Source organism: Physella acuta, unplaced genomic scaffold, assembly GCF_028476545.2.
Source record: "Physella acuta isolate Inbredline_101_S28 unplaced genomic scaffold, ASM2847654v3 ptg000580l, whole genome shotgun sequence".
NCBI lineage: Eukaryota > Metazoa > Mollusca > Gastropoda > Physidae > Physella > Physella acuta.
In genome coordinates, this window is record NW_026732099.1 from 424,291 (window position 1) to 496,379 (window position 72,089).

Below are 72,089 nucleotides of genomic sequence, written 5' to 3' on the forward strand. Positions count from 1 at the left end.
TTTTAAATGTACCAACTTGGAAAAAGAACAAAACTAAACACAAACACAACGCAAACACAAACACAAAAAAGACGTATAAAAAGTTAAATGTAAATTAGACTTTTTTTTCTGCAATATCGAAATCGGCTTACTTTTCTGTTGTAAAAATATATTGATGTATAAAACAAAAAATTAAAACTAATGTTATATTAGCTGTGGTGTTAAGAGTAGGCCCTACATGTGCTTTCTATTCCAGCAATCTTTTCAGTGGGCTTCTATTTGAGACCAACAATTATAGTATTATTAGTATTAACTACTGAAAAATATGTATTCAATGTTCTTTCGATGTTTAGTTAATTACAAGGGTTGTAATGTAACCTGCGCGTAGATTTGTTTTTAACCGTACTATCTTTTGTTTTTGATACTCATCAGTGGCTGTAGCATTAGCACTAAATGATTGTAATTTTTATTATAATTTTAAAAATTCTCTATATTAGCAAAGTTTTCAATGTAATAACGCTAATATAATTAAATAAAAATACGTATATCCATATTTCACAGATACGTTCCACGTTTCAAATCAATAACTCGCAACAGCTCAACAAAGCTTATGTTTTGTGTTTTGTCACGACGTCGCTTTGTTTACATCGAGCTGAGTAACTCATTATTCCAACACCAAGACTTCGAAAAACATTGTTACAGTTATTGGTCTGCACGTTCTGATCACGTGATGACAACCGTGTGTATGATGACTAGACCGGCATGAAGTTACCAGAGACGTCACGCCTGATTGAACAGCGGTCTTAAGACTCTCAGTTGCGGCGTCATTCATGCGGAACCTGTCACGAATTGGGTCCTTGCAGTGGCGTATGCAGGGGGGGGGGGGTTAGGGGGGGTCATAACCCCCCCATAGACCCCTCGGTATATAGAAAAAGTATGGGGGGGGGTGCAAATTGAAAGTTTGAGGGGGGGGGGGGGTGCATATCGAAAGTTTGTCCCCGGGTAAAAATTGGAACCCCCCCCCCCCTTGAGACTCTCCTGGCTACGCCACTGGGTCATTGACCCACGTTTGTATCTACAATTAGGATTTTAGATTTTCAAAGCTTTAGAATATAGGTTCGTTTAAATGTGTGGCTGTCGTTCACTTAAAGAAAATATAAATGTGATAGCTACTTTAATATAAAGAAGTTGACACCATTAGACGAAGCGAGCTGGGTACCATTTTCAATATAACTGTACTTATGATGATAGCTGATAATTTACTCGAGCATAGTAGAGTAATTAACTGTTTATGAGAACTCTTCATATAAATGAATTTAAGGTATTAGCATCATTTACTGTTGCCAGCGTAAGACGACCGTTCAGAATCGCACCTCTTTGAGATGTACTACGGTCTCGATTCAAGAACCGAACCAAGTCGTTTGGTGCAGGGTCTGTGCGTTCAAGCATTTGACCTCGTTGTACCTATTGTATGGGTGACTGCGAGAAAAATATTAAGACTGCTAAAAATGTTTATTTTAAACATCATTTGTTTGAATAACTATTTCAAATATGTCTTTCACAATTCTCATTAGCATTGAAGTGTGCGTAGTTGTTAAAGATATATTATTTTTTACGGTACGTTTTTTTATAGTTTTCATTAAATACTATAGGATGACTAAAGCTTAATTTAGCTAAAACTTATACTTTGTAGCATCGGTTAAACGAAACTATTTTATACTTCAAGTCTATGTAGACCTCAACATCTGTTTATACGATTGTGAAATAACAAAAGCATTGCACAATTAGTGTGTCATGTGTAATATGCATGTAAATGAAGATCAAGTGGGATATAAAAGGAGAAAGTAGTAGTAGAATATCCAAATATTCGGTCTGTAAACATTATTGAATGGGATTGATCAAATAACCGTGAGGGGCGATTTCACATTAACCCATATTCATAGAGCAGCAAAGTGAATTTTACAGAATCAGTGATCGGCTTTCCACATGACTACTATTGACACAACTGCAGGTTTTATGGTCTGCCTAGCACATTATTTCAGACTAACTGTACATCAAATAGGGTTAACTAAACCAACTAGTGTTATATATATATATATATATATATATATATATATATATATATATATATATATATATATATATATATATATATATATATATATATATATACATATATATATATAATTCTCTAAGTGGGAAACATGCGAGAAACAACCACGTAAGGGCCAAGCCGTTCCTACCCCGCTCTCTAGGCATATCACTACCACCCCCCTCCAGTCTGGTGAGCTGTGGTTAACTCTAAATGTTTACAATCGAAGGGCCGGTTCAAGTTAGTGACAGCATAAGGGGCAGATAATCTAGTTTTTTAAACGATTTGAAATTAAGGGGAGGTAATAACAAGTTCTGCTTATTCTTTTCATTGTCGTCTGTTAACAGTCGTCACGGACGGCTGTTATCACGGTGGGGGGGGGGGGAGGTAAAATTCACAAATTATTAATTATCATTACTGAAAAGTAGAAAACAAAACAACTAAATAGCGACGTATGTTACGCCGCGGGTCGGCTCGTATATATATATATATATATATATATATATATATATATATAAATATATATATATATATATATATATATATATATATATATATATATATATATATATATATATATATATATAAGATGTATAAGATCTGCTAAGTCTTGATCATCATCATCATCATTCCTTTGTGGCCCCTGGGGAGCAAAGGGCTGCAACCACACATCTCCATCGGACTCGGTTTTGGGCTGCCCCCTTTATCTGTGCCTATGTGTGCCCAGCTGCTTTCGCCTCTTCTTCAACCGTTCTTCTACATGTCTTCCTTGGCCGGCCCACCCTCCTTTTTCCCTGGGGATTCCAGTCTAAAGCATGCCTTGAAATGTTTTCTTTTTTCCTTTCTTAAAATGTGTGTCCGATCCTTCCCCATTTTCGGGCCTTGACATCTGTCTCTATTGGCTAAGTCTTGTTATTCATAATTAAAATGACACATTATACAAGCAAAATGAGCAACAATCAACGATTGATGTACTGGATCGTTTTGAAGCAGTGGTGTATTTGATCACGTTGTCCAAGAAAATTTACACGAAGTAACAAGCTTACAGTTGACACACGACTTTGAGTTTTTTAAGGACATTCATCTCAACATCGATAATTTTTGATCGATTTAAGAATTGATCTTTCAATCAATATCTTGCCACATTGGTTGACATTGAATTACCTTTGAAAGAAAATAACAAAGTATTTGCATCGTTTATTTTAATTTAGACATTTTGTTTTAAACTGTCGATAACGCAAACTGTCGATAACGCAAACTGTCGATAACGAAACTATGCAGTATTTAAAGATTCTAAAATTATTAAACTATGGTTTGCAGTAATAAAGTTCAAATATTTTACCAACAAAGCCAAATTAAATGTTATTTTGCATCATATATTGATAAAAGCTTTTTTTTTGTTCATATGTTTTAAATAAAAAATCAAATTTAAAAAAATTAAACAAAAAATTTATATAATTTAACACCTCGTACTAATGTCAGATAAAACAAGGTTTAAAGCATGTTTTCTGAAGAATCACAATTTATATAAGCGGTTTTAAAACTTAGAGGCTTTTGTTCGCTATCTTATTGGCTGTCAAGCACCGTTCAGTAGAATTACCAATACATTCAATAATTAATATTTTCTAACAATCCCCAGATTAATTTTACAATTAGGTGAACTTGCAAATAAGTGAGGATATGTGAGTCAAGAGATTTGCCCAAATTCGCCTTCGCTCATCAAAGTCTTGCTATATGAGTCTTAAATTAGATTTTCTACAGGTAGCCGTTTGTACCAAGACACGCTAATTCCTTTGTTCTGTCACAGGATCAGTGTTTCTTCCAGACTTTTTTCTCCGGGGGGGCACTTGAAATCTTCGGGGGGGCGGTAAACTTTCTTCGGGGGGGCGGACACTGTTAAAAGTATATATTTTCTATATAAATTATATAAATTTCATTTCGTTCGGGGGGGCGGGAAAAATTTTTCGGGGGGGCTTCGCCCCCCCGAAGAGATGCCTGGAAGAAACTCTGCACAGGATAAGTTCGATTTTTACATCGACGACGTCTGGTGCTGTGACGTCACGAGTTCGATAGCCTTTAACGATTTCAAGTGTTTGAAGGTCTATGAGTGTCCAGCAGCGTTTGAATAAATTTTCTGAAACATCATTGTTGCCCCCCCCTCCCACCCCATTCATTTTCAGAAATGAATTTGATTTTAGTTTGGGTTGAGGTCAAAATAATCATTTGTTTTTATTGTAAAAATATAATGTATGTAAGGATTTTAAACCATTTATATTTCTAACAATTGTTCTGTGTACCAAAAAAAAAGGTGGATAATACAACTTGGTTTTCTGGCTTTTCATGCAACATGAAAAAACTTAACAAAACAGAACTGAACTGAAACATTGAAGAATATTTATATTTACATAATAAACACGGTTAAAAAATGTAAATAAAAAAAAACAAAAGCTGAAATGTATGAAGAAAAAATGTTTTATTTTGCTCTTTAATATCAACAAATAATTTTAAAACAAATTATAAAGCCGAACCCAAAATAAAATAATTTGGCAGTTTTCAAAGTCTTGAAGTTTATCTATGTTTTCAATAGACTGTAACCAAATGTTATTTTCGTTTCTGAACAAAATACGATAAAAAGCCATTCACGTTCATTTTCCAAATTAGTAGCTTGGTCATGTTACGTCATATTTAACCAGACTGTTGAGATAAAGAAATATATAATTTAAAAAAAATTTAATTCGATGATTGTCTTGCGTCAATAAAACATTGTTAAAAGAATGCTTAAATCGAAACATTAGAATATAAATAACATTTTTAAATGATATATATTTATGGGGTAAAAAATAGATGAGTTTAAAACAAATCTTACTTATCAATATACGATAATCGCAAACAAAATAAATAAATTAAAAAATAAATGCAATTTAAAAAAAAATCATAAAAAACGTTTTAATAACAAGCTTTATGTAATAATGCACTAAAAAGGAGAACATAAATTATACACTACTATTTAAATAACTATAAAGAAAAGCGTGGGTCACTTTAGTATCTATTGGATACCTTTACTAATATCTAGTGCTTGTATGAAAGGCGATCTTAATGCTAAAAAGATTTTTGCCTAAGACAATATTTGTTATGACTAAAAAATTAAAAGATATTTGATACTATTTATAGTATTTTTGTGACAACTACAAAAGTTTGCTGCATACTAAAGAATAGTAATTTGAAATGCCAATGTTAGCATATAATTAAAATCTCCGTTCAGTTAAATAAATTTAAAACATTATAACAAAACATTTAAGCATTTACCGTTGTCTTTTGGTTGACTGGTGGGGGTCCAGTTGGTTTTTTCTGTATAAAAAAAGGAAACGTAATCACATATGGGATTACTTTATAACAAAAAAATTAAGCGTTATCATCTAGTGTGTTTTTCTTTGTTTCTATTTTCGTCAGTTTTTTAAACAATTAAAGCAGTTTAAAACTTAGACTTACAGCATCAGTTGGTGGGAGTCCAGTTGATTTTTTCTGTTAAAGAAAAGAAAAGGAAATCACATATAGGCCTATTTTATTAAAAAAAACTAAGCATTATTAACTACTATATTTTTCTTTGTTTCTAATATCGATTTTTTTAAACATTTAAAGCAGTTTAAAACTTAGACTTACAGCATCAGTTAGTGGGAGTCCAGTTGGTTTTTTCTGTGGAAGAAAAGAAAACGTAATCACATATAGGCCAATTTTTAAATAAAAAATTAAGCGTTACATTATCTACTATATTTTTCTTTGTTTCTAATTTCGTCGGTTTTTTTAAAACAATCAAAAGCAGTTTAAAACTTAGACTTACAGCATCAGTTAGTGGGAGTCCAGTTGATTTTTTCTGCTGGAGAAAAGAAAACGTAATCACATAAAGGCCTATTTTATACAAAAAAATTAAGCGTTATTATCTACTATATTTTTTTTTGTTTCTAATTTCGATTTTTTTAAACATTTCAAGCAGTTTAAAACTTAGTCTTACAGCATCGGTTGGTGGGGGTCCAGTTGGTTTTTTCTGTGGAAGAAAAGAAAACGTAATCACATATAGGCCAATTTAAAAAAAAAAAATTAAGCGTTACATTATCTACTATATTTTTCTTTGTTTCTAATTTCGGCGGTTTTTTTTTAAAACAATCAAAAGCAGTTTAAAACTTAGACTTACAGCATCAGTTAGTGGGAGTCCAGTTGATTTTTTCTGCTGGAGAAAAGAAAACGTAATCACATAAAGGCCTATTTTATACAAAAAAAATTAAGCGTTATTATCTACTATATTTTTCTTTGTTTCTAATTTCGATTTTTTAAAAACATTTCAAGCAGTTTAAAACTTAGTCTTACAGCATCGGTTGGTGGGGGTCCAGTTGGTTTTTTCTGTTGAAGAAAAGAAAACGTAATCACATATAGGTCTATTTTATTTTAAAAAATTAAGCGTTATATTATCTACTATATTTTTCTTTGTTTCTAAATTTGTCAGGTTTTTTTTATACAATCAAAAGCCGTTTATAACTTAGACTTACAGCATCAGTTGGTGGGAGTCCAGTTGATTTTCTCTGTTGAAGAAAAGAAAAGGAAATCACATATAGGCCTATTTTATTTTTAACAATTAAGCGTTATTATATACTATATTTTTCTTTGTTTCTAATTTCGTCAGTTTTTAAAAAGCAATTCAAGCCGTTTAAAACTTAGACTTACAGCATCAGTTGGTGGGGGTCCAGTTGGTTTTTTCTGTTTAGGAAAAGAAAACATAATCTCATACTCATATATGTCTACTATATTTAAAAAATCAAACGTTATTATCATGTATGTTTTAATATGTTTGTTTTTACTTTCGTATTATATTAATTTAACTTTTTCTGAAATCGTCAATTTTCAATTTCATTATAGAAGTTTAAATCTTAGACTTGTGGAAAAGATTACTATCAATATTGCTGCTACATATGGTAGCTTACACAAGAGTAATCACACACACACACACACACACACACACACACATATATATATATATATATATATATATATATATATATATATATATATATATATATATATATATATATATATATATGCGTGTGTGTGTATAGATTTTATATGCAAATATATTTGGATTATATTACCTATGTTTTAATTGAATAGTGTTGTTTTGATAGTTAGTCTGCGATTAAATGTACGTTTTTACTTCTGTATATGATAATGGTTTTACGTTTTATTTATTAGGAACTGCGTTTTTTTTAAACTATTTAAGCCATTTAAAAGCTCCGACTTACGTCGTCAACAGGTGGGGTTCCAGTTGGTTTGCTCTGTAAAAGAAAACTAGAGATATATTTCTTACACTGCACACATTTTTCAAAGAAATTTACAAATAATAATAACGAGCCGACCCGCGGTGTATCATACGCCGCTATTTAGTTGTTTTTTCTACTTTTCAGTAATTCATAATTTGTGAATTCGACAGTACCAATGCTGCCACTGAAAATATTTGCTTTAAAACACTAAACACCCCCCCCCCCCCCCCCCCCCCCCGTGAAAGCAGCCTCCTCTTAGTTACCTCCTCTAAGTTTAAAATAGTTTCAAACTGAATTATCTGCCCAAATAGCCGTCACCAAACTAAACATTTAGCGTGAACTACAACTCACTTGACCAAGTGAGGGGGGGGGGGGTGGGGGGGGGTGGTAGTGATAGAGAGGAAAAGAGGGGACTGAAAGGCGCGCGCTTGCAGCTTGTTTTCTAACGGCTCCCAGAAGAGAATTATATATATAGATAATACAATTGTAATCGAATTAAGATAAGTAGACACCAGCAATAATTCTAACATGATTTCAATTTTTTCTTGATGTATCTTTAAAAAAAATATATAAGTAATTTAGACAAACGAGCCGGCCAGCGGCATAACATACGCCGCTATTTAGTTGTTTTATTTTCTACTTTTCAGTAATTCATAATTTGTGAATTCGACAGTACCAACGCTGCCACTCTAAATATCTATATATATATAATTCTCTTCTTCGAGCCGTTAGAAAACAAGCTGCAAGCGCGCCTTTGCAGTACCCTCTCTTCCTCTTTATCGCTACCCCCCACCCCCACCCCCACCCCTACATGGTCTGGTGAGTTGTAGTTCATCTATATATATAATTCTCTTCTTCGAGCCGTTAGAAAACAAGCTGCAAACGCTATCCCTACCTCCCCACCCCTACATGGTTTTAGTGATCTGTGTTCACTCTAAATGTTTACAAGCAGAGCCAACGATTTTAAACGTAGGGGGGGGGGAGGGGGGGGAGGAAGGGGGGGGGGGTTATGGTCCTTAACGAGCTACTTATAGTGTTTTAAAGAAATATTTTCAGTGTCAGCGTTGGTACTGTCGAATTCACAAATTATGAATTATTGAAAATTAGAAACAACTAAATAGCGGCGTATGTTATGCCGCGGGCCGGCTCGTTTCTTTAAAACACTATAAGTAGCACGTTAAGGACCATAACCCCCCCCTTCCTTCCCCCCCCACCTCTCTCCCCCCTTCCCCTACGTTTAAAATCGTTGGCTCTGCTTGTAAACATTTAGAGTGAACACAGCTCACTAAGACCATGTAGGGGTGGGGAGGGAGGGAGCGCGTTTACAGCTTGTTTTCTAGCGGCTCCCAGAAGAGAATTATATATATAGATAGTTACTTACCCTATCAGTAGGAGGTGTACCAGTTGGTTTTTTCTATTTGAAAAAAAAAATTCAAATAAATTTATGCTATTAAAAATTAATACAAAATATGGTTATAGCAAAATTTTAATTTTAAAATATATGACATTTTAGATCGTTTTTACAAAATCAACGAAGTTAATTTAGGTTAGCTGAAGAAAATCTTTTAAAAAAAGTATCAACACATTACATAAGTTTAAAAAAAAAATCATTACCCCATCGGCTGGGGGTGCCACAGTAGGTGGTACCCTAGTAGGTGGAGCACTTGGTCCTCCTTTCTGTAAATAAAAAAATGGTATCGTGTTTATATCTTATACGGGGTCGTCCATAAATGACGTCACACTCGTAGGGGGGAGGGGGGTCCGTAATTTTGTGACGGTGTGTGATCAGGGGGAGGGGGGGGGGTCAGATCGTGGGACGTCACACTTTTGCGTTATAAAAAAATTATGTTAGAAAACGAATTTAAAAACGCTATTTCGCGTTTTAGAACACTTTTCAAATAGGATTTGATTAAAATACTCTTTTTTGACAGAGTTCAGACATGATTTTGGAAAAAAATATCGATGGTTTAGAAAAATTGAACTGCAATTTTGAGGGGGGGGGGTGGAGACTGAGGTGTGACATCATTTTAGGGGGGGGGGGGTCTGGCTTTTTATGACTATATGTGACGGAGGGGAGGGGGGAGGTAAAAATCGTCAAAAAAGCGTGACGTCATTTATGGAGGACCCCTAATATGACATAGAAGACTAAACAAAACATTAATTTACATTAGCTGTTGTTTATAAAAGCGACTTGATATAACAAATCTATGTTAAGTCACGATTTACTTAATTAAATGAAGCAAGTTTGATTTCCTCAAAATAATTATGTATTTCTATAATAAGTAATTAGCATTATTAAACATTAACAATGTAGCAAAACAAGCAAATCAAATTTATACTTTTTAAAATAATTGTCCCTGCCATGAGATAAATACTTTTATGTTATTTACATTTTAAAACGAATAAAAGTAAATAGGTATTACACTAGTGCTATCCACACATTTTCAATTTTTTTGTTTAATGTTTGTTAAATTTAACGAACATATACAATTGGTAAAAAGAAGCAGGAGCGGTTGCTGGCTCTACTAGTTAAGTTTTCAACATTGTGGAAGTGTTTATAAAGACTCTAAGAATGCTTGAAAAACTAACAGTTCGTTTAAAGGACTAATGAGTTAATCCGTCATAGTCGATCACATATGTATTCAGTTAAACCAAAACTTACGGGGGCGGCTTGTACGATGCACACAAACGCGAGCAGAGCAAGGGCGACAACACAGGTCGTTTTAGCGGCCATTGTAGACTGTGGAGAGTTAGCAATGAGTTGTAGAGGATATATATGAATATATATATATATATATATATATATATATATATATATATATATATATATATATATATATATATATATATATATATATGCCAAATGTATTACAATCGAGTATTGAACTGTTTATCTTCTAAGGTTATAGAACTAATTTCATAGTAAAAATAACATTCATTACATTATTTAAAGAAAAATAGTCATACTTTAATACATGATCATTTACTATTTGAAGCAACGTGCTTTGAAAAAAAATGCAATCCTTCCATTCCAATGAAATAAAAAAAAGCCATTCATTACAACATTTCTGAATAAAAAGTCATACCTAAATAAATACTCTATGAAATATTTAAAAACAAAGTGCAATTTTTAAAAAAATCATTCAAACCTTTCATTACAATATACGACAAGTCATAAAGCGTAGGAAAAAAAAATTGTATCTAAAAAAATCTGTAGCATCTCACCTTTGAGGGTTAGCTTTGAATCACTGTGAGAGATTGAGCAAGGTTCTGGTGTCCAATGAAGCAAATCGTCTGCTATTTATTTAAAACCCCTCCACGGTGACGTCATAAAATCGTGACCGCCCTCTTCTATTCACTAACTTAGTTCTTTTCAGTTACAGATATTTACAATTTTTTAAACAAAATAATTAACAATATAATAATTCGTGATCATGTACATGGCGCGCGTTCATTGGCTAGTGAAATCACGTGACGTATTCTCACTACTTAAACATTCATTAAATATTTAATTGCGTTCCAGTTATAAAAACATTTCTTAAAAGAAAGACGAAGAGTATAAAACGCGGCAGGAAAAGCACGTTTTAAAAAAAACCACAAAGGTAGAACCCGTCTTATAAAAGAAATCCTTTAAAGTGGGACATTTTGTCTAGAACAAAAATGTCACGGTGCAGTTCACGCAGGCGTTACGGACGACATAGCAAAAAAAAAAAAATTCAATGCGTGTCAAACACTGTACCACATTCTGACCTGGTAAACCGTGTCCTACATACATCCCGTCATCATCTGTGGCCTTCTATATCCCGCGTTATTTACATTGCTTTGGTACATTTTACTTCTAATTTATATTTTCTAATACATATTTTTCTTTCATATTTTTTTTAATATAGATATTTTTATAATGTTGCATATATATATATATATATATATATATATATATATATATATATATATATATATATATATATATATACAGTCTTTTTCCCGTTCTTAGTCTTTCTCTGTTCGCGTTATTTTTTTTTCTCTTTTCCTCCTACCATTTTTATTTTATACAGTGTTTATCCCTTTACATTTTTAAACACTTCATCGGTATTTTTGTGATGAAGCTAATTTCTGAAGTAATGAATGATTGCACTGACTAATTTACAGATACTTTAGATATCCATATATTGATAATTAAAATCACTCTATTTTCGTATAACTTGTTTATAATGCATAGTACTCTTTTTATGTAGTTTCACTTCGATTTATTGCAATGTCATTTATAGAAGCATAATTATTTAAAAAAAAAAAACCACATCTATGTAGATGTGTATTTCAATATATATTTTATTAGCACACCAGGATGCTAAGTTGAAATATATAAGCACGGTGTTAATCATATAAAAGCTGGAATTATTATAATATTTTTTTATTAAAATATCTGCATTTGTATGTTATTTTAATTTTTGAACATGTTATAAGGTAATTTAAGATTAAATTGATAACGATTTCAACATGTACATTAACTCCTTTATCAAAACTTTTACTTCTGTTTAAAATATATTACTCAGACAGGTAACTAGTGTGTCCAACCAGTGGCGTAGCGAGGTTGGGTGTCACCCGTGCGGCACTTAACGGTGTCACCCCCCCCTTCTTAAAAATTTATATATATATATATATATATATATATATATATATATATATATATATATATATATATATATATATATATATATATATATATATATATATATATATATATATATATATATATATATATATATATATATATATATATAAATATATATATATATATATATATATATATATATATATATATATATATATATATATATATATATATATATTCCATATACTTTTGTAAGTACATGTATACGTATGTGTTTATGTATTCACATATATTTTTTTCTGGTTGTATTTAATCCCCCCCCCCTCCCCTACATGAACTAACACATAACTTATTACAATTATCAACCAAACCGTAAACCTTTTACCTCAGGTATGTTTTGCAACGTTGAGATAATGTAACTTCCCCTCATTTACTCCCCCCCCCCCTCAAGCGATTGCTTTAAACTGTGCTCAGATATAATACTAACAATTATTATCTATTGTCGGTTATAAATACTGCTTGATGTAGCGTGCTTTCTCTATCATTAGTCGGCTTCTACTGTCTATAAGGTGCATAAAAATGTTGACACGTAATATTGTTGAAGAGATCCCTTCCAACATTAAAAATTAAGAACGAAAAAAAAGAAGAAAATGGTGGTAATAAAGAGAAAATAATATTTGTTGAGACTGATTTTTAAGGAGATATAAAAAATTACGTTAATGAGATCCAAGGACATTATAATTGTCGTTATATTTATTTTGGTTAAAAAAGAATTAAACTAGAAGTAGTCGTTTTAGAAACAACAAGCCTCGATATACTGTTATTTTTACAATAAGAAAACATAGCCCTAAAATAAAATTTAAAAAAAAAAAAAAAAACAAAAAAAAAAAAAACAAAACAAGAAGGCCTGTACAAATCTTATTGATAACCATATTTCATACTAATAACATTAAAAAAATAAACGCAACTTTAGTAATAAGTGCAATTTTAGACGAAAATGTATGGTTTAGTTCTGCACATTTTAAAAATATTCACACACACATGGTCATACATTTTTGTTTATATTCCCCGTTCAGGTCTACATATATAGAAACGTTATAAATGTACCATCGTTTTCTTTTAATTAGCAATGACAGCACAGCATATAACCTGCTTTTCTTTAATTTAAAAAAAGTCGTGATCAGCAATATTTTCAGTTAAGTGACTTGCTTACATGACTGAATCATAAAATCTCCGTCAAAGACACATACCACGACGCAAATCGATACCTTATGACAGCTCAACGACGTTATCGTTCAGTCACGATCTCACATTGTTCGCTTCTTAGCCTTGGAGTTTAGTCATTCATTATTCAAACACGAATTCTTTAAACCAAGAGGAACAAACAATTAGTACAAATAATGATCGTCTTGTTGTGATCACGTGATAGCTACCGCATCCCCCAACCCCCCCCCCCTCGCTACGCCTCTGCACTACAATAAAAATAAACCGGGAGTGATCTCCCCTAAACTTTCTCGAATATTCTTATATAAAATAACAGGGGATGGAAACTCGGGCTATAGACATGATTTTTTAATCCATTTTAAATACTTAAAGTTTTAAAAATAGAATAAAATCTCGTAGACAAATTAATTGCACACCAAGTGAACGCAAATAAAAAAGCGCATAATAGTGCGCAATATTATTAGTACTTTATAAATTTACATTAGTTTTTTGAGAAATCGGAAGTAGCGTAAATTACTACTTCCAGTCAACGGATATTACTCAAAATTTAACAGAAGGTAGAGAATTAGATCTTTTACTTACATGTGAAATTTCATTTATCTATCTGAAATAGTACTCAAGTTATAGGCTTTTAAAAAATTCAAAGTAGGAAAAGTACCACTTCCGGTTATTGGAAATCGCTCAAAAGTTGATACGGATCTACGATTTTGATACAATACTTATATATGAAATTTCATCAACCTAGCTGTAACGGTACTCAAGTTATCGTGTTTACACACGGACAGACACACAGACACACACACACACAGACATACGGACAAGATTGCAAAATTATGTTTTTCCGTATCAGTGAGGTGTAAAACGTCGAGATTTGTAAAAATCTCGATTTTTTTTTTTTGCACGATTACAATACTTTCTCTATACTACGTATATACGAGAAAGTAAAAATCGCCTTACAGGAACATACTGTAGAACTGTGATATTTCATCTTCTTATTTTTGTGTACATTTAATGACGCAGTACTTGTCTTACATTAAAAACAAAATGTTCAACACAACGCGAAGTTTTAGTTTTTTTTTTTTTTTTTATATGGCACGCCAAGTCGATCATCGATCATTTTTTATCGATTAAGGATTCGATCTTTGAATCAAAACTTACCACATACGTTGACATATTGGAGATTTTATCACTTATTTTTCAAAACATTTGATAAAATTTGTTTTGACCGTGTACAATGTAAATAATACATTGTATAAAGGTTCTCAAATCTGTGGTATGCGGTTTAATTTTAAAGTAATCGCATTTCAGTAACAGCTGAATTCAAGTTTTTGTTTAAAGAACTACTGTATCTTGTATTAAACAGACTAATGTGCTTACAAAATAAATACGTTTTGTTTGGTAAACTTTGCCAATTAAAAACGTTAAAAAAGAAATCGGTTTGCCGTCTAAGTCGACTAAAGTGGGCCATGCATAGGCGGGTAATAAAATATCCCTGGTACAAATTACCCGCCCTGGTAGACATAATATGATCAGTAATTATAATCATCATTATATTGTGTTTAGAATAGTTTTAGACCTAGTTTTCTTACACTTCTAGTCAGTGATACTTCGTGGTTTTTGTGACACATCATGGAGATATCCTGGCTTTTGTGTCTTTATAGGCCTATAGGATAAGTTACTTGAACCAAAGAAATACAATTTGATAACATTTTTACATGAGGTATTCAAATATAACTCGAAAACCATGTCTTTAAAACTAAACTAACAGACGTATATACATTAACACATCAATGCTAAACATAATTTATGACGTGTACAGAGGCGTAGCGACGGGGGGGGGGGGGTTGGTGCGGACCGCACCGGGTGACACCATTTAGGGGGGTGACACCAAGGCAAAAAAAGCAAAATATATAGAGAAAAACTTGAGGAGGGGTGCAAATCGAAAGTTCGAAGGGTGGGGGGGTGCAAATAGAAAATTTGCCCGGGAAGGGTCGCTACGCCTCTGGGGGGTGACACGATTAAGTGCGGCACCTGGTGATACCCGACCTCGCTGCGCCACTGGTCGTGTATTAATCGTTTTGTGCTCTTCATTTTAAAAATTACCTATTAAAATCAAGATTCTTGTGTCTAGTTTACAATTAAGATTGGTTCAATGTAAAAATAAGCTCTTTGAGACTTGAGGTTTTTAGAAATTAATTTAGTTCCTTTGATAATATGAATTACCCACTTTTCTCCTATATAATATGTGATGGTTGTAATGGGAAGTTTGATTTTATTAGTTAATCAATAGTGTTTGCAGGGTTTTGAAAGGGTTTCTGCACAAAGGGGGTGTGAGTCGAGACTTTTGTTTCAAATAAATCAGCGGTGTCCTAAAATTGTGTATAGTAACTTTATTTTAAAACTCTAAATTATAGGCGCCTCTCCCAGAAATCCCACGTTTTCAGTCATCAGTTTACTTATCTATTAATGAGATGAGTTTAGAATTATCATCAATATATGATTGGGAATGAAGCAAGGGAATCTGCAAAATGGAGAAATATAGAAAATAAAAAAATAAAAAGTCGAAATAGTAATAGGACTATTACTATTGCACAATTACTGGGAGTGGGGGGGGGGGGGGGCAGCGGGATTTAGTCCTGGTAGACTGGCGGTCCATACCACCCCTTGCATGCTGTTGTCTCTACCATAATGTTGACTAGCTTAATCAAACGCACAATGAAGGTTTTCACACCATCTGTCATGTTGCATGATTATAAAGGAACTGCCGTAACAATGCATTCATTTTTAATGTCATCATTGGAATCACTGTTATAATGTCAGTTTTTTTCTTCATGTCATAAATGTCATCTTTTCAGTGTTATCATTTTCTGATGTAGTTTTCCAGTTTTGTTTTCGTTTGTTCGCTTCTTTTTATTTGCCTGTCACTGTTCCAAAAAGAAACTTTCATCTATAATTAATTGACACGTAGATTGAAAACCTTTATATGGCCTTGTCTGATATGTAGGTAATAACCAGTCAACAAGGAAATAATAGAAAAAAGTGGTAGATTGTTAGCGCACAATTTTATAAAAGAGCTTATCAAACCAACTTGACAACTGAGTTTCTAGAAGATAACGAATGAAGGAGAAGACATAAATAGCAAGGAAAGATCTTTTATAAGATAACATGTATTGTCTTGTCGTGTGGTGGTCTGTGAACATTATTGCAAGCAATTGCGTTTGCCTCGGTTATAAAGGGGTCGGCGTGGTCGAGTCGGTAAAGCTCATCGTTGTTAAACCCAAAAATCTCGAGTTCGAACCCCGGGCAGATGAGGCTCGTTAGCTGGGGACAGCCACTCGTCTAGGAGAGACATCTCCAAAATTAAACAACTGCTGCCTTGTAGTTTGTTCTTGGTTGGACAAAGGCTATGGAAGCAAATCCGAAAAGAAAAGCAGGCTGAAATCGGAGTCAATGGCCTTAATGGCGCATAACCAGTTGACACGTAACGCTTAATTGTGTTGGAGGCGTGGTCGAGTCGGCAAAAAGCTCATGGTTGCTAAATTCGAACAAAGTCTCGAGTTCAAACGCACTGGCAGATAAATCTCAATACAATAAATTCAATACTAATAATTAAGAACGAAGAAGAAGAAGAAAGAAGAGGTTATAAAGTTCTTCAAAAAGTTGAAGCAGTGGGAATGAAGAAATGTATTTTACGTCATTATTCTGTTTCATTCTCTCCAACATTGCATTTTTATATTGCACAATCGCGTCTAGCCCACCAAAGTCATAAAGTTAACACCGTACACTCTTTTGTCTGCGTGTCAATGAGTAGAATAGAAAAACTGAATTGCTTTTTATACATATCTTACTCATAATTGATTACTTGGTGAAAACCACATTTGAAAAGAAAACGCACGATATAGCATAGGGCTAGCAACACACTTAAAAGAAGGTGAAACAGTATTGTGCTTATTTAGATCAAATCTTGTATTAAAACTTTGTATAGTTTATGCATTTTGTTACTAATGAGTTAGGGAAAACTATACTAATAGGTGTTCAAATTATAATACATGTTTGGAAAATAAAACACTCAAAAATGCATTTTGTAATAATGCTCTCAACACTTATATACACTTATATACATTGTTAGTCGGTGCATGCACCTTTTCCGATGTGTAAATGTGTATTAATAGGTATGCTCTTGCACAAGTGCCTGTGTTAATGTATGTATGTGCGCCCTATGAGTGTGCGCTTATGGATGTATGTATAACTATTCTTTAGAACTGCTGTGTAGAAGATCTAACCAGTGACTGAACCAGCTCGCGGCATTTAGTGGCCTACACAATTAATTACTTGAATCATTTAGGACAATGTACCCTCATCTCTTAAGCTGCTGGTTAACCAATGAAGGATCGATTCTGGCATTGACCACACATATGTCTCAATAGTGACATATATACGTTCTTTGTATATATATATATATATATATATATATATATATATATATATATATATATATATATATATATATATATATATATATATATATAATTAAATGTATATACTCTTAGAGTATACTCTGAGAGTATATACTTACTTACTTACTTACTTAGTCCTCTTTGCTCCTTATGGAGCATAGGGCCTCCACCATTTCCTTCCATTTCTTCCTATCCTCGGCTATTAATTTTGACATCTCCCAAGACATCCCTATTGGCTTCAGTTCTTCAAGAAGACTCCGCCTCCAGGTCTGCCTTGGGCGCCCTCTCTTCCGCTTTCCCTGGGGGTTCCACTCAAGCGCTTGGCGTGTAACTTTTGTGTGAGCCTTTCGCAGTGTGTGACCCACCCAGCGCCACTTCCTCCTTCTTATTTGCACACCTATAGGCTCCTGCCTAGCTTTCCTCCATAGTTCCAAGTTCGGCACTTTGTCCTGCCATCTCAGCTTCAGTATCTGTCTAAGGCATCTATTCATGAAGGTCTGTATCTTTGCTGTGCTTGCCTTGGAGACTCTCCATGTCTCTGCTCCATACAGCAGAACTGCCTTGACATTAGAGTTAAATATCCTAATTTTTGTGGTAATGGAGATGGCCGAACTTTTCCATATGGGTCGCAGGACTGTGAAAGCGCAGCGGGCTTTATTAACTCTAGCGCGTATGTCCTCCTCTGTGCCTCCCGTTTTGCTGATCTTGCTGCCAAGGTAGACAAACTCTTGCACATCATTTACCTGTCTTCCGTCTATTGACACTGGAGCCTCCTGTTTATTGTTAATTCTCATCATTTCCGTCTTTTCTTTGTTGATCTTCAGACCTACGCGCTGCGAGATGGCTCCTAATGCATCAACATTTTCTTGCATGTCCTGTAGCCTGTGCGAGAGTAAGGCAAGATCATCTGCAAACTCCAGATCTTCTAGTTTCCCCGTGAGTGTCCACTGAATACCTTTTCCAGAACTGGCATAGGCTGTGCGTGTCACCCAGTCGAGAACTACCAAGAAGAGGAGGGGCGACAGCAGACATCCTTGTCTCACACCTGTGTTGACCTGGAACTCTTTAGACAGTTTCCCTGCATGGCTAACTTGGCATGAAAATCCATTGTAAAGTTGCTGGATTATTTCCACTAACTTAGCAGGTACACCATAGTGTCTCAACAGATTCCATATTGTTTGCCTATCCACACTATCAAAGGCCTTCTCAAAGTCAACAAAGCAGATGTAAAGCGGGGCTTGCCATTCTATCGTCTGTTCTACAATAATTCTAAGAGTGGCTATCTGATCTGTACAAGATCTTTCCTTCCTGAATCCTGCTTGTTCCTCTCTTAGCTTAAGGTCAACCGCCTCTTTCATTCTGTCCAAAATAACTCTGGTAAGGACTTTACTTGGTATGGACAACAGGGTAATGCCCCTCCATTTTCCACACTGAGATAAGTCACCGTTCTTAGGCAACTTCACAAGGAGGCCCCTTTTCCAATCGGTTGGGATCTGTCCTGTGTTCCAGACTAAGTTAAGTAATTTATGAAGTCGATTTACTACTTCTTCCCCACCTTGTTTTAATGCCTCTGCTGGGATATTATCTGGTCCTGCTGCCTTGCCACTCTTCAAACTATTTAAGGCGTTGAGAATTTCCTGTCTGGTGATTTCCTCGGTATTGATGTTAAGGGGTTCCCCTGGCTCCAGGTCTGGTGGATCTTGAGGTGCTGGACCGTTTAGTACTTCCTGGAAGTGCTCTCTCCATCGTGCCAATTGTTCCTCAATTGACGTTAGAAGTTTACCATTTTTGCTCCTCACTGGCCTGTTGGTATTGGTTTTCCTCCCACTCAGAGCTCTGGTTGTTGCATAGAGCGTCTTGAGATCTCCCTTACTGGCAGCTGTTTCGGCCTGCTCTGCCATTTCATTTATAAACAATCTCTTGTCATTTCTTAGTTTCCTTTTCACCTCTTTAGCCTTTTCGTTATATCTAGCGGCTGCTGCTTGTTTTTGCTGCCGTGTTTTTGCTTGATTTAGTTCGCTCTTTAGGCTTTTTCTTTCTTCCACCTTCTGCCATGTATCATCTGTGATCCAGGGCTTCCTGTTGGGCGCTCTACCTCCTAGAGCCTCTTCGCAAGCTTCAATAGTGGCTTGCTTAAATATTTCCCAGGTGTGTTCAACTGAATCAAGATCTTTCTCTTCTGTCTGTAGAGCTTCAAACCGATTCTTTAGGGTGACCTGAAAATTTGTCCTGTTGTCTTGCGTCTTAAGTTTACTTACATCAAATCTTCTTCGTGGATCAATTTCATGTTGCCTCTTCTTTGCCTTTAGCTTCATCTTCAGTTTAGCAACAACCAGGTGGTGGTCGGATCCTATGTCTGCTCCTCGCTTTGCTCTCACATCCTGCAGTGAGGCCTTCCAACGACGCCTTACCGCGACATGATCAATCTGGTTTTCGGTATGATGATCTGGTGATATCCAGGTGGCTTTATGACACCTTCGGTGGGTGAAAAGTGTACCGCCGATAGTAAGCTCATTTGAGGCACAAAAGTCTGCGAAGAGTTCACCATTTTCATTCATTTCCCCTAGGCCATTGGTTCCCATCTCCATTTCCCTGCCTCTGTTGTCTTTGCCTACTTTGGCATTTAAATCACCCATGAGGATCAGCATGTCGCGCTTGGGTACCTTATCAACCACCGACTGAAGCTCTTCGTAGAAACGGTCTTTTTCTTCCTCGTCTGCGTTGTTCGTAGGAGCGTAGCACATGATAATGGAGGTCTTTTGAAACCTGGATTCAAATCTAGCTTTAATTATTCGATCAGATACAGGTTCCCATTCCATCAGGCTTTTTGTTGCCTCCTTTGTCAATAGCAAGGCTACGCCTGCCTCTCGTGGGTCGTCCTCATTTTCTTTTCCCGAGTATAACAGTGTTTCTCCCGTCTGGAATTTTGTCTCTCCAAAGGTGTTCCATCTTGTTTCGCACAGGCCAAGCACTGTAAGATGATACTGTTGCATTTCTTTCACTGCCTGTGCACACTTCCCTGCTTCCCATAGTGTTCTGACGTTCCATATTCCTATGAGGATAGGTTTCTTTTTCACAGTAGTTTTGGGGCTGTGGATTTAGTTTTCCTCGGTTGAAGAAGGGGGGTCGGCTCTGTAGCTTCCTTACGGATTTGGCTGCATTGCGTCATACTTCTCCTAAGTGGAGCCCTGATTCTCCCGAGGACTGGATTTGTTTCGGATTTGGCTTTGGTTTCTGTAACTGTCTTTTGTTTTATGTGGACGAGTAGTTAGCCCATCGCACAACCCCCAACCTGGAGGACCAGGGCACATCGTTTGGTCTGGCCCCTACCCACGCAGATCTGTCCGACTTGGTTAGACCTGCCAGGAGCACTAGGCTCCCGCCGGCATAGCTCTGGGGGTCGCTGGGGCACACAAGCCATCCCACCACTTCAAGGCGGTGTGCCATCAGGATGGCTGAGAGTATATGGGTATTGGCGAATGATCTAAAAAGCCGGTTTTCCATTTTCCGGAAAACTTCAGCGCTTAAATTTATGCTTTATGACCACCACCCCCCCCCCCCCCCCCCCCCACACACACACATACGAGCGCACACACATACTCGGTTAAATTGACTGTAACTGACTGGCTTAAATCCAAGCTTAATAGAGATCGTGACTTGAGCATACCCCCCTGCCCCCCGCTCACCCCCTTCACAGACCGCTCCGGATGTATGAAGAATGTCATAGTGTTATTACATTATTGCCTTCTAAGTGCATATGGATAACTTGTGTCATGGGTGGAAGCAAGTTCAACCAAACACAGCAGCTTAACATTTGTGTTCTAGCTGTTGAACTGGTATTATGAATTTTTTTAACAAAAGCTGATGTTTACAAGGGATATTGTGTACTATATTAGTCTACATTTCTTTTTCTAAACTTATCACGTATAAACATGACTTTTAAAATATGACTTTAGGATTGAAAATACACGTCGATAATTTAAACAATAACTAATCTATGCTTTTTGTATTGCATTCATTCTTGAGTTACTTACCCAATGATAACAAATTTTTGTTGACATATTTATTATTATTTTTTTTAGAAACCAGATCTTAAGCATATTTCCACGATAATAATTTTAGAAATATGATACAAATATATTTATAATAATATTTTTAATGCTCTTGGTTATTGCGTTTTAAATATCAAATATTGGTTATTTTTAGTCGAAGGTTTATGAGTAGTGGGGTAATTCCATTGCGCCGCAGTAGAAAGCTCTTGTTACTTTTGTCTGCGATTTGTTTAACAATCAATCCCAAGATTGGCCTTTAATGTTGCATTTCTGATGTGTCCCTACACGTTTTCCTTGCCCTTCCCTGTTTCTTTTTTCTTGTGTTATGATAGGTACTTTGTTTAACTTTGAGCGTTTCCCATCTACAAATCAGTATATTGTCAGTTATTTCGCTTGATATTAGTGGTCTATGATCTTAGTTACACTCAGAGGCGTAGCAAGTGGGTGGGGGTGCGGACCGCACAGGGTGACACCATTTAGGAGGGTGACACCAAGACAAAAAATAGCAAAATATATACAGAAAAACGGTAATTCCTCTTATTTCAGTGATTAATTAGAAAGAGTTAAATAGTCCTTTATGATCAAAGTTGACAAATCCCGATATGGGCGGAGAGGGGGGTGTGACACCATGACGTAAACCTGCTAAAGGTTGAGAAAACACAATTGCGTCGCTAGGTCGGGTGTCACCATTGTTTTAAGAGAATTGTTACCTATCGCTAAAATATTTTCCCAATTATATTAACCGTTTTAGTGCGTTGAATTAAACTTAGATGCTACTTTTATAATGCTGTTAGATGCCAACAGACGTTTAAAAGTAACCCGCTTATAAGTAAAACAAAATTTTAAAAAGTAAATACCACAAAGCATATCCTGATTAATGTCGATAACCAAAACAAGAAACAAACACTGTTAAAAATAAAACGACCTAGAAACATCATCTCTACATACTTTTTTATTTATTTTACTCTTTTTAATATTTTTTTTTACATTTCTCAAATTTTAATAACGAAAGTATTACCATTATTTAAAATGAATTTATAATTACTTTTATCAAAGTCTCAAATATTTTTTTCCACCTGAAAAAAAAATAAAAATAACAAAATAAGTTTTTAACACTTTTATAAATTTGGAATAAATAAAGCGCTTTTGAGGTTATTAATGTATTTTAGAAAAACTTATAGAGCATATATTTTAATATAATAATTATATAAAATTAAATTTAAAAAAATTGCAATAAAGTTATTTAAGAACTCATCTCACCACAACTGTTCTAGTAGGATGGTTAGTTTGTCTGTGGAAATAAAGCATAAATCTTCATTCATAAATCTTTCCTTACTTATTACATAACGATGTGTATCTGACTTAAGACAGGGAACATAAACACTTTACTTGCAGTCGTCAACAGAAGAGCTATACTTTATCTGCTGTGTCGATAGTTTAATGTGTAAAATACGTCATACTGGCTTCTATAGTTTGCAAAATTCAAATATTTTTTGAGACTTTCAAATAAAACATGTATTGATTGTTGTAATGTTTTCAAAACAAATAACGTCACAATTGAAATAAACCGGGAGTGAATTCCCCTAAACTTTCTGAAATATTCTTATATGAAACAACAGGGGATGGCATCTAGGGATATAGACTTTACACTTTTCAAAATAGAATAAGATCTCGTTGAAAAAGAATTGAACACCAAGTGAACTCCAAATAAAATGTGCATAATAATGCGGAATATTAATAATACTTTATAAATTCACATGCTCGTCATGGAAATTTTTTAAATTGATACCCTGATGTGACTAACTATTTAAAAATAAAATCTTTTAATAACGTCTAGTCCTTATCAGTTTTGTGAATTAAAATTTTGTTATGTTATTATAATCCTACACATCTAATAATTATACAAATAATTTATAAAGTATTGATATTCTAGCCGGTAACCAATACTAATGATGAAATAAAAAAAAAACTTTAAAAAGTAAAAACAATGTTTTTACGCCTTGTCCTTTATCTGCAGCCTAAATAAAGTCGTAACGTGGATATATATATATATATATAATTATATATATATATATATATATATATATATATATATATATATATATATATATATGTATATATATATATATATAATGTGAAACATAATTAGTCGAAAATGTATGGAGACAAACTTTCTGTAACTAAAATAAACTTTTAAACAAAAATCTCAAAATGAAATATTACACTTTTTTATGGATTATTTTAAAAACTTTTAGAAATGTCCATAGACAACTACCTTTTGTGTTTTTTTGGCAGGATGGTGGTGGGTTTGAAGGTTCAGCGCGCTAAATTATTTAAAAAATTGATTTTTTATTTTAAATAATGATAAGGGGAATAATCATAAATCTGAATACTGTATTTCTAAATACCGATGCTATCCCTTTATTTTTAATATTAAAAACACTATTTAGAAAGATTATTGAAGTATTTAGCGAGGAAAATATGTAAATAGAGGAACTAATTAAATGATTTAACAATAATTTACTATTGAAATACTACATAGTAATTAAAAAATTGATTTAATGAAACAATATTGTTTAAAAATTATTTCAGTTTAAATTATTCTTGCTTTCTTCTTTTGAGTTAATTCTTTTAAAAAGTGTTTTTTTATTAGGAAATATTTAAATTGGTATTTTAAACTAGCAATCTTTAATACGTAGATACAACTTATTTTATACGTGGCAAATGTTTTCACTTACTACTTTAGCAGGAGGTGGTCCTGTTGGTTTGCTCTGAAGGATAAAGAAATATTTTATCAGCATTTGCATTACATTGACATGAAACATAGTTTAAGTATTTTATAGTAACGTAGTTAGTTATAAATAGAATAAAGGACTATGGACGTATTAAATCGTAAAAACAGATAACAATAGATATACATGTTGAGCATGGTTATATAGATAATAAACTAATGAACTACATACTTTTTCAGCAGATGAATTCTCCAGAGGCTTATTTCTGCCCAACGGGAAAAACAAAATTATTCGTATATATATATATATATATATATATATATATATATATATATATATATATATATATATATATATATATAAAGTCATTACAGGATTAGATATCTTTATACATTTATTATTATTGCATAATACTTATCATCTGCTACGTAATGACTTACACTATCCACGGATGGTGATCCAGTAGACTCTTTCTATTCAAACATAAAACATTAGCGCATAGATTACACACTAGTACTATTCATTTTATATTGTGCAGATATATCAATAACACTGGTATGGACAAATCAGGTCGAGGAAATAGATCACAATAGATTAACATGAAGCATGTTTAAAATTATACTTATGTATATCTATATCTTTCTAACTATCTATATATGCATGTGTGTATGATATATATATATATATATATATATATATATATATATATATATATATATATATATATATATATATATATATATATATACTTTATTTGCACGAGTGGATTTCTTTATACATTTATTAACCAGGCATAGTATTTAGTTTCAGTTACTTATCGATTTTTATCTTTCAAAAATAAAACATAGATTACAAACACTGTTATGTTTGTACTGTTTATGTAAGCTAGATAAGCATTATATATAGAGAGAGATGGTAAAAACAGAGAGATTAAGTTAGACAATTATAAAGTTGCAAGATGAAAGTTAAAATTGCGTTGGAAAGATTGAGGGTGAGGATTGTTTTGTTTCTATGTAAGGCCTGCTTGTACATCTGTGCTCTTCAATAAAACCGAGGGATTAAAGTATTGACTTACGTTGTCAAGGGATGGTGAACCATTTGGTTTGTCCTGCAATCAGAGCAAGCAGATTGTACTTTACATGTTGGAGCTATACATACTATCGTGCATGCGATATGGTACGGAATGGCCTAGCGGTATCGAGATAAACTGCTGATCAAAATGTCTCGAGTTCAAATCCGGGATTAGTCTGTATAATGTCACTGAGTCCACCCAGCTCTAATGGGTACCTTACTCATGTTTAGGAAAACAAAGACGGCTGGGCAAAGTGCAGACCACACTATCACTTCATATGCCGAGATCTTGAGCGCGAATGGAAAATTAAAATTTTTCGATTATCTAAATGTTAACTAAAAATAAATTAATTTCTTCATGTTAAACCTTTGTTTCGTAACTTGTAGGCCCTATGTACAACGTATTTAACTTTACGTTTTGTAATTCACAAGTATCCTTAAGCATCAACCATTCCATGAATCTTAACATTAGGTTATATATAACACAAAATTACTTGTATATATTTTTGTTGTATCATAAAAGCAATAAAAAGAATTTGTTTCACTTTTATCGACCAACCACCTACGTCATATAATGTAAACTAGTATTTAAAACTAAGAATCAATATATAATTAAAATCATACCTGCTTTCCATCTTTCTGCAAAAGGAAATGCCGTATTTATTACAAAATGTAAATTGATAACTATTTCAATTTGAAACAGTAAAATAAGAATTAAAAATAATTAAATAATAACAAAATTTATATTAGTAAGATACCAGACTAACTGATTAGTGTTCCGTCTCCGCTGTTTCTGATGAAAATATGTTTCCAGAGGCGTAACTATTCATTCTAGCCAGTGAATGTAGCGAACTATTATTTTTTCCAAGCCAGTTAGCGCTCCCAATAAAATTGGGATCGGTGCGCCAGTCCAACCAGATATCCCCTTATTACGCCTCTGTATTTTTCATATTGGTTTAAATTTAAAACTGAATCTTTGATTTATTTTAAAATTCTTGTTTATTTTAAGCTATCCATAATCATTTTAAACGGAACAGCTATTTGTTTTAATCAAATGCAACATAAACTATTGGTGGTGTATATAAAGATACAAAATATGTCTTGTATAAATTTGAACAATTATAGAATGGGTCTTAAGTTACCCATTGTCTTATATATATATTTGTTGTCCATTCTTTTACAACTTCTAATGAAAAGGTTTGGGACGGAGTGGCCTTGCGGTAGAGCTCTAGGCTGCTAACCTGGAAGTCTCGAGTTTGAATCCGGTTTCTAGTCAGTACAATGTCCCTGAGTTCAGCCAGCTCGGATGGGTATCTAACACACTTTAGGGGAACACAGGCGGCTGGGCATAGCCCAGACAATACTGTCCCCCTTTATGCCAAAGTCCTTGACAAAGATGAACTCTAACGATAATGAATGTAAAGCTTAGCATATGTGAATAATTGCTCCCATTCTGTAACTTTTGTGCAATGTATGGTTTGGTTGGTATAAAGTCTAAACTCATTATAGTTTTAACAAACCAACTCCAAATTAGACCAACAACTATTCATAGTATGGTAACAGTGATATCATTTAACTTCACATGAAAATGTGTTGATAGATTATGTGTTTTTAACTGCTAAAAGTACAACACTGCTTTAAAAGTCGTAGCAATTCTTTATATAAAAATACAAGGCATCGTCAACTAATTTTTTTTTTAATTAAATTATATAACAAGTAAAGAGACATATCAATATTCAGGAGCTTCTGTTTTAATGTCGTCTTGCTTAAGTATATATGCCCTTGTGAAAGAGGCATCATACAAGCAATATGTAAACTGCTATCAAATAGTAACACGTTCATATCTTTTAAAATTACATAATATAGTACATTTAAAGTTAAAATTAATATTTATTCTTTTCTTTTAAAAAGAAAAAGATTTTACATTATTTTTTAAAATTTCTAATGATAACTGTTGTGTGTACCAAAGTTGAATGGAAAATACAAAACTTGATTTTTCGGCATTTCATCCCACGTAAATACACGAAACAAAATATAACTTAAAACACTGAAAAATATTTAGAATGACTGAACAAACAGAGTTGAAAATCACAAAATAAGTTGAAGTTTATGAACAAAAATAAAGTTTTATTTTGCCCAGATGTGTCAACAAATAATTTAAACATTTTACATGGACGAGTAAAAACAAAAAACAAAACTGAATCCAAAAGAGTTTTTTGTAATTTTGAAGTCTTGAAATTAATCTACTTTTTCACTTGAAATTTACCAAAAGCTATTCTGTAATTGCTGAAAGTAAAAAAATATATTTTACAACGAAATAACACATTTTAAGGTAAACAACAACACATTTTAAAAAGGATGACATTTCTATTTAATTCAACATTAAAATAATATCGTGATGGAACTAAATAGGATAGAAAGTCATACACTTACATGTTTCAAATAACTAGCTTGATCATGGCCATTCGTCGTATTTAATGAGACTGTTGAGATAAAACACAATAATATTATAACTAAATTTATTATAATTATAACTAAACATAGTAACAGATAAGTAATGTTATGCATTGGATTGTTGTGGCTACTTTGTTCAGGATGAAATGCTACTACTAAGGAGTACTATACATTAACATATTAATTAAGAATACATTCTTAGCATCTACTTAAGCTCTTTATTTGGTTTTATACAGTAACAAAACAACAACAATAAAACATTTGAGTATTTACCTTTGGCTTTTGGCCAGCTGGTGGGGCTCCAGTTGGTTTTTTCTGTTGTAGAAATGAAATATAATCACTCATATTGTAGCACATTAAACGTGAATATATATATATATATATATATATATATATATATATATATATATATATATATATATATATATATATATATATATATATATATATATATATACATATATATGTATGCGTGTGTGTGTGTGTGTCTTACATGTGTCATTTACACGTATTTTGGTATGTTTTTGTATGTATGTTTTCACTTTTGTATATGATATTATTTTTCTTCCTGAAATAATCAATATTTGCATTTACAATTGAAGCAGTTTAGAAAACTCAGACTTACAGCATCAGCTGGTGGTTGTCCAGTTGGTTTCTTCTGTGGAAAAGAATATTACCAACATTGTTATTAGACGATCTAGATGAAACAATAAAACAATCACACAGACAGTAGCACACACAAATGTGTTGTTTTTCTAGCATGTCGGCGTTTTCATGCCTATTTGCATTTGTGTATGTGATATTGGGTTTTCTTTTTCTAAAAAAATCAATTTTATTTTATTGTTTTATTTTAAATTATATTTTTTATTATATTATTATATTTATGTATATGTTTGATTATATGTATTTATATTTTTCATTATAATTTTTGATGACTTACGTCATCAGCATGTGGGGCTCCAGTTGGTCTGCTCTGTAAAAGAGAATAATACATATATTTTTAAATATATTTTACTAATTTGCAAACAAATTCACTAATATTTTTTAAAAACTTAAAAGTCAAATTAAAATTGGTAGACACCATTATTGATTACAACAAGATTTCAATTTACTAAAAAAAAACAATAAATAAAAACTTACACCATCAGCTGGTGGTTGACCTGTTGGTCTTTTCTATTAGAAAAACAAATTGGTAAATAAAAAAAAATATAAAATTAAACATTTAAGAATAAATTTAAAATAATAAAATCGCAAAAGTTTTAAAATAATGACATTTTAGAAAATATACACTGTTTTAACATAATTAACTAAGCAGGTTTACAATTAAATTTTTTAAAGAAAATATTTTTTTTTAAATCTATACATAAGAAAAATAAATGTCATTACCCCATCGCCATGGGGTGCTCCACTTGGTGGTACCCCAGTAGGTGCGCCTGCTCCTCCCTTCTGTTAAAAAAGACAAAAGGTTCCTTGTTTAAATCGTATCATTTGAAATACAAAACTGCAGTAAGTGAAACACATTTATTTACATTAGGTGTTGTTTACATTTGTTTATATAGTCGATTTGATATACAATCTATGTTAAGTCTCGATTTACTTAAACTAAGAAAAAGCTTTTTTTTCTTAAAATAATTAACTATTTCTATATTCAGTCATTATAATCTTTAAATGTTAGCAATGTAATAAAAAAAGGAAATCCAAATTATTCTTTTTTTAAATTATTATTCTTGTTATGAGATAAATTCTTGTAAATTTGAAACATTACACTATACACAAGCTGTATTGCGCGTATTAATTCACATTCTGATCATCAACTGCAAATTAAGTCTTTTGCATTTTGATAATTTCTTTAAATTATAGCCAAATACCAGAACAAACTTTTTATTTTTAAGGTATAAATTGTAATCTAGTAGTTTCGTTTCTATTTATCTCTTCAAATATACACACATGTTCAAGCTTTTTATACTGTATGTTAAATAAAACAAAAGCAGATCTATACGTTTTGTATAAAGATGCAATAATGTAATTTTGAAATTTATTCTTTTTTTAATTGTGGATAGAGCTGCAAGTCAGATAATCGATTTTTTTGGGATTAGTAACTCGTGTAGCAAAGTTTTCAACATCATGACAGCATTTTATAAATACTTTACGGTTGACTGAAAACTTAAAGTTAATTAAGAGGGCTTAATGAATCAAACGGTCATAGTTGATCACACATGTATTCAATCAAATCAAAACTTACGGGGGCGGCTTGCACGATGCACACAAGTGCGAGTAGGGCAAGGGCGACAACACAGGTCATTTTAGCGGCCATTGTAGACTGTGGAGAGTTAACATTGAGTTGTAGAGGATATAATATATACATGGTAAAAGCCAAGTGTTTAATAACTGAGTAGTAGAACTAGGTTCATAGATACAATTACACTCATTACATTAGTTGTAAAAAAATAGTCATTCCAATAAATAATCCCCTAGTATTTAAAAACGAAGTGCTTTTAAAAATTATTCAATCCTTTCATTTAAATATAGTTAAAAAAACAAGCATTACATTATTTGTGAACAAAAAGCCAAACTTAAATAAATATTCATGTAATATTTTAAAACAAAGTGCAATAAAAATCATTCAAATCTTTCATTAAGATATACGAAAAGTTTCATAAAGCGTAAAAAAAAGTATATAAAAAAACTGTAGCAACTCACTTTTGAGGGTTGGTTTCAGTTCACGGTGAGATATTGAGCAAGGATATGGTGTCTAATGCAGCTAATCGTCTGCTATTTATTTTAAAACTGCTCCACGGTGACGTCACGAAAATCGTGATCCCCCTCTCCTATTCACTGACTTTGTTCTTTTCAGCAAAAAATGTTAATCTTTTTTTAAACAAAATAATTAACTATATAAAAGCGCGTGATCATGTACACGGCGCGCGTTCATTGGCTAGTGAAATCACGTGACGTATTTTCCTGACTTAAACACTCATTCAATATTTAATGGCGTTCCAGTTATAAAAACCTCTTTTAAAAGAAAGACGAAGACTGTTTATCGAATTTTCGTCAACGCGACATTAAAACAACGTTTAAAAAAAAACGTTTAGCAGGTAGAAAATTTCTTATAAAAGAAATCCTATAAAGTGGAATGCTCTCTAGAGCTACCACGTCATAGAGCAGTTCATGCTGGCGTTACGGCCGACTTAACAAAAAAAAAATGGGGTGCGTGTCAAACACCGTCCCACATTCTGACCTGGTAAACCGTGTCCTACATACATCCCGTCATCATATGTGGCCTTCTTTAGCCCGCGTTATTTACATTCCTTTGATGCATTTATTTTCTTCTAATTTATATTTCTCTAGTGAATATTTTTCTTTCATAGTTTCTTATAATATAAATTATTTTCATAATGTTGCATATTAATTTTCGGTTTTTCCTGTTCTTAGTTTTATATTATCTTCGTTCCTTTATTTTTTTTCTCTTTTCCAACTACGATTTTTATTTTACACAATTTCTAAAACTGTATCGCTTGCTTGTGATAACTAACTAATTATTTAACTAAGAAACTATCTTATTTACTGCTACATTAAATATATATTAGATATTTAAAATCACTATATTTTCGAGTAATTTGTTTATTAATATAATGCGTAGTACTCTTCTAATGTTATTTTAATAACTTTATTGCAAAGCGTTTTTGAGCAGAATAGCTATTTAAAAAAACAACACAATAAGTAGATATGTAATGTAGTATATATAATATTAACATACCAGGATTCTAAGTTGAAATATATCAGCACTGTGTTAATGTAAGCTGGATTTAAACTCACATTGTTACATTAAAATATCAGAGTGTTTATGTTATTTCATTTTTTAAACAGGTTATAATGCAATTTAAGATACAATTGACTACGTTTTTAACATGTACATTAACTCTTGTATTAATATAGCACTTTACGATTTGAAAGAGCTTGCACACTTATATTGGTTTAGACGGTTTTCTGTGAAAAGAAATATTCCTCAGATAGATTGTAACTAGTGGCCTACATGTCAGCGTCGTTTCAGAGCTCAATAATATAGATCGACAATTTCATTCTATTTCATCTCAGCATTTGCATTTGCACTTCTTGATTTATTTAACCTGATGTTATGGCTGACGGTGGGTGTATTTATAGATTTGTGGTACTTTTTTTAAAGATTGCTTTCCAACTTTTCACATTAGTGCACCTGTAATAACAACACTAAGAAATATAATTTTACAAAAATAACTTATGACGCAATCGTTTATTAAAACACACTAAGGGAGTACCATATCCATTACAAATAAGTGAGTTGGGATTGATCGTTCGATCAGTTACGTCATGTGAAGTTCACACATGAGGCTCACGAATATTTAGTCAAGTTAGTCGGTAATAAGGGGAAGCATTATTTGTTAGTATGGCTTTTAAACAACATTAAGTTCATTAAGAAAATTATATTTAGTAGTCAGCATATCGATCTTTAAGTTTTAATTTTAAAAAATAACAATAGAACAAATCATATATAAGCCTTCTCCACGAGTTATTGTCGTTTTTACAATATGAATTGTTAAGAGCATTTTGAAAAGTAGTTGACAAAAAGATTGGCGTATTTGTTTTATCTATTTCGCTTTGAGGTCTAAATACATAAAAACATTTTAGATGTACCATCGTTTTCTTTTTATTAGCAATGACAGGTAGCACACAACCTAACTGTTTTTCTTTAATTTAAAAAAAATGTCGTGATCAGCAATACTTTTGCTTTACAAGACTAGCTTACAAGACTGAATTACAAAATGTCCGTCCTTAGTTGAAAGACACATACCACGTTGCAAATCGATACCTTGAGACAGCTCAACGACGCTGGCGTTCAGTCACGATCTCGCATTGTTCGTTCCTCAGCCTTGGAGTTTAGTCATTCATTATTTAAACACGAAGTCTTTAAACCAAGAGGGGAAAAAAATTGTTACAGATAATGGTCGTCTTGTTGTGATCACGTGATAGCTACCGTGCCGACGATGATCACACCAGGATGAGTCACCGGATACGTCACGGGTGGCTGCACATACGCACATAGTTTAACAAGCTACCCAAGTCTCAGAGTCACTCATGTGGAACCAGGCACGATTTGGGTAAGAGCAAGGTCAAGATTGGGCACGTTGCCCCAGATTTATGTCTAAAATTAGGACATGAGAAGGGATTGAATATAGTTCGGATAAATGTGTCCTGATGTTTACTTTAGGGATTTAAAAGTGTTTAAGCTACATTGCTATAAAGGTGTGGAGCCCGATTTAAAATGGAGACGTACTTTACCTGTTCGTGACCTCTTCATGAATGATACTTTCCATATTTTATTTTATTTAGCGTCTACCGCTAGCATTGCGCATAAAACGTGTTTAACCCCATGTTTTTTCTTTTTAATATTAGTGATGTGTTTTATTTTATTTTAAATGTATGATTATTTTTATAACAACATTGTTTTTAAACTTGTCTAGCTTTAGTACTTTAGCGCAGTAAAAACAATATAAAGAAAAAAAAAATTTTGCACGAAATTTATTAAAATTGGTAGGGTACTATACTATCAGTAAATTGGAACTTTCGTTGGGGGGGGGGGGGGGGTCACGCACATTTCCAGGTAGTGTAGTCGGACCGGTAAAAGTATGTATTTTATATATACAACATGCATTGTTTTCTGTTTCGCCTGGGGCTTGCTCCCGGAAGGTGGTGGGGGTGGGCACTACATGCCCCATCCTCCGAAGAGATTTCCTAAAGAAACTCTGGTACCATATCGAACTTTACTGACCTTAGTCTATGACGGTGGAGAGTTATTATTCTGTTTGTAAGAAATCGGCCTACGAAAGTATGTGAGACCCCGGCCTCTTTGTATAACACCAACGTGAACGACCTATCAAAATTGTATACACTGAGAGATGTACTAAGGTCTCGATTCAAGAACCGAACTATGGTATTTGGTGTAGTTTTTAGTGCAGTATTTGTGCATTCAACCACTTAACATCGCTGTAGACAATGTAGGGTAACTGCAAGAAAAGGTGTAGACTGCTAGAAACATTTGGTTATGAGTGGGTAATTAGTTTTGAAACGACACTTGCTTTAAAATATGTTTTTTGTTTAAGCATTTTAATAACAGTGTAGGCTGCACTGTAGTTCAAAATATAAAATGTACTAGGGTGCGTTTCTTTAAAGTTCACATTAAATATTAACACCGAAATAAAACTAAGCTTGGCTAAGCTTTTCGCTTTATAGTTAGTTACGTGTGTATTACATATTTTGATAAACTAAGGGAAACAAGATTTACATTATTTTACTCTTTATGTCTATTTGGACATAAGTATATTTGTATTAATACAATAGTATTAACTGGACACTGGGGGAAAAGGGGGGGGGGGGGGAATTGGCTCAGACTCGGCGAGTAGCCGTGGCAGAGAAAATAAAACTAAACCCTTGTTTTGCATTGGTATTGGGGTGGCTTAATATGGAGGAGAGAATTCATTCTTTTTTAAAAGCCTAAATTAGTAACTGGAATTCACGATTGTGATGTCGAAATTCACTACCTCCCCTCATCTCTCGTAATATTTCGTCAAAACGTATCGTCAATCGTAACCCCTATGTGTGCGAACTCATTTATAAACGACCCTTTACTGTGTGTCGTTGTGACAGTTCTAAAACACTATGTGAGGTATGTCAAAATCATATGACTGACATGTTCCAGCAATATGCACTACAATAAACTATCCACATACAGGAACATACTGTAGAACTGTGATATTTGATCTCCATTTGTTTGAGTACATTTAATGTTCGATATAATGCTGCGTTATTTTTCTAAAGCCACACCAACACTATCATCGATCGTTTTTTGTTATCGATTAAGCATTCGATCTTAGAATCAATAACTTGAACATAGGTTGACAAATCGGAGAATTTATTATAAAATAATCGATAAATTGCATCTTTTTTTTTTAAACATTTGTTAACCATTTTTTTCGTGTATAATGCAAATTGTAGAGCCTATAAAGGTTCTAAAACCTTTAGTCTGCGGTTTGACTCAGTATATAACGTGCATTTAAGCACCGCATCTGAATAGTTTTTTTTTAATAAAACAAATAAAAAGAAACATTTATAGCATGACGCCTTTAAAGGAAATGAAAATAAGAAAATAAAACTAATTAACTTTCTTTACTAAAAGCTTTAGTCGCTCAAGAGATTTTTTTACATATTTTTACAATATTTGAACTAGTGGAGGTAAAATTTAACTAGGTCTGTAAACAAGTGAATTTATAGAAATCAACACATTATTGCTAAACACAAATTGTATTTGTATACCCAATGGTACTTTTTTTTACCTTACAAGTTGTACTGCATGCAAATATCTTGTCTTAATCGTTTAGTGCTCTTCATTTTAATAACTACGTTATGTTAAAACCACGATTTACAATAAAGCCAGCTTCAATGTAGAAATAAGCCGTTTTCGACCTAAGGTTTTTTAAATTAATCTAGTTCTTTTGGGAATAAGAATCACCCCTCCCCCCCCCCATTAAATGTTATGCTTATTGTGGGAAGTTCGATTTTATAAGTTAGATAAGTGAACTGAAAAGGTGAGATAAACGTAAGAGGCATCTACATTTTAGTGTTTTAAAACGAATTTACAGTACACAATTTTAGGAAACCGCTGATTTATTTGAAAAAAAAAAAAACTCAAATAAAACCGCCTTAGTGCACACTCCCTTTCAAAACCCTATCAACAATATTGATTAAAACAAATCAATGCGTTTAGAATTATCATCAATACCATCATTGTTATAGACCTCGTGAGATTGTTTAAACTATGAATGACAGTGTTCAATATATTCTGGCTGGGGTGGTTGCTGTATTGGAGGGGCCAGGGGGAATTTTTAAAAGAGTCCCCCCCCCTTCCTACAACCCAAAATTCAAATTTTCAGTGTGCATTTTTTTGCCATCTAATTGAATTTCATAATTTCATATCAGGGAATGAAGAAAGGGAATCGGCAAAATAAAGAAATAACACCATTTAAAAAAAAAAAAAAAGACCGCATGGCCTGTCCACCCTTGTACTTTGTTGTCTCTACCTTGATGCTGACTATCCTAATCAATAGCACAGTCAAGGTTTTCTTTATACCATCTACCACGTTGTATGCTTACAATTTATTCATTTTTAATGTCATCATTGTAATCACTGTTAAAATGTCCGTTTTATTCTTCCTGTCATCATTGTTATTTTTCGTTGTTATCATTTTCTGAAGTTCTCTTCCAATTGTGTTTTTATTTATTTGCCTATTTTTATTCGCCTGTCACTGTTTCAAGTAAGAAACTTTCATGTTTAATTAATTGACACGTAGATCTAAAAACATTTTTGCTTGTGTCAAGTTTACATAGCCTAGGGTGATAGGTAAGCAATAATCACTCAATATGGAAATAATAGAAAAAAAGTGGTAGATTGTTAGCGCACAATTTTATAAAATAACTTATCGAACCAACTTGACAACTGAGTTTCTAGAAGATAACGAATCTTCTTCTTCTTCTTCGTTCTTAATTATTTGTGTTGAAGGGGATCGAGATTTATCTGCCAGAGGGTTTGAACTCGAGACTGTTCGAATGTATCAACCATGAGCTTTTTGCCGACTCGACCACGCCTCCAACACAATTAAGAGTTACGTGTCAACTGGTTTTGCGCCATTGAGGCCATTGACTCCGATTTCAGCCTGCTTTTCTTTTTGGATTTGCTTCCATAGCCTTTGTCCAACCAAGAACAAACTACAGGGCAGCAGTTATTTAATTTTGGAGTTGTCTCTCCTGGAAGAGTGGCTGTCCCCAGCTAACGAGCCTCATCTGCCCGAGGGTTCGAACTCGAGACTTTTCGGTTTAGCGACCATGAGCTTTACCGACTCGACCACGCCGACCCCTAAGATAACGAATGAAGGAGAAGACATAAATAGCAATGGAAGATCTTTTCAGAGATAAAATGTATGGTCGTGACGTGTGGTGGTCTGCGAAAATAATTGCCACCAATTTGCTTTTTAATTGCTATTTTGTCTCGGTATAAGGCTACTCAAAGGGATGAAGCAATTAGAAGGAATGCGTTTTACGCCGTTATTCTAATTTTTCATTCGCTCCAACATTGCATTTTTATATTGCACAATACATCGCATTTTTATATTGCACAATCGCCATTAGCGCACTAAGTCATAAGCTTAACACGGTACGCTCTTTTGTCTGCGTGTCAAGGAATATAATAGAAAAACTGAATTGCTTTTTATGTGTATCTTATTCATAATTGATGTCTTTTTTATGTTGAATACCATTGTTGAAGAAGTAACTCACTAAATAGCACAAGGCTTGCAACACGCTTAAAGAAGGTGCAACAGTATTGTACTTATTAAACTAAAATCTTGTATTAAAACTCTTGTATAGTTTATGCATTTTAGATACAGCTAGTGTGTTACTAATGAGTTAGGGAAAACAACAAATAGTTGTTCAAATTAATACATATTTGGAAAATAAAAACAGAAACGTATTTTGTAATAATGCTCTCAACACCGATAGATATTGTCGGTGTATGCACCTTTTCCTATGTTTGTAAATGTATGTAATATATGTTATATATATATATATATATATATATATATATATATATATATATATATATATATATATATATAACATATATTATATATATATATATATATATATATATATATATATATATATATATATATATATATATATATATATATATATATATATATATATATATATATTAGTAGGTACGTGCTTGCACGAGCGCCTATGTTAATGTATGTATGTGCGTTCTATGAGTGTGCGCGTGTGCCTGTATACGTAGATGTATGTAAAACTATTCTTTAGATCTGCTGTATAGAAGACCTAAGCGGTGACTGAACGTGCTCGCGACATTGCTGGCTACACAATAGATAACATGAATCATTCAGGACAATGTACCCTCATCTCTTAAGCTGCTGGTTAACCAATGAAGGATCGATTTTTGGCGTTAACCACACATATGTCTCAATACTGACACATATACGTTCTTTGTATATATATATATATATATATATATATATATATATATATATATATCTATATATATATTATATATATATATATATATATATATATATATATATATATATATATATATATATATATATATATATATATATCTATATATATATATATATTCGTACAACCATGAATGTATATGAGTATTAGCTTTAGATTTACAAAAGCCGGTTTTCCAGTGTTCGGAAAGCTTACATTTCTGTTTTATGACACCCCCCCCCACACACACACACGCGGTTAAATTGACTGTAACTGACTGGCTTAAATCCAAGTTTAATAGAGATCGTGACTTGTGCATACAACCTCCCCCCCTTTCACCGGCCGCTCCAGATGAATGAAGAATGCCACAGTGTTATTACGTGTTTACCTACTTAGTGCACATGGATTACTTGTGTCATGGCTGGAAACTAGTTCAACCCAACACAGCAGCTTAACTGTTGTATTTTAGCTGTAGAACTGGTGTTATACATTTTTTTAAACAAAAGCTGCTCTGTACAAGATACATTTTGTACAATAATACTCCGCATTTCTTTTTCTAAAATCACCACGTTTCAAACACGACTTTTAAAATATGACTTAAGGATTGCAAAAACACGTCGATAATATAACCATAACTGATCTATGCTATTTTTGTATTGTATTAATTCTTGAGTTACATTCCCAAGGATAAGGTGATTTTAAAATTTTAGTTTACATATTTATTATTATTTTTTTAGAAACCAGATCTTAAGCATATTTCTACGATAATAATTTTAGAAAATATGATAAAATATATTTATAATAGTATATTTCTAATGCTCTGGGTTATTGCGTTTTAAATGTCGAATGTGGGTTATTTTTTAGGCGTAGGTTTAAGATAGTTTTCATTCGTTACACATCCAAGTATGAGTAGTGGGGTAGGGGGAGAGTTTTGTACCAAAGGAACCAGAATATAGGACTACTTTTTCAAATCCTTTCCGCCGCAGCAGAAAGCTCTTTTTATTTTTGTGAGCGATTTGTTGAACATTCTCCACAAGATAAGCCTGCTTTAATGTTGTCTTTCTGTTGTGTCCCTCCAAGTTTTCCTTGCCCTTCCCTGTTTCCTTTTTCTTGTGTTATGATAGGTACTTTGTTTAATTTTGAGCGTTTCCCATCTAAAAATTAGTATACCGTGAGTTATTTATATTCATATTGGTGGTCTATGATAGTAGTTACACTTTCAAGTAAGTAGAACGCCCAGAGTCCAATCAGCCCAGATGGGCACCAGACTCACGTTTGGGATTGTAAAAAGTGGCTGGGCATCGTTCTGACCACATAATTCTTTCATATTCTGAGTTCAAACGGTAAGAAAAGAAAAAAGAACTTTACAGATTATTTATATTATCATTTTGTCAGGTTTGATTCTTTAATGTGCTAAGATTCAAGAGGTATGAAATCAAATTATACTAGGCAACAAAACGCCATCGTTTTAAGAGAAATGCTGCCTATCGCTAAAAATATTTTCACAATTATATTAACCGATATTTAGTGTGTTAAATTAAACTTTGATGCTACTTTTATAATGCAGTTCGCTGCCCACAGGTATGTTTAAAAGTAACCCGCTTATAAGTAAAACCAAATAAAAAAAGCAAATACCACAAAGCATGTCCTGATCAATGTCGATAACCAAATCGAGAAACAAACACTGTTAAAAGTAAAACGAACTAGAAACATAAAGACAACATACTTTATTTTTAAAAATCTTTTTAATTTGTTTTACATTTCACAAATTTAAATAACGAAAATATTACCATTATTTCAAATGAATTTATAATTACTTTTATTAAAATCTCAAATATGTTTCTCCGCCTGAAAAAAATAAATGAAAATAACAAAGTAAGTATTCAAGATTTTTATAAATTTGGAATAAATAAAGTGCTTTTAGGTTTATTATAGTGTTTTTAGAAAATCTTATGGAGCGTATATTTTTTATTTAATAATTATATAAAAATTTTAAATGAAAAATAAATCAAAATTGCAATAAAGTAATTTAAAAACATATCTCACCACAACGGTTCCTGTAGGCTGGTTAGTTTTTCTGTGGAAATAAAGCATAAATCTTCAGTCATAAACACTTTACGTGCATTCGTCAACAGAAGAGCTATACTTTATCTGCTGTGTTGATCGTTTATTGTGTAAAATACGTCATACTGGCAGTGGCGTAGCTACCGTAAAGCTAGAGTAAGTAAGGCATAGGGGCCCAAGGCACTTAGGGGCCCTGTTCCTTCTTTAAAAAAGTTAATTAACTTTAATATTTATTTTATATAAACAATTTCAAAAAGAAAATGGAAATCAAGTTGTTTATTTTCTACTGTAGAAATTATTAAAAATTTCAAAAAAGGCCCCATGTCCTTTCATAGTGTATAGGCAGTGGCATTCAGTGTGTGTGTGTGTGTGTTGCGTCGAATAGGGCCCACTCGTATTTATAACACCACAGGCGCTGAATGTGGGGGAGGGCTGGCGTCAAACAGGGCCCACCCGTATTAATAACACCACAGGCGCTGCCGCAGTTTTGGTAAGCAATTCAGAGAATCAGCCTATAAAATTTGAATGTGAGATACGACATCCAGCACCCGTATATTTTCACGTTTCGCTAAAAACCTCAACTGAGTGGGAAACTCCCTACCCCCCCCCCCCCCACCACCACCCTTCATCTCCCTTCTGTTTCCCCTATAAGTACGACTAGGTCGCAGCAATGTGGACGGGTATGCCAGTTGCGTATTAAATTTCTTTAACATTCGATGGTGATAATGGAGAGTTTGATGTCTATGATGGGATTTTTAAATCTGATTATTTGCATAACATGATGATGTTATGAAACAAATTGTAATTATGCCTTTTGAATCAGTAACTTGGCCAGCTAAAATAGATCTCAAGAAGCTCATTAATAATTTTGCAAACTTAAAAGCATGAAAAAGAAATGAAATCTAAATAAACTTAGATACAATTTTTTAAAATTGTGCTTGGTTAGCGGTCACAAGGTTGGCCGTCCCCCTGAGCGTTTACTGAAGGTGTAAACCACCCACCCCCCGCCACCTCCTCCCCCCCCCCCCAACAATTTTGCATTTTTTGTGGGCTGTCACCCCTCTCTTCCTAATAATCTTTTAGTATTTTAACTGGATAAAACATAGTTTTGACAGTACATTTTACAATTTTTGTCATGGTGTCAAAGCTAAAAGGTGTTACCCAATGTGGACCTTTGCCTTGTGACGCAATGATTTTTACATTACGGTGCAGTACATAATATTACAGTACAGTATAAATACACAATCAGGACATATACAAATTTACATTATTTAAAACTCCTCCCTCGTAAGTAACAATCAGTGTTTCTTCCAAGCATCTCTTCAGAGGAGGGAAGGAGACAGAAACCTCTCCCCCCCCCCCCCCCCCCGAAGAGAGTCTACCCCCCGAAAAAAATGGAATCGATATAGAAAGTATATACTTTTAATAGTGTCCGGCCCCCCGTCCCCCCTCTCCCGAAGTTTTAGTCCGCCCGCATCCCCCCCCCCCCCCCGAAAATTTCGAGTGCCCCCCCCCACCGAGAAAAAAGTCTGGAAGAAACACTAATAGCAATCGATTTCTCCGCTGCCCATGTTTAACTCAGTTATAGCCTAACGGGTGACGAAGGGGCCCACTGATAATTTTTGCATAGGGGCCCGAAAATCTTAGCTACGCCACTGCATACTGTCTTCTATAGTTTGCACAATTCAAATCTTATTTGAGACTTTCAAATGAAACATGTATTAAATGTAATGTTTTCAAAATAAAGTTACAATTGAAAAAAAGTGTAGTCGGCGTTTCTGAGTATGGTTAGAATATTTTGGAATAGTCTAGAACTTAAGGGATAGTGCTTGTGTATGTTGACTTATCTCGGCGCATTTATATATATATATATATATATATATATATATATATATATATATATATATATATATATATATATATATATATTATCAAGTTAGAATGCATGTATAAAACGGAAGAACGATTGTTAGAGGTTTTTTCGGTAGCGACTAACATAGAGTAGGTTACGTTGATTTGTGAATAAACGTGAACTGAATAACACTACTTAAGCTGTGTAACCTTTGTCGAGTGAATGCAAGTAGTTTTAAATAGGTAGTGGAGTGGAGAGGAGAGGTGCCAATAGAGAAGACATAATTAAGAATGAGATTTTAAAATGGCTGTTTTATGTATCTAAACTGTTTTTCATTTCAAGTCAAGTTTTTACTGAAATGCTTGTCAAATAATAAAAAAAAACATGATAAAGTTTGGAACATTTGTAAATTGATGCTCTGATGTGACTATTATATAAAAATAAAATGTTTTAATAACGTCTAGTCCTAATTAGTTTTGCAAATTAAGATTTTGTTATTGTTATCCCACACATCATATAATTATACAAATAATTGATAATGTATTGATATTTGAAAATATTATTATTATCGTTTAAGAATGATATTAATATTTTTAAAAATGTAGGCCTATTTATGCAGTTTTCAACCAATACTAATGATGAAATAAAAAAATATAAACAATTAAAAACAATGTTCTTACGCCTTTTCCTTTATCTGAAGCCTAGAGAAAGTAGAAACGTGGATATATATATATATATATATATATATATATATATATATATATATATATATATATATATATATATATATATATATATATATATATATATATATATATATATATACAGTGAAAAAATATTAGTCAAAAATATATGAGACAAACTTTCTGAAACTAAAAAAACGATTAAACAAAAATCTCAATATGAAATAATACACTAGTTAATTAATTATTTTAAAAGCTTTTGGAAATGTCTATAGACAACTACCTTTTGTGGTTTTTGGCTGGTTGGTGGTGGGTTTGAAGGTTCAGCGCGCTAAATTATAAAGAAATAAAAAAATAATAATAAGGGGAATAACCATACGTTTGAATACTGTATTTTTAACGACCGATTCTATCCCTTTATTTTTTAAATTAAAAAAAAATATTTAAAAATATTATTGAAGTTATTTAACAAGGAACATATGTAAATACAAGAACTAATTAAATGATTTAACAATAATTCACTATAACAAAACAACACAGTAATTTTAAAAATGATTTAATAAAACAATATTGTTTAAAAATTACACATCTATTCAGTTTAAATTATTTTTGCTTTCTTCTTGTGAGTTAATTCTTTAAAAAGCTTGTTTGTTGATTTGGAAATATTTAAATTGGTAATTTAAACTAGTAATCTTGAATAAGTAGATAAAACTTGTTTAACACACGTCAGATATTTTTACTTACTGCTTTAGCAGGAGGTGGTCCTGTTGGTTTGCTCTGAAGGTCAAAGAAATATTTTATCAGTATTAATTGTTACGATTCGCATTACAACGTCATAAAACAGGTTAAGTATTTTATAACTGCTTAGTTATTTATAAATAGAATAATGGGCCTGTACGGAGCTATAAAAAGATCACTATAGATATTCATGTTGAGCATGGTTATATAGATAATAAACTAAAGAACTACTTACTTTTTCAGCAGATGATTCTCCAGAGACTGATTTCTACCCAACGGGAAATAGAAAATTATATATATATATATATATATATATACATATATATATATATATATATATATATATATATATATATATATATATTATAATAGTAGGTATCTTTATACATTTATTTATATTGCATATTATTTATCATCAGTCACTTATCGACTTACACTATTATCGGATGGTGATCCAGTTGACTCTTTCTGTTCAAACATAAAACATAAGCGCATAGATTACACACTAGTACTATTCATTTTATATTGTGTAAATATAGCAGTAGAAGAAAAAAACTAGTACAAACAAATCAGATTGATGAAATAGATCACAACAGTTAAACAAACGTGAAGCATGTTTAAAGGACAATAATTTACATACTCTTTCAGCAGATGATATATATATATATATATATATGCCCATACAGTGGCGTAGCGAGGTCGGGTGTCACCCGGTGCGGCACCTAATGGTGTCACCCCCGCAGAGGCGTTGCGACCCTTGCCGGGGGCAAACTTTCAAGTTTTCGATTTGCACCCCCCCCCCTCAAACTTTCGATTTTGCACCCCCCTCAAGTTTTCGATTTGCACCCCCCCCCCCTCAAGTTTTTCTCTCTATATTTTGCCATTTTTTGCCTTGGTGTCACCCCCCTAAATGGTGTCACCCGGTGCGGTCCGCACCCCCCGCCCCCCCCCCCTCGCTACGCCCCTGTGCCCATACGGTAAGAATGTTGAGAAAAGAGTGTGTAAGAACATTATCAAGTAGCTAGTTGAAAGTTATGATTGTGGTGTATAGATTTAGCGTCACAGTGTTTTCTTTCTATTTAAATGTACATCTCTTCTCTCCACTCACACTGAGGGATTAAAATATTGACTTACTTTGTCAAGGGAAGGTGACCCGGTTGGTTTGTCCTGCAATCAGAGCAAGCAGATTGTACATTACTAGATGGAGATGATACACTAACATGCATGCGTTATGGGACTGAGTGGCCTAGCCGTATCGAGATTAACTGCTGCGAGTTCGAATTCGGGTTTAAGTATATAGAATGTCCCTGAATCCACCCAGCTCTGATGGTTTCTCATGTTAAAGAAAACAAAGGCGGCTGGGCATATTGCTGACCATAATATACTTTCATATGCTTAGATCTTGATCAAGAACGGAAAATTAAGATAATTTGATCATCCAAATGTTAACTAAAATTAAATAAGTTCTTCAAGTTAAACCTGATTTAACCTTTAGGCTCCTATTCACAATGTATTTAAATTTACGTTTTATAATTCACAATTATCCTTAAACATCGACAATTCCAGGAACCGTAACATTTAATATTTGTAATAACACAAAATTACAATAGTTTCCATTCTTTTCACTGTTCTATAACTACTATCTATTCCATAACTAGTGAGAACATTTCTAAACCCAATATTCAACAGATAATTAAAATCATACCTGCTTTCCTTCTTTCTGCAAAAGGAAAAGAAAATACCATATTTTTAACACAAAAAAAACAGTAAAACACTAAAATAATAATTTAAAAGAATTAATTAAAGAATATTTAAAATTAAAAATTAATTTTGAGTGAACTTGATGTTGTGCTTTGATAATAAAAGTATAAGAATGCACACAAATCTTTTTTTAAAGATGGTTAAAAATCGTATAGCTCTATGCCTTTGCATAAACATATTTTATATAGGTAAAACAGCTTATTTAAATACACCTGATATATATATATATATATATATATATATATATATATATATATATATGTATATATATATATATATATATATATATATATATATATATATATATATATATATATATATATATATATATATATATATAGTTATATAAAAACTGTAAATCTATATGTGCAATCAAAACTTACTGGGGCAGCCTGTACAGCGCACAACAGTGCGAGCATGGCAAATGCTAAAACGCATGTCATCTTAGAGGCCATTTCAGACTGTGAATTATTTTAAAGAAATTTTAAAAATTACTACATCAACAAAACATAAAATTAAACAAAAATTTAAAAATCAAAACTATAAATTAATCAAAGTCAAATGTATATTTGTTTACAATAAATCTGACGGAAATTGATATAATTTTAATAAAAGAAACTATACTTACTTGACTGGTTTAGATACCTGTTGAAAGTGAAGTTTGCTTTGAGAAGCGAATTTTCTGTAGCCTAAACAGAAAATATTCTCACTATTTATACAAACTGCAGTATAAGGACGTAATGAAATTCGTGATTTTGTATTGCTTTCAAAGCTTTAGTGCTATCCAATTAAAATAGTTTTCTGTGTTGAAATCATTGACTTCTGTATTGATGGGTTTAGTCACATGTTTAATTCTGGCTGTGTAAAAAGTTATTCTATATTTGATCACATTCGATGAACGTGACAATATTTCAAAAAAACATTATGTTTATTGACGAAAAAAATTCAATACTGATTACACGGTGAATCACACATTGAGTCCAGCTTACATTTGTCACACATTCTGGTCGTAGGATCATACTTGAATTCCGGGCTATAACCCCTAGGCTCAATCCCTAAGGGTAATGTCCCCTTTTCAAAAATAAAATCCAAACCTTTACGCCCCAGCACTAACTATGGGTATTTTTTAAGAGTATTTTTTTTTCAAATTCAGCGAGGAATCAAACACGCTCACTACAGCAATCATTGAATAACATATTTAATATTTTAAATTTTGATATTTCTCTCAGTGTGTGTAAAATAGAAGGGACTTTCTGCTATTACGTCAGATTATGAAGAAATATGTGAGCGTAACGTTTGCTTTTGTCTGGGTTTTTTTTACACGTAATCAGAACTTTGTTACCGCCGTAAGTGTAGATTCCCAAATACATCTTTTATAAATGTATATGTCATAACCTTATGATTTATTTAGGGGACTGATTGGCTGATAACCCGAAAGTCTCGAGTTCGAATCTTGGTTCAAGTCAGTAAATGTTCATGAGTTAAAACATCTCAAATGGGTACCTAACTCACGTTAGGGAAAACAAAGGCGGTTTCGCATCGTGCTGACCACACTATCCATTCATATACTGAGGTCTCTGTAACAGATGAACTCTAGTTCATGTGTCTTGGACAAGAACGGGAAAAGATGAGGATAAATTAACCGTATGGCGTGCTTTTGTTTACTTTTTATAAAACCCTAGCACTTTCGTTTTTATTTAACATGCAAGCTTAATATTTTGTATAAGTTAACTAGTTAGACAAAGTGATGTTAAATCTAAAGTTTGGACTGTAACATGTCCTTTGATTCCCCTCCCTCTCTCACCTCTCTCACCAGACCGAATAGTCCACATAAGTTTATTTAAACCCCCCTCTCTTCCCCTTCTTTGGTTATTCTGGTTTTCATCACACGTAAATACACGAAACAAAACATAACTCAAACAATGAAAAATACTTAGATTGACTGAACAAACAGAGTTGAAAATCACAAAATAAGTTGAAGTTTATGAACAAAAATAAAGTTTTGTTTTGCCCAGAAATGTCAACAAATAATTTAAACATGTTACATGAAAATTGTGAAATCAAGTAACAAAACCGAATCCAAAAGAGTTTCTTTGATCTTTTGCAGTCTTGAATTTAATCTACTTTTTTACATGAATATCACCAAAGTTATTTTTAAATTGCTGAAAGTAAAAAAGAAATATTTTAAGCACCAACAAAACACATTAACGTTAACAACAGCACAGTTTTTTAAGTATAAAATTACAATTAAATACAACATTTGAAATATATTGTAATGGAACTAAATACGATAGAAAGCAATACGCATACATGTTCCAAATTAATAGCTTGATATTGGTTGTACGTCATAATTAACTTGACTGTTGAGATAAAACACGAAAATAATATAGCTAAATGGAAAAGCATATAGGTAATATTGTAAAAGAACTGTTGTGGCAATTTTGTACAGGATAAAATGCAATTACAAATGTAGACTACATTAAAAACAATATTATTTTATAAAACATTGTTAGTTTCTAGTTCAGATATTTATTCATTTAACTTCAATATTAAAAAAGAACAACATGTGAGCATTTACCATTGGATTTTGGTTGGTTGGTGGGGCTACAATAGTTTTTTTCTGTTGTAGAAAAAGCAACATAATCATTCATACAGTAGCACACTAAACTATATAATATATAGTCCCTCTCTCTCTCTGTATATATATATATATATATATATATATATATATATATATATATATATATATATATATATATATATATATATATACATATATATATATATATATATATATATATATATATACGCCTTACGTGTCTTATGCACGTATGTTTCGTATGTTTTTGTATCTATGTTTTCACTTTCGTATGTGATATTTTTTTTCCATGAAATAATCAATATTTGTGTTTACAGTTAAAGCAGTTAAAAAACTCAAACTTACAGCATCAGTTGGTGGTTGTTTAATTGTTTTTTTCTGTGCCAAAAATATTACATCATTGCTACTAGATGCGATAGACACAAAAAAACAATCACACGTACATTAGCACAAAAATCCATTGTGGCGTTTTAATAGCATGTCCGCGTTTTCAAGCATGTGTTTACTTCTGTGTGTGGTATTGGATTAACAATTTCTTAAAATTCAGTTTTAATTTATAATTGTATTTTTATGATATTTATTTATATGTATTATTAATTTTGTGTTGACTTACGCTATCAGCTGGCAGGGCTCTAATTGACTTGCTCTACGAAAGAAAACAATACATATATTTTTGTATTAATGATGCTAATTTGGAAAAAAAAAAACATTCATTAATATTTTTTTTAAAGTAGCATTCGAATTAAGATAGGTAGACACCATTATTGATTATTATAAGATTCCAATTTTCTCACAGATCTTTTTTAAAAATGCGCGTAAATTAGAAATAAAAAATTACTTACCCCATTAGCTAGTGGTTTACTTGTTTTTTTCTATACGATAAAAATACGTATTTAAAAAAATCATAATTTTAAGAATGAATACAAAGTAAGAAAATCGAAAAATTAGAAAAAAAACATATTCCACTTTAGAAAATATATATACTGTTTTTGCGAAATCAACTAAGCAGTCCTATATTCATACTTGTAAAAGAAAATATTTTTTAAAATATTTTTTTTTTAAATGCCATTACACCATCGCCTACGGGTGCTCGAAGAACTACACTTACTATTACCTTCTGTTAAAAAAATCAAAGGGTATCTTGTTTAAATCGTATCATTTGAAATAAAGATCTGCATATATGAAACACTTTTATTTACATTAGCTGATATTTGCGATTATTTATATAATCGATTTAATATAAAAATATATGTTAAGTCTCGATATACTTTAACTAAGACGAAGCTTGGTTTTCTTAAAATAATTATTTATTTTTATATTCAGACATTAACATATTTATTAAAACTGTAATAAAAAAAATTCCATAGTATTGTTGTTTAAATTATTGTTTCTGTTATGAGGTAAATACTCGTTAATTTGCCACATTACACTTATACATAGCTGTATTGCGTGTATTAATTCACATTCTGACCATCAACTGCAAATTAAGTCTTTTGTATTTTGAACGTTTCTTTTAGATACAGCCAAAAACATAAAAATGAAGTTTTATTTTTATGGTATGAATAGTTATATTCTTATAGTTTCTAATTATTTCTTTAAATATACACAAATTTTCAAGTTTTTATAATGTCTGTTAAATAAAACAAAAGTATACGTTTTGTATCGCAAAAAGAATGTCGGAGATTTGCTGTTGCCCTATACTCCACAGGGAGTGATGAGGATTATGTAAGTAAGTAAGTATACGTTTTGTATAAAGAATAAATAATGTAATTTTGAAATGTATTTTTTAATAAAATTATGTATAGAGTTGCAAGTGAGGGTATCGATATTTTGGGGATTATTAACTCGCGTAGCTAATATTTCAACATCGTGGAAGTGTTTTTTTTTAATTACTTAAAAACTAAAAGGTCGCCCAAAGGGCTAAATAAGTAAAACCGTCATATTTGATCACAAATGTATTGAATGAAATTAAAACTTACGGGGGAGGCTGCTTGTGCGATGTACGCAAGTGACAAAAGAACAAGGACTATCACAAAGGTCATTTTAGTGGCCATTGTAGACTGTTTGGAGTTAGCAGTGAGCTGTAGAGGATATAAATCTAAATGGTAAATGGCAAATGTTGAACAATCGGGTATTTAACTATTGATTGTCAAAAGTTGCTGAACAAATGTTGCTAGTCAAAATTACATTTATACATTATTTGTAGAAAAGAAATAGTCATACTTTAATTCTTCTTCTTCTTCGTTCTTAATATTTAGTGTTGGAAGTGATCGAGCCTTATCTCCCAGAGGGTTCGAACTCTATACTATTTTTCGAATTTAATAACCAAGAGCTTTGCCGATTCGACCATGCCTCCGACACAATTAAGTTTACGTGTCAACTGGTTAACGCCATTGAGGCCGTTGACTCCGATTTCAGCCTGCTTTTCTTGTCCAACCAAGAACAAACTACAAGGCAGCAGTTAATAGATTTTGGAGTTGTCTCTCCTAGAAGAGCGGCTGTCCCCAACCTCATCAGCCCGAGGGTTCGAACTGGAGACTTTTCGGTTTAGCAACTAGGAGCTTTACCGACTCGACCACGCCGATACAATTATGTAATATTTGAAAACAAAGTGCTTTGCAAAATCATTCAAAACTTTCTTTTCAATATAGTTAAAAAGATATTCATAACAGTCTTTTTGAACAAAAAGTCATACTTAAATAAAATTAAATAATCGTGTAATAGGCCTATTAAAAAACAAAGTGAAATAAAAATAAATCATTCAAGCCTTTCATTACACTATACGAAAAGTTTAATTAAGCGTAAAAAAAAATTTAAATCTAAAAATAAAACTTTAGCAACTTACCTTTGACGGTTAATTTCAGTTTACTGTGAAATCTTGAGCAAGGTTCCAGTGTCTAATGCAGCTAATCGTCTGCTATTTATTAAAACCAATCCACGATGACGTAATAAAAATTCGTGATGCCCCCCTCTCCCCCCCCCCCCCACCACATTTTATAAAAACAAAATAATTAACAATATAAAAGCGCGTGATTACTACATGGCAAGCGTTCATTGGCTGGTGAAATCACGTGACGTATTATCTCTACTTAAACATTCATTCGGTATTTAATTGCGTTCCATTTATAAAACAGTCTTCTAAAAGATAGCCGAAGTCTGTTAAATCGAATTTTAGTCAACGCGGCATTAAAAGCAACGTTTTAAAAATAAACCGGGAGTGATCTAACCTAAACTTTCTCAAATATTCTAATATTTGAGCTACTGGGGATGGCAACTCAGGACATAGACAATATTTTTAATCCATTTTTAATTACCTAAACTTTTTATAATAGAATAGAATCTCGTAAAAAAAAATTGAACGCCAAATAAAATGTGCATAATAGTGCGGGATATTATTAGTATTTTATAAATCCACATGCGTTTTTTGAGAAATCGGAAATAGCGTAAATGACTACTTACGGTTGACGGAAATTACTCAAAATTTAATAGAAGGCAGAAAATTAGAACTTTTACCTACGTGTGAAATTTTCATTTATCTATCCGAAACAGTACTCAAGTTATAGGCTTTTGAAAAAAAAAATTGAAAAGTAGAAAATGTTCCACTTCCGGTAATCGGAAATCGCTCAAAAGTTGATACGGATCTACTATTTTGATATAATATTTAAAAATGAAATTTCATCAACCTAGCTGTAAAGGTACTCAAGTTATCGTGTTTACACACACACAGACACACGGACAAGATTGCAAAACTAAGTTTTTCCGACTCAGGGAGGTGTAAAACGTCGAGATTTGCAAAAAAACTCGATTTTTTTTTTGCACGATTACAAGACTTTCTCTATACTTCGTATATACGAGAAAGTAAAAAAGTTCAAAATCTCTTATAAAAGAAATTCTATAAAGTGGAATACTGTCCTAGATAAACCATGCAGGCGTTGCGGCCAAAAAAAAATATGGACAGCGTGTCAAACCCCGTCCCGCATTTTAACCTGGTAAACCGTGTCCTACGCACAGGCTGTCATCACCTGTGGTCTTCTTTATCCTGCGTTATTCACATTCCTTTGATGCATTTTTATTCTCCTATTTTCTTCTAATTTTTATTTCTCTAATGAACTGTTTCCTATTTAATTTCTTTTACAGTATGGCACGGTAGTGAGCTGGACTGCTAACCCGTAAGTCTCGAGTTCTAATCAGATTCAAGTCCGTAGACCGTCCCTGAGTCCACCCAACTCACGCTAGGGAAAGTAAAGGCGGCTGGGCATAGTATTGACCACACTATCTCTTCATACGCCGAGTTCACAGAAACAAGTGAACTCTACTTCACTTAGACCGTCAGGTTTGAAAAGGGAACTTTACTTTACTTTTACTTTTACAGTAAATTATTTTCATAATGTTGTATATTTATTTTCACTTTTTCCTGTTCTTTGTTTTAGGTTTTTCTTTTCGTATTGTTTTTTTCTTTTCTCAGCCTACACATTTTATTTTATACAATCAGTGTTCTTTTCAGACTTTTTTCTCCGTGGGGGGTGGGGGGGGGGGGGGTGGGGGGGATGGTCGGAGTAGGGCACTTGATATATTCGAGGGGGGGGGGAGGCGGACAAACTTTTCCGGAAGGGGGGGGGGGGGAGGGGCGGAAACTGGTAAACTTGTAAAAGTGTATAAGTATATATTTTCTATATAAATTCAAATTCGTTCTTGGGGAGGGGGGTAGACTTTCTTCGGGGGGAGGGGGACAGAGATGGCTGGAAGAAGCTGTATACAATGTATATGGCTTGTTTGTGCTCTAGCTAATTTGTGACGAAATGACAGTTCTCACGAACTTATTTACTGCAATATTAAATATCCATAGATTGATATTTAAAATCACTCTATTTTCGTGTAACTTGTTTATAATGCAGATTACTCTTATTATATTATTTCTCTTATCGCAATGCTATTTAGAGCAATATAATTTTTTTAAACATGTTTTTAGTAGATTCGTATTGCGGTATATATTTTATTAACATATCAGGATGCTAAGTTAAAATATATAAGCCCTGTCTAATCAATAACACAGTCAAGGTTTTTGTTTATACCATCTGTCTCGTTGCATGCTTACAATGTATGCATTTCAATGCCATCATTGTAATCACTGTTATTATGTCCATTTTTTCTTCCTGTCATCGATGTCATCTTTTTATTTTTATCATCTTCTGGTGTTGTCTTCCAAATGTTATATTCATTTGCTTTTTTTTCATTTGCCTGTCACTTTTTTATGTACAATTTTTTTTTTCATCTATAATTAATTGACAAGTAGATCCAAAAACGTTTTGCTTGTGTCAAGTTTACGTAGCCTTGGGTGATAGGTAAGCAATAACCGGTCAATAAGGAAATAATAGAAAAAAGTGGTGTATTGTTAGCGCACAGTTATATAAAGGAGCTATCGAAACAACTTGACAACTGACTTTCTAGAAGATAATAAATGAAGAGGAAGGTATAACTATTAAGGGCACATCTTTTCGGAGATATAGGGTATGATAACGGCGTGTGGAGGTATGCGAACATTGTGCCACCAATTTGATTTAGTCTCGGTATAACGCTCGTAAAAAAGATGAAACAGGAGGAATGCAATTTTCGTCCTTAAACTAATTTTTCATTTGCATGTTTTTTATATTGCACAACCGCATCTAGCTTACTAAACTCATATGCTTAACACGGTACGCTCTTTTGTCTACGTGTACAAGAGTAGAATAGAAAAAAAAACTGAATTGCTTTTTATACTATCTTGTTCATAATTGATGACATTTTTATGTTGAAAACCACATTTGAAAAGGTAACTTACAATATAGCATCAGGCTTGCAACCCACTTAAAAAAGGATAAACAGTATTGTACTTATTTAGCTTAAATATTTTATTAAAACTTTGTATAATTTACGCATTTTGTATACACCAATTATATTACTAATGAGATAGGGAAAACAACAGAAATAGATGTTCGAATTATAATACATGCTTGGAACCTAAAACACTCAGATACGTGTTTTGTAACAATTCTCTCTTATTCACATACATTGTTTGTCGGTGTATGCATCTTTTCCTATATGTGTATATGTGTATTAGTAGGTACGTGCTTGCAAGAGCGCTTGTGTTAATGTATGTATGTCCGTCGAATGCGTGTGGGTGTCCGTATTGGTGGATTGATGTAAAACTATTCTTTAGAAGAACTGCATAGCACATGTAAGCGGTGACTCAACACGCTCGCAGCATTGTCTTCCTACGCAGTTGATCACATGAATAATTCAGGACAATGAACCCTCAGCACTTAGGTTGCTGGTTAGCCAATGAAGGATCAATTCTGGCATAATTATGTCTCAATAGAGACACATATACGTTCTATATATATATTTATATATATATATATATCTATATATATATATATATCTATATATATATATATATATATATATATATATATATATATATATATATATATATATATATATATAACCATATAAACCATATAAACCATATAAAACCATGAATGTATATGGGTATTAGCGAAATATTTAAAAAATCCGGTCTTCAAGTCTTCGGATGGCTTACATTTCTGTTTTATAATAACCCCCCCCCCCCCCCATAAACACACACAAAGACGGGCGATTAAATCGACTATAACTGACTGAAGTTTAATAGAGATCGTGACTTGAGCATACCCTCTCCCCACTTCACTGGCCGCTCCGGATCTAAGAAGAAAGTCACAGTGTCATTTCGTGATTGCCTACTTAGTGCACATGGATCACCTGTTTCATGGCTGGAAACTAGTTCAACCCAGAGCAGCAGCTTAACATTTGTATTTTAGCTGTAGAACTGGTATTATGAATTTTTTCAAACAAAAGCTGCTGTTTTCAAGAGACATTTTGTACAACAATATTGTACTTTTCTTTTTAAAAAATAATCACGCTTCAAACATGACTTTTAAAATATGTGTTTAGGATTGAAAATACAAGTAGCTAATACCATTGTAACAGATCCATTATTATATTGCAATGAATTAATTCTTGATTTGCATAATTAAAGATAAGCTCCTTTTTTTAAAATTTAGGTGACAGTAATTTGTTTGCATGTTTACGTCATGGTGTCACCCACCCCTCCCTCGTCAGGATCGTAATTATGTACTTAAAATACTTTTTAACTCTAATCAGCCATTCATTGAACTAGCAAAATATATATTTATTATATAAATCTTGCAATTTTTTTTATTTTGATGTCACCCCACTAAATGGTGTCACCCAGTGCCGTCCGAACCCGCCGCCTCGCGACGCCTCTGCCTTGGCTTTCCGTGTTTCCTTTTTCCTTGAGGCGTCCAGTTGAGCGCTATTCCTGAGACATTATAGGCATTTTATGTAACAAGTGTGTAAAGGCTACCGTATATAAATCAATCTACTGTGAGTTATTTCTCTAGATATTGGTTGTCTATGATCATAATTACACTTTAGCATAACCAATGTGAATGATGAGTACCCGACTAACATTAGAAAAACTAAAGGGGCCTGGCTAAAGTGCTCACCATACCTTCATATGCCAAGGTGACAAAACATTAACTCTATGCCTTCTACTCTATTGGTCAGAAAGGAGAAATTTTACTTTAACGACACCTACCACGTAGACTTCATAGATTATGTCTTAGATATCAAAGTGACGACAATAGATACGTTCAAAGATGACAAAAGAAAAGCAGCAGATGTACGTGGTTAAATCTATCGATTTAATAAAAGAATAAAGTGCATATGCTGCACAATAGACAGACACTGAATTAGACGAATGGTAAAATATTTCTAAGCTAGAGTATAAATGCTACTGCTAGTTTGTACAGTCAACTTCCCTCTACGTGTACGTACCGAACTAAACCTTCAAATCATTTTCTGAAACATGATTAACGTTGCAACAAAAGTTATTCTTGAAAATATATGCAAAATAAACGTTAATGAAATGTGTAATGAGTGGGGGTTAATTGTAATAAAGAGAAAATTTGCATTGATTTCCATTATAAGTAGGCGGTTTAGACCCGCATTGGTGAGACATTTAGACCCGCATTGGTGAGATATATAGAACCGCGGGGTGACATATGTAATACCCACGATGGTGACTCGGTTGGATAAAGTTATCTCCAAGTTTAGTCGTTATCTTAAGGTCCCCATTTGTAGTGATGTTAAGTAAAATAAATCGTGTCGGAAGTAGTTAGTACAATTATACTATACTCCAGACATTGTACACAAAGTTCAGATATTTTATATTTATATATGTATGGCAACTTCTTTTATTTAGTTCAGAAAAATATATTTTTTAAATATTTAGAAATATTTACGCAGTACGTAAATAACATAAAGTTCAACAATAAAATACGTTTCTTATATTTGAAAATTAGCTATTGGATATATCGTGTCATGTGACCTTCTAGAATATTTTTACAATAGAACGCGCTTGTCACGCGTAACACATGAAATGCCACAAAATATTAATTTTGAGTATCAGTTATGGAAAATTTTGACATTAGAAATAGGACATACTATATAAAGTATAGTGTATTCTTAACCTTCTTTGTAGTTAATAGAAGAAAAAAAAACATCGATCTAGAATTTTCTTCTTTTTTTTTTTTTTACATCTAGTTGATTATTGCAGTATTCTGCTGAATTGTATAGTAGGGGAGAAAACTCATTGGGCGTGGTGAAGGATTAAGGGGAGATAATCCATAGACAGTCTGTCGCAGTCTTTTACAGAACCCCGACTAGTTTTAATCTAGGCGTAAAGTGTTGATGCACGTGGGATTAAATCTCTTAGTATGGGCGTTGACTGCTCACCCTCACAGGCAACATGTTATTTTTGTTGTTATTTTTACAGTTCAATAAATGTACTTATACAGCCTAGGAACGCTAAGAAAAATTAAAATTGGTTATATTTTATTTATTTTATTAGTCTCTTTACTTATTATCAAAACTGGTAGGCGTGAAAGCATTTTTTCACATTGGCCGTTTTTTTTTATGGACGAGTTTTGTCTCCTAGATAGGTTGCTGTCGGGATCCTTAAGTTCAGCTGCCATGAGATTTACCTACACGACCACGCTCACCGTTTTTGTTAGGTCAATATTATAACACGAGCCGACCCGCGGCGTATCATACGCCTCTATTTAGTTGTTTTATTTTTTACTTTTCAGTAATTCATAATTCGTGTATTCGACAGTACCTATGCTGCCACTGAAAATATTTGCTTTAAAACACTAAAACCCTCCTTTCACCCTACCCCCCCCCCCCCACCCACGTGAAAGCAGCCTCCACTTAGGTACTTCCCCTAAGTATAAAATAGTTTTAAACTAAATTATCTGCCCCTAATAGCCGTCACTAAACCCGGCTCTACGATGTAAACATTTAGCGTGAACTACATCTCCTAGACCATGTAGGTGTGGGGGTGGTCGCGATATGCCTATTGCCTAGAGAGGAAAAGAGGGGACTGCTCGGCGCGCTTACAGCTTGTTTTCTAACGTCTCCCAGAAGAGAATTATATATAAATATAGATTCCACAATTAAAAAAACATCTATGGGGTCCAAACATACTATTAACACCATATGTTTCCTCCCACGCACAATCACTAAACAAATAACATGTGATTGTGCTTGCGGTATGTTAACTTCACAAAATTGCTAAAAATCAGGGGACACAACTGGGTATTTTCTTTTAGACATTGCAGTTTATCAGAGTCTTTTCCCTTTACTAACGACATCTTTTATTAATTTATTTGAACTTGATGTTTCTCTATTTAATGCTATTTAGTTAAATATTAAGAATATAGAAACAACTAACATGCTTATAAAATATTTTTATACCATCAAGAAATGTAATAATGAAATGTATTTAACATGTATTTTTCATTTGTTAAAATAGTAACATACTGCTCAAGATATAATGCCTAATATTTTAAATAGCATCACTATTAAATTGATAGCTAACACATATAGCCTACACATTATTTTTGTACACAATTAGCTTTTACCAGAGGCGTAGCGACACTTCCTGGCGCCCGGGGACAAAGTTTCAATTTGGCGCTCTAATTTTCGATTTTCACCCCCCCCCCCCTCAAACTGCAAAAATGCAGCTAATTGACACTTTAATTTCTTTTGACAACCCATTTTGTCGCCCCTGAGGTCGGCGCCCGGGGGCATGTGTCCCCTCTGCCCCCCCCCCCCATCGCTATGCCTCTGGCTTGTACTGTTTAGCTTATATGCCATAGTTATCATTTTTAAACGATAGTCGTAAATTAATTGACATCCTTTGTTAAAACAATTATTTGCTTTAAACCTAATCAATACTAACTAATGGTTAATTCTTAAAATTATGCAACTATTTGATTATATAATAATTATGAATGCATAATTAGTACATAAAATAAACACAACTGTTAAAATAAATGATAGCATTCGCCCTGAACGAGTAAGATCAACATTATGATCTGTATACAACATTGTTGTAGTAATTTCCCTTATTTTGTTCGCAAAAATCTAATGCGATTGCCATTAAGATATTATATCGCGGAGTTTAACATTAATAAGAAAACTAACCAAACCGAAAAATAAAAGAAATTAAGCACGTATTAATAAATAAAGGTTAACGAGCTTTTTAATTGCTCTCAAAATAAATTGTGGACAAAAATGAGGCACATTGAGCTCGAGATTTCTGAATAAAGCTGAAAAGTTAGATCTTTTAAATAGTACTGTAAAAACCAATATGAATTATTAAATATGATATCACTATACTGTACAAATTTAAAATTCTTCATTTAAAAAAAAAATCACAATTAATTTGAGAGTTATTGACTGATCGTACTAATTATAACATTTATTTTAATGGTTGGCTAAACACCGCTTACCATCCCCATTCAAATAAGAAATGATTAAACTAAAATACATTTTTGTGATGCATGGAGCAGGTAACCATGGAGTTTTCTTCCTAGCAGCACTAAGCTCCGCCCATTTTCGTTACTCTACATTACTCTACAACATAACTAAATATTTAGATGAATGAATTGAAATGAAATATAAAATAATTAAAATGCACTTTTTATTTTATTTTAAATTAGCAATATATAACTATTTTTAACAATTACCTATTTCTTTATTTGATTTTACATTAATTTATATTTTTCTTATGAAAAAAGCAAACGTTGGATTTTGGGAATCGAAAAATTACAAAGGAGAATTCTCTTCTATGCGCTTCTTCAAGCTTTACACTAATGTTAGGCTGACGAATACTGAGTGGTTGGAAAGCTGTTGTTTTGTGTTAACTGCAAATCTAAAGATACATGGAGTAGATGGCCTAGCGAAAGACCACTATTATCGAATGTTTGATCAATAGAGGGAATGACTACGTAGAATTACATTAGCTAAACTATTACTCGGGTTTTCTCCCCTGATGTTTTTCAAGTGTGTATTTTTCATTCTTATTTTATGAAGGATTTTTAGTGATTAGATATGTGTTCTTGGCAATCAGTTCAATTTTTTGTTTTCATTTTACATTTACATTTAACATTGTGTTGATGTTTGGCTTAAATTGACATTTTAGAAAATGGACTGAAAGGAGTGAATACCTTCAATAAATTCAAACAGAAGCAATTACCCTTAATGGAACACTCAGTTTCTAAAAAACGAATTGTACAATTTCGTTAACGTTGTTCATTTTAATGTAGGTTGTTTTTTTTTTTGCACAATACACATATGTGAAGACTAAAACAATTACAAGCGCAATCTTCCCTTTGCGGTTAAAGCAGAATTTCTTTCAGGCATCTAATTGATAATTACAGTTGCCGTCGTACAAATATTATTACCGCCATAGAAATTATCAATAGAGTAAATAGTACGTTGTTAACTTCAGGTTGTAACTAGTTTCATAATATTAGCAGCGGTACCATAACTTTAGCTAACTCTTAAGTACGACAGACCGAATACGTTAAATATTCAGTTACAATCAACATCAACGTTCTTAATCCGCGAACATGTTAAACGTGACACTATCTGATAGAAATTTTGATGAGGTTAAAAAGGAAACGTATATTATATCCAACGAACAATCTACTCGCCCGTCTACATAATTAAAAAGATCAAAAGATTCGATCTGTTTTGTAGCCCAATCAACGATCACTCAACTTTAAAGTTTCATGTCGTTTTGAAATGGTTTGATCAAAGCATGCATCGATTTCCTTTTACTTTACACCAGTACCATAAAATATTGGTGAAAATATGACGGATTGTATAGCTAGGCCTAGTAGGAGTCCGCAAAACAGCATATAAAATTTAGTATTTTTGTTGCCTTTAAATACAGCTGCTGAAGTTCTTCACATGTAGCTGTAAATAATTGATTGCGTATTTTTAGTGATGTATTTGACACGCGTAAGCTCTTATTGGTTGGTTGTTAGCAACCAGTGGCGTAGCTAGGATGTGTCATAGGGGTAATTTTTTTAAATAAGTAAAAAAAAGTAAAGTTGGGACAAGTGAAGTAGAGTTCACTTGTTTCTGTGACCTCGGCATATGAAGAGATAGTGTGGTCAGCACTATGCCCAGCCGCCTTTACTTTCCCTAACGTGAGTTAGGTACCCATCAGAGTTGAGTGGACTCAGGGACGGTCTACTGACTTGAACCCGGATTCGAACTCGAGACTTACCGCTAGACCACTCCGTCCCATTTAAACAAAAAGTTAAATTGTGTACACGGGCATATAATAAAAACCGATATTTATAAAACTTAAGCTTTGAAAGGACACACACGAGCTTACAGCCGTATTGTAAAACAGAATAAAACAGCGTCGTTTACGTATTACTTTTATTTAAGGAGTAGGGGGCGTTGGCATCATGAGCTAACATACCAACTCCCACCCCTCTAACACATATTTGTCAACGCCACTGTAGGTAGTTGTCCATTAGCTGGGACAGCAAGCAATAGTTTTTACATATATTGCACTTTCTAAAAAGTTGTTGGTGATTACGTATCAACCACCTATTCACTATATTATATTTCACCCTGATATTCTATATTTTTTACAGAAGTTTCTTCAGAAGAGAAATACTTTTCAAACTACTGAAGAAGATGTTAGCAACGTTTTCCAGCCTTTTTACATTTCAAGACTTTGTTACATAATTTTGTTTATATTTGTGAATAATTTTGCCAGCCAGGACGACAATTTAATCAACTTTCCTCTGTTCAGAAACTACAGTGCTGTGTTTGCCAGAATGGAAAATGGGCGCCCAAGCACACCGTACCCTGACGCCGGAGGGTGCGGATTATTCCAAAGAATGAACGATCGTAGTAGCATACCGTGTCCATAGTGTATGGTACTTTTTACAAGAACGTAGGCGCAAAAGAATTCACGAGGGAGGTTTATGGCGTTCATGGTCACCGTATAAGCGACGTCGAATGTGAATGATGCAGTTTGACTTTTGAATCAACTCGTCTGTTAAGACCCTTTGAAGAACGCCGTATCAACTGATCCAAGGTGCAAAGATAGACGTTGGAGAACTGTAGGTAGTAAAACGCACTGCAAGGGCATTGCCATTGATAGATTTTATTATTTCTCGCCGAAACGTTTCAAGGTGTATTTTTATTATCTAAACAAAGTTTCTTGGTTCTCGAATGAAAGGACAAAGAACAAACAAACAGACGCAAATAAAAACACATTTATTACAATATTGTATATATATATATATATATATATATATATATATATATATATATATATATATATATATATATATATATATATATATATACTAACTTATACGGACTAAAATTTCCGGGGAGGGGGGGGGGGGGTAAAGCGTTTATTTTTTCGAGGTGGGGGGAGGGAGAGAAATACTGGATTAAAATAGGTAAAAAAGAACATACGGTCGCGCAAAGGTCACTCACCTTCCCCACTTTTATTTTAGATGTATAAATATATATTTTTATATTTTATGTTTATAACACGATTCTATCGACCATAATGCCACAAGGCTAAATTAACTTCAAAGCAGAAATTATTTGATTGATAATTTAATAGGATTAACAAAGAGACTTCTCTCTCATATCTCGTAAACAATCTTCATGCCAGGAATGAAGTGTACATAATTTATTAGATCCAAAGATTCAATTTCTCTCGTACGTCAATCATTAGTTGAAACTAAGTCAAGTGTATTTTGTTAGGATTTCTAAAATAGGTGAATCGATTATTGATGTAGTCTATTTCTTACCGTAGACGTACAACCATCCTTCACTGAAGACGTGTTGTATATCCAGCTCTGTTGGATACAACACAACAGCAAATACATTGTTGGATATTTGTATGTTTTATTATGCTTACACTCGTAAACCGCATGATAGACTGAATAATTAACTGCGTTTCCTCAGTGTTGAGTTTTGGCACCAGCGAGTTTTTACGCGCTGGTTCGAGTTAACTTTCGAACAGCGAGCGAGAGACTCAATAGTGTTGTGATGTGTTCCTTAGGAAGTATTCAATTTATGTATTGACATTTATTTGTTTGTTGATATAAAGCTTAGCACAGACAAAGTTACAGTTGTTACTTTATTTACACACAGATTTCGTGTCGAATCAGTGTATACATATTATATTAGATTATAAACTTGAACTCTATGAAAGATGTCAACACATATAAGCGGTGTCGTTATGTTTTCAAGAATTTATTTAGTAATACTTAGTTTGTGTATGATATATTTAAACTGTCAAGCCGGTGATTTTTCACTGTATAGAAAGTACAGTGCCGTGTTCAAAGTTTGCCAGGATCGAATCTCAGTCAGAAGCCGGCTACATTGTGGTCTAACATGTTCTGGAGACTCAAACTGTGTGGCTTTTAACTACACGGACCCTACTAACACCTGCACCATGTGTAACGGCAGCAATGCTGTGGGGTTGGTGTTTTCAGGCACTGGATATGTGTTCTGGAAGACAAGCGTAGTAGACAACTCATGGTTAAACGTTGACTCGAATTTTATTCAATATAAATACGTCACAGGTGGTCTAAAGGCTGGATCATTGGTAAGTTTCAAATGCAATCTTTTAGTATGCAATTTTAGCATTACTTTATTATAAGTTGATGAATCACTATGGAATCCCTCAGAAAATCATTAAAATCATCAAACAGTTATATGAAAACGACTCAAATTGTCAGAATATCCACAACAACAAGTTGATTAACCCTTTTCGAGTGTAACCTTAAGTACGGCAAGGCTGCATGCTATAGCCAATGATGTTTTAGATAGCCATTAGCTGGATCACAAGGTTTCCATGACAACGGAATTTTTGTCTAACTTTTTTTTCTGTTTAATTTTTACTTTAATGTTTCATAAATTGCATAAGTATTCAAAAGGCTTTAGATCATAAATTGTGAAGAAAAAATAGAAATAAACTTTAAACTTTAAACTAAACAATATTTAGATTAATTTATTTGTATATCTTACTAATGCAGGTAAACTTGAGAGGTGTATTCCTAAAATTCCCAGGATTTACAATGAATTTCTTCACAACATCTCCCGATATTGCTCTTCACTTTAGACCCAGGGAAGGCCCACAACTTGTCCTCAACAGCTTTAAAAACCCTTACTTTGGAGTCCAACAGGTGTTGACGTTCAAAACGTTTCCATTTTCTCCTCAACGAGAGTTCAACGTACAATTCCTTGTCCGTGCTGATGCTTTTGTTATTTACATTGATGGAGTTTACATCACTAACTTTACGCACCGGGCTCGTCCTGAAGATATTAAGTCTATTGTGATCTTTGACAATGTCAAAGTTTTTGAGCTCAGTTATTAAAGTTATTCATAGTTTGGGTGGCTATGATTCGGGACTTTATTTCTTAATTAGTTACCATTTAGTGTAAAATATTTGATATTTGTCATCTTGAAAATCCTTTATTTTTTTTTTTAATTTAAAAATATGAAAAGTATTTTTAACATGCGCTATAATTTGGTTTCATGCTTATAGGGTCTTGTTTTTGAGCGGAATAGCTTTAGAATAAAAAAACAGCAGTAATGATGTACGCAATTAACTGTAGCTAATTTAGAGTTAGAATATTAAAATGTATGTTTAAATAGTTTGTATAATTTAGCACGCTTGGTACATATAGCGCCTAACGGTTATCGGAGAAGATAAAGTAGTAATTTTTTTATTAATGTTGAATATTTTAACGATGTTTTTTCTTAAGATAATATAATTATAAATATTAACGAATCCATCATTTTTGGATTAATCTTAAAGACTGCAATGATAGTTATTAAAATATATTTTACTGCTGCAAAGATTTTGACATTAATTAATTCCATTCTAGTTTCCTTATATTGGAATAACCTATTATGTTTCAAGTATTTCTCTTTTATTATAAACGTTTTAGATTGGTTTTATTCTTGTCGATTTGCCTTACAAATACATGCAACCTTTTATTTTATTACATTTTAGTGAAAGTATGATATTTTAGTAATCTAAACATTAATTGTTCATATAATTTTTATTTGTAGGCTGCATTTTTTTTTGTAAAAATTAATCATAGCATGTTATACTTTACACTGCATTACATTTTTTATTTTTGATTTACTTAATATTTGTTAATGCATTATGATTTTTAATTTTTACTATTATTTTAACAAATAATTACACATCATGTTTACTTAGTTGTGACTTTTGGGCTACTCTATTGTAAATCCTTTTACCCATCATTAGTTAGCAGCGTGCTTTTAACTATACATGTATAGACTTTGTAAATAAAATAAAAACTTTTAAACTTCTCTGTTCCAATCAATGGTGTTTTCATTGTCTTAGAAATAATGCATGCTGTGAGCGATGTTTAAGGGCCATCGAAATTTGAAGGCAATTTACATAAACCTATTAAAAACATAATTAAAATTGTGTAGTTTTTATTTTCTTAAAGATTTGGTTATTCAGGCTTCAAAAATAATACTTGGGTCTCTTCATACAATGTTGATTGGTTTTCTCAAAAACAATTCAATATTGCATGGGTTCCCAACCTGGGGGTCGCGAAGGGCTTTCTGTATGGTCGCCAACTGGTAGACTAAACTCTAGCAATGAATAAAAAACATAAATATTTAGAAAAATATTTGAAATTCGGCATTACTAACATCACTGTAAATGGAATAGAGAATAACCAATTTGTACTGTGCAAAGTTGTTCTTAGTAAGAAGTCTATGAAAACTTCCAAACGTCAATTTGAGACGAGTCATTCGGAACACACCAAAAAAGATATGTAGCTCTTTCGTCGGCATGAAGCTAGTTGCAAACGTCAGACACTTGATCGAACAGAACTTTTTCACCAAGAAAACACAGCATTAGTGCAAGCATCATATGAAGTAGTATTAGAAATTGCCAAGCAAAAAACCTCTCGCACAAAGGAGAAAATCTCATCAAATCATGTATGCTGAAGATGGTAAAATTAATTCTTGGGGATTCCAGTGCAGTAAAGATGCAACAAATATCTCTGTCTAATAATACTATGCAGCGGTTTATGTTAAAAGACAAATTTAGAATGAAATCAAGCTTTCACCATCGTTTGATTTTCAAGTTGACGAATAGACAGACGTGAGTTCGTGTTCGCAGGTGCTTGTCTTTGTGAAATATATTCATTCAGATGTTAGCAAATAAGAGTTGATGTTTTGTGAAGATATCATGGAGAAAATAAATAAGTATTTTGAAAATGGAGAATTAAAATGGGAAAACGGCTGTGGGGCTTGTACGGATGGTGCGTCATGTTTCAGTATGCTGGCTGTCAATAGGAAATGTCAATCGTGTTTTTGAATTGAAAGATGAAATCAAGATGTTCTTGGAAATGCAAGGAAACAAGACATTTTGATATACTTTATCGAAATAGTGTGGTTGGAGAGAGTATCATACCTAGCAGATATATTCGAACATCAACATAAGCTTAACCTGATAAAGGAACGAATATTATCTCTTTTCATGATAATCTCTTGGCATTTTTATCAAAGCTGCAAAATTGGCTAGGAAAAATACATGTAGAAAAACTCTGCAGTGTGGTGTGATAGATAAAAATTTTGAAGGATTCTGTGCATCATGAATCCCTTGACAACGAACTGCGGCGTTGTTTTCCCCGAGCTGAAAGAAGAAGAATCTGCATTGTCACACATTCTCTGCTTTCCTTGATGTTACCAGCATTGCCGATGAATAACAAGATGAATTCTTAAATTTGCAAAATTTAATTGTTAATGCTAGTTAATGCTTGTTAATAGCATGTAATTTTGCTCATCGTATTTAAACAGTTATAAAAAATAATTCATATTGAAAGTCTACTAGAAAATATTAATTTAATGCTTATTATTTTCTTTACTAATTTCGACTTGTTAATTATATGGGGGTCGCGGGTCACTTAAGTTTTAGGAAAGGGGGTCGCCACTCGAAAAAGGTTGGGAACCACTGCAATATTGCATAAATCATACAAGGACAATAATTGTGCCTAGTTTGAAAACAAAAAAAAAAGATTTTTTTCTATACTTTTCTTATTTTGAAATTGTTCAGTGTTTGTACACTTATTACTTAAATTGCACTGGGAAATAAATAACACAACAGTAGCAGCAGGTAATATATATATATATATATATATATATATATATATATATATATATATAATTCTCTTCATGGAGATCATTAAAAAAAACACGCAATTTAGCCACCACCCTCATCCCCACCTGTCAGGTGAGCTGTGGTTCACCCCAATGTTTACAATCGTAGAGCCGGTTCGGGGTCTACAGAGGGTTGGGGTAGTGTCGAATTCACAAATTATGAATTTTTGATAAGCAGAAAATAAAACAACTAGATATTGGTGTATGCTACGTCGCGGGTCAGCTCGTCCATATATATATATACGATTTTATCGACCAAGATGTCACAAGTCGTGAAAAATTGAGAGGATAAGTGTATTTTTGTAGTGATTTTTTTAAGGTGTATCGATTAATATATTTGTGTGGTGATTTCTTAAATAGGTGTATCGATTCTCGATACACTTCTAACAATAGACTTAAACCAATCCTTTCCTGAAGAAATATTGTGAAACCAGCCCTATGGGATACAACACACCTGAATATTAAATGTTGGATTCTTTTATAAAGCTTACAATCGTACCCCGCATGTTATACTGAATAATTGACTGGGTTTCCTCAGTGTTGAGTTTTGGCACCAGCTAGTTTTTATAGGCTGGTTCGAATGAACTTTCGAACAACGAGCGACAGTCTTAATACATTTTGTATAGTGTTGTGATGTTTTCCTTAGGAAGTATTCGATTTTAATACTGTCAGTTATTTAAAACTTGACACCAAGCATATAAGAAACATACAATTTTTATTTAGTTAAACAGAACTTCAGTGTTGAATCCTTGTATACAGATGGTAATAAATAAAAACCTGAACTCTATGAAAGATGGCAACATGTCTAAGCTGTGTCATTATATTTTCAAGATTTTGTTTAATAATATTTATTTTATTTATTAATTACTGTCAAGCCGGTAATTTTTCACTGTATAGAAAATACAGTGCCGAGTTCAAAGTTTGCCAGGATCGAATCTCAGTCAGAAGCCGGCTACATTGTGGTCTAACCTGTTCTGGGGACTCAAGCTGTGTGGCTTTTAACTACACTGATCCTATTAACACCTGCACCACGTGTAACGGCAGCAATGCGTTGGGGTTGGTGTTTTCAGGGACGGGATATGTGTTCTGGAAGACAAGCGTAGTGGAAACATCATGGCTCAACTCTGGCTCAAACATTACACAAACTAAATATGTTACAGGTAGTCTCAAGGCTGGATCAGTGGTAAGCTTTAAAAGTGAAGTTTTTTGCAAAGCTGTGCCAGGATTTTTTTTTTTGTTAATTTAAAAAAAAAATCCAATCAGTTAATTTTAGCCGAAAATAAAGTATTTTGTTCAATTTCCATAACACGCTTTCGTCAATTTACTGTAAACTATTCAACACAATACATGCAATGGTTTGGTTGATGAATAAAGCACTGGGTCCTGAATTAGGTTAGACGTAAAGTGAAACGCTTGGGTATGGTTAGGTTATAGAACATGCTATGAATTTATTACACTTAGTGTAATGTTTATAGTTAGCATATTTAGTTTATGGAAACATGGGCATTGAAATTTAGTTATTATAATTGCATCTAGTTATTATATTTAAAATAATAATCATTAGTTTCTAATCGTACTGTATGCAATAACAAACAACAATATAAAGACTGCTTCTTAACATAGAGAACAGAATTCAGCTGTATTTTATGGTAAGCTAGACCAGACTGTTCTAGATAGTTTTTTTTCGTGGTGTTTTAAAGCAATTTTGCATATATTTATATAAGACAAGTATCGAATTTCTTCTATGTACTCAGAATGAAAGGTGATCTCATGCAACATTACTGTGGGTCTCTTATATTTAATTAAAGTTTATGTTAAACCTAATTGTCACATCATCGCAGTAAGTCCTAGAGTTTTATCAAATAGACCAACTCAGCTTATGTTTCGGTTAGAATCATACAATGATATAAATTAAAACTGCGACAACGTAGCCTAAGATAACACCCATAAACTATTTTGTGAAACCTGTATGATATTTTATAAATTATTTTTATATCCTTCCCATACAGGTAAACCTAAGAGGTATATTTTTTAAATTCCCAGGATTTACAATGAATTTCTTCACAACATCTACATAATTTTATAGCCCTTCACTTTAAGACTAAGTCTGGCCCACAACTTGTCCTCAACAGCTTTAAAAACCCTTACTTTGGAGTCGAGCAGGTTTTGACGTTCAAAACATTTCCATTTTCTCCTCAACGAGAGTTCAACGTACAGTTCCTGGTCCGTGCTGATGCTTTTGTTATTTACATTGATGGAGTTTACATCACTAACTTTACGCATCGGGCTCGTCCTGAAGATATTAAGTCTATTGGAATGGTTGACAATGTCAAAGTTTTTGAGCTCAGTTATTAAAGTAGCATACAATTAAAGCTAGATTTGATTCTGGATTTAAACAAAAATACGTATAAGTATTATTACAATAGAAACATTTAGAATGAAAAATGTGAATATTTGTGAATTCAGAATTTTCAGAAAACATAAATATATAAATTGGTATTTTTACAAGCTTTTATTATATTGCTCACTCATGCTTGTGTCTGTCGTCTGTCATCGATCAAAACTGCAGTACGAAATTTTGACCACTTCTAAGTGGCCGATTGGTTTCAAACTTAGCACGTGGGTCAAGACCCGATGACAATGCAATCAGAAATGCAATTTGACTGAAATCAATGTCTATTTAATTACTTATGAATTTCTTTATGTTTCCTGTATATACTACTATTCTCCGCGATATTAAATGCACATTTCTCGAGTTAGAAGCGCAATTATGTTTAGCCATACAACTTCATTGTATTAAAAAATTACAATGTAGACCTATTGAAAAAAAAATATTTCAAAAACCGTTTTAATAACCACCTCTTATACCGTTATGCTCTAAAATGGAGAAAATGAATTTATTTCTATAAAGTTATAAAAATACACTACTATTTAAATAATTCTAAAGGAAAGTGCGAGCCACTATATTATATATTGGATACCTTTACTAAAATTAGGAAGCAACCTCAGCTTTTATTGTTAGTTATTTAAATAATAGTGTATTATTACATAATTAAAGAAATACATTTATTGTCTCTTTTTCAGTGCATTTCGGTATGTAATCTTTTTATACAAATGTTTTATGTGTTTTTTTTTTAAAACATTCCTTACTTCAACTTAGATAATTTAAAAATAAAATAAAAAATAAAACTTAAAATAACACATAATTATATCATTTAAATATAAATACATAGTCATCATTATTGACCTATCTGGTATGTCTGATAATATTATGTTCGGCAAAATCTTTTGAATATTCGATCGCTTTTTTTCTATCAAGATATCATTACATTATAAGGAAGCACGCACCATTAATAAATGGGTTTTTTTGTTATACAGAAACAGCATATCCATGCAGAATATTAATTAATCGTATTTGTGTTGTTGTATTTAACGCAACTTTTGCATTGCAAGCTTTTTATATTAATATCGTCACGAGAACCTCGGGCATTTTTCAACAAGAAAGTCTTTAATTGTGCAAGATATAATTGGTAAAATAGTAACAAGTAAATAATAAAGAACTTCTAGAATATTTTTCGACCCAATAATATATCTTATGTTGGAGAAAGGACTTCTTCATCTGTTTTAATGTCAAAGTCTTGTGGATGAAATGTCTAGTTAAATTGCAATGGACACTTCGCTCTCTCGAGTTCCCACCTTGACGAAATAATTATTTAGCTGCGTCAAGCCGGTTTCCGAATATAGTATTTTGCCTTTGTCGTCAGATATTAGCTCTAGCACCAGATCAGAAAAGTCTGATGCAAATATATACATGTTTTACTACACATGACACTCTATTCAGATATCTAGATATAACCTCCACTAGAAGACATATATAATGTAAAGATTGAAAAACAGGTGAAGTGTGCATGCAATAGTTTAATCAAATCATTTTAGATAGTGTGTACTTAAGTGGAAAAGGTAAAACGGTATTTGTATTAAAAAAAACTAAAGTGAACATATTCGCATTCATGTTTCGCCCCTTTAGTAATACTTTTAAATGCTATGTTAAATAGTTCTTGTAATTTCAGAACGTTTGTTAAATTAAGCGCCTAAACAGTTATTTGAGAAGGTTAAAAAACATTTTATGCTAAAGTTGAACGATCGAATTTTGGGAATATTTAAATAAATATTAGTAAAGGTATAAGTTATTTAAGGGGATATGCTATGTTTTTTTCTATTTTTTACAGTTTAAGATCTAAAGCCTTTTTAATACTTTTATCATATTTGGCATATAAAAGTATTTATTAAACAGCAAAAAAAAGGGTCGAAAACAATTTTGGTTGTCATGGAAACCCAAAAAACCCCCGCCATTTTGAATTTTTCGGTACTTTTAAAAATACTAAGGCTTTTTTATTTTTGCACCTATAGCAATCAAATTTAAACTGCTTATATTTCAGTATATATTAAAAATTTTGTCACGACAACTTTTTGAAATAATTACTAGTAAGAATTTTACAAGGTCTAAAAAATCGTACCCTTTTTAGTATTCAAAAGTTTCAAAATTTGCATATTAATTACCAAATACTTTTTTTCTATGAGAGCAATCACAATTCCCTCGTGACAAAAGTTGTATTTTTGCATCAAAAACAAGTACTGAAAATATGGTTGGCATTGTTTAATAAATAAAAAAGTAGTAGGCTTTTTAGTGTTAAAAACATGCGAACTGAGAAAAACAGCCAAAAGTAACGAAAACTAGGTCAGGAAAGTACCATATCTGTGTAAACTGCAAAGCGGATTGTAAGCTTTGGGTGTTTCCGAGATGTAGGAAATTAAGTTTATTAGATACATGAGAAATCCAGCTTTCCAATGATGTCAAATACAATATAATGATGGATATAAAATTTTTCATAGAGATCTTGTAAGATTTGGAAAACTTGATTATTTTTGAATTAATGAGGTCATAAAAATCGTAATTCAAACACATACAATATTTTATTCTCTTTAAAGTTATTATTTTCTTTATACAAAAATGGACAAAGTATCCAAAAGTGCAAGAAACTGATCATGACGAAAAACAAGAAATTTTGTGATTTTTTTTCTGCGCATATCCCCTTAAATAGCAGCGTATTAAAATATATTTAAAGAAAACAATTTTTAAAATTATTTTTAGTGTATTATTATATGAAAGCTTCTTATTAAAACTTTTTTATGAATTTTTAAAAATTATTTTGTTAATGTATTATTGCAATTAACATAGGTCATATAAATAGTGCAATCGTACAATTGATTTTAAACAACCCGAATAATGTTTAGTATATTCTGGTTATTACTAGAAAGATGTCATTGGGATACAATTCATGCAAATAGAACATAACAACATAGAATGCTTTTTTAAAACTATTCGTTTTTCAAACCTTTGTAGACAAACTATATTTATATATTTGTGATTTTTAGCGCAATTTCCATACGGACAATTGCAATTATTAACTCGTTCTGGATGGATGCGTGTCCGATGTATGTCCGATGTGTGTCCGCAGGTTTAAGTCGTATCTCCTCCTCAACGAAGCAATATCGAGGAATAGTTCCAAAGCAAATATGTTAAGCAAGTTCCGAGGATGATTGTGGGCCAAAAAAAATCCCGGAATTCCTTCTTGGATTTCCCGGAAAAGCCAAAAAAACTC

General features: G+C 32.7%; 1 protein-coding gene and 1 long non-coding RNA gene across 2 annotated transcripts; both read right to left on the minus strand.

Moving 5' to 3' along the window:
• Nucleotides 1-27,958: 27,958 nt before the first annotated feature.
• On the minus strand, nucleotides 27,959-30,809 carry LOC131947075 (basic salivary proline-rich protein 1-like). Its single transcript, XM_059308154.1, has 8 exons — nucleotides 30,680-30,809; nucleotides 30,222-30,299; nucleotides 29,366-29,425; nucleotides 29,120-29,152; nucleotides 28,920-28,952; nucleotides 28,605-28,637; nucleotides 28,253-28,294; nucleotides 27,959-28,008 (listed from the first exon to the last, which is right to left on the minus strand). The coding sequence occupies exons 2-8, from the start codon at nucleotides 30,291-30,293 to the stop codon at nucleotides 28,000-28,002; spliced, it is 282 nt and encodes a 93-aa protein (XP_059164137.1). The 5' UTR covers nucleotides 30,294-30,299; nucleotides 30,680-30,809; the 3' UTR covers nucleotides 27,959-27,999.
• Nucleotides 30,810-39,816: 9,007 nt separating this feature from the next.
• On the minus strand, nucleotides 39,817-43,007 carry LOC131947059 (uncharacterized). The gene is made up of 4 exons (XR_009387825.1): nucleotides 42,960-43,007; nucleotides 42,674-42,694; nucleotides 40,124-40,154; nucleotides 39,817-39,925 (listed from the first exon to the last, which is right to left on the minus strand). It is a non-coding gene; the product is annotated as an uncharacterized LOC131947059 (long non-coding RNA).
• Nucleotides 43,008-72,089: the final 29,082 nt, after the last annotated feature.

What these genes read in the sequence shown, in the direction of transcription:
- LOC131947075 (XM_059308154.1), bottom strand. Translation starts at nt 30,293, where the DNA reads ATGGCCGCTAAAATGACCTGTGTTGTCGCCCTTGCCCTACTCGCACTT. An exon ending in GTCAACCACCAGCTGATGGT is followed by an intron (nt 28,953 to 29,119) that starts GTAAGTTTTTAT and finishes TCTCTTTTACAG; the next exon opens with AGCAGACCAACTGGAGCCCC. An exon ending in GACAACCACCAGCTGATGCT is followed by an intron (nt 28,295 to 28,604) that starts GTAAGTCTGAGT and finishes TTTCTACAACAG; the next exon opens with AAAAAACCAACTGGAGCCCC.